At 37.7% G+C, this 72,089-nt stretch overlaps 3 protein-coding genes across 7 annotated transcripts; 1 reads left to right on the top strand and 2 right to left on the bottom strand.

The window, feature by feature from the left end:
• Positions 1-13,297: 13,297 nt before the first annotated feature.
• On the bottom strand, positions 13,298-22,340 carry MAIP1 (matrix AAA peptidase interacting protein 1). 4 transcript variants are annotated; one of them, XM_027589452.1, is made up of 5 exons: positions 21,864-22,340; positions 17,223-17,294; positions 16,697-16,823; positions 15,475-15,622; positions 13,298-13,683 (listed from the first exon to the last, which is right to left on the bottom strand). In XM_027589452.1, the coding sequence occupies exons 1-5, from the start codon at positions 22,302-22,304 to the stop codon at positions 13,605-13,607; spliced, it is 867 nt and encodes a 288-aa protein (XP_027445253.1). In that variant the 5' UTR covers positions 22,305-22,340; the 3' UTR covers positions 13,298-13,604. The 4 variants fall into 4 exon arrangements, 2 of the variants coding, with proteins under 2 accessions (XP_027445253.1, XP_035582454.1); XR_004819942.1 differs by having other exon boundaries at positions 13,437-13,683; positions 15,475-15,576; XR_004819943.1 differs by lacking the exon at positions 15,475-15,622 and adding an exon at positions 15,284-15,437 and having other exon boundaries at positions 13,437-13,683.
• Positions 22,341-22,576: 236 nt separating this feature from the next.
• TYW5 (tRNA-yW synthesizing protein 5) lies at positions 22,577-41,517 on the top strand. Of its 2 annotated transcripts, XM_027589450.1 has the most exons (8): positions 22,577-22,713; positions 27,855-28,009; positions 32,290-32,359; positions 34,956-35,000; positions 36,053-36,190; positions 37,930-38,017; positions 38,408-38,524; positions 41,179-41,517. In XM_027589450.1, exons 1-8 carry the CDS (start codon positions 22,636-22,638, stop codon positions 41,433-41,435), a joined length of 948 nt encoding a protein of 315 aa, XP_027445251.1. In that variant the 5' UTR covers positions 22,577-22,635; the 3' UTR covers positions 41,436-41,517. The 2 variants fall into 2 exon arrangements, with proteins under 2 accessions (XP_027445251.1, XP_027445252.1); XM_027589451.1 differs by lacking the exon at positions 34,956-35,000 and having other exon boundaries at positions 22,581-22,713.
• A 138-nt stretch (positions 41,518-41,655) lies between these two features.
• Positions 41,656-59,482, bottom strand: C3H2orf69 (chromosome 3 C2orf69 homolog). The gene is made up of 2 exons (XM_027591413.2): positions 59,050-59,482; positions 41,656-48,682 (listed from the first exon to the last, which is right to left on the bottom strand). Exons 1-2 carry the CDS (start codon positions 59,389-59,391, stop codon positions 47,855-47,857), a joined length of 1,170 nt encoding a protein of 389 aa, XP_027447214.1. The 5' UTR covers positions 59,392-59,482; the 3' UTR covers positions 41,656-47,854.
• Positions 59,483-72,089: the final 12,607 nt, after the last annotated feature.

Below are 72,089 nucleotides of genomic sequence, written 5' to 3'. Positions count from 1 at the left end.
CATTTTTTAAATAAAAATATCCCCTGTCAATGTGTAACCTTGTAACTCTTGACAAGTCAGGGATAGGGACGTTAATAAACTGCCAGCCCCTCAGCCAAATGACCTGACACCATTGAATCCCTAGAAGTGTCACCAAAGCAAGTTACAGGCCAGCCACCTACCATGCTGATGGGGCCCACAGGTGTCCAGCGTCCCCAGGAACTTCACACCACACTACTGGGCCTGATATGTAGAATATGACAAAACCCCTAAGAGCCCCAGGAATGAAGTGATTTTATAAGGACAGACACCCATTTTCTTAGAAATGTTCCTATGGGGGAAAAAATTGTGCACCTGGGCTAAAGCCAGGCTTTTCTGTTCACCCTCAGATGATTTTAGCCAGAACATTTATAGTGCCGCACTGGGCTTATGATAAAGTCCCTACTAGCATTTTGGACCCTATCTGCTGGGAAATAGAGTGCTCCCTGTAATAACAAGAGGCCTGCCTCAGAGAGACATCTTGATTCTTCATCTGAACATCTAGAGAGCCCCAGAAAGAGTTTGGATAAGAAAGCGAGGGCAGCGGGGAGAGCAAGTCTTCCCAAGGAATGGTCCTGGAGTACATGGGTCCATGTCAGTACTCCAGCAACAGCAGAGCAGAAGGAGGGTGGAGAGCTGTTCCTGTTTCTCCTCTTCCCGCCCCAGGCGGACTGGGGGTCCTTCGGGATTCTATACCTATACTCTACAATTAGCCACAGCTTGTGCTCAGCATCTCCCTCAAACGTGAAAATGAATTACTTTAATCAACTCTCAAAGTCAACAACTAATTGAATCCAATATTTCTACTGAAGAGAGGTTGGAAGGCACGGGGGGTTTCTTGGATCAGGGCTCAAACCCCAGGTCTTCTACCAGCTCTACAAATCTATGCAGGTATACAGTCTCTTGAGCCTGGGTATCTTCATTTGACAAAGGTGAGCGATAAAACGCCTCTCATTGGCTGGTATATTGGTTTCCAATGACTGTTGTAACAAAGTACCACAAACTGGGTGGCTTAAAATCACAGAAACATTTACTGTCATAGTTCTGGAGGCTCAAGTCCAAAATCAAGGTATCAGCAGGAGTCTGTTCCTTCTGAAGGCTCTGGTGAATAATTGTTCCCTGCCTCTTACAGCTCTACTCTCTGCCTCATCTTTACATGGGCTTCTTCCCTCTGGGTCCTTCGTCTTATAAGGGTGTCAGTCGTTAGATTTAGGCCAACCCTCATTCAGATGATCTCATCTTGATTCTCAACTAATTAGATCTGCAACGACCTTATTTCCAAATAAGGTCAAATTCTGAGATTGCAAGTGGACATGAGTGGGGGGGAGGGGCAGTCACCATCAACCTATGATGGCTGTTTAGGAGGTTGAATGAGAAGTGCCTCATACACACTTGCATGTTACTGGTCTTAAATAAAGGAATGGTTATTGGTTTTGTTACTATTGCTGCTGCAGGAACCATTGTTTTCCTAGGGAATTAAAAAAATGTTTGATCTGGGAATGAGAGGGCTGGCCTGAGGAGGAGTAAGGGAAGGGACGGCATAAAGACCCAGCAGAGGGCAAGTAGAAGGTTCAGAAAGGGAGAGGAGAAAGTGCTCAAGCGGCAATTATGGTGTGGGCTTGCTTCATTTTCTGTGTCCCCCCCCCCCCCGCCCCCAAGGCCAAGACCCTGGATAAGCTCTCAGCTTTGGTCGGGAAAACTAGACACCTCAGCCTGACCTGGCCTGGCTTTATTTCCCTGAGGGAGAAGAAACAGAAGAATCTGGGGAAAGGAACTCTCCACATCCCCACTTCTGGTGTATGTATTTCAGAATGTTTCCTACAGGAGTGAAGAAGAATAGGTTCTGGAAGCAACTCTCCCACGGGCCTCTCACTGAGAAGTGACTCTATCCCTCAGAGCTGAGCATGGAGAGAAACTCATGATTTCAGATGATTCCTGAGCCCTGGAAATCAACCAACTATAGCGATAATGTGAAGTCAGAGACAGCTAGAAAAGCTAGGCCCCTTCCTCCCCGAGGCCAGAATGACAGGCATCCTGAATGCTCTAAAATTTGGTCAACACAATTCTGAATACACTAAAATTTCATTCTGATATAAATTGTACACTGCTGAGCATTGTAACTAATAGTTTTGATATATTTGTCACATCTTTATGTCATCAGAGGAGATGGAAGGGCAAGAGGTGAGTCACAACGAAAAATTATTAAGTATAAGTAGTCCCTTAAAGACTAACTTCTTTCTTTCAGAGACTAGCCTAGCGGCCTCTCAGCCAAGTGTTCCTAACCTTCTCTCTATACCATGGATGCTTTTTTTTTTTTTTGAGAGAGAGAGAGAGAGAGCATGAGCAGGGGGAGGGGCAGAGGGAGAGGAAGAGAATCCCAAGCAGGCTCCATGCTCAGCATAGAACCTAACACGGGGCTCGATCTCACAACCCTGAGATCATGACCTGAACTGAAATCAAGAGTCCGATGTGTAACTGACTGAGTCACCCAGGCACCCCTGTACCATGAATACTTTTGACAGTTTGGTAAAGTCCATGGGCCTCTTCTCAGAATATGTAAAAAAAAAAAAAAAAAAAAAAAGTAAAATAAAATAGCAAACTAATGATATCAATGTTAAAATACCAACAACAAAAACAACAAATTTGTGATACGGTCCATATGTGCTTTTTTTATAAAGATTTTATTTATTTATTTGACAGAGAGAGACACAGTGAGAGAGAGAACACAAGCAGGTGGAGCGGGAGAGGGAGAAGCAGGCTTCCCACTGAGCAGGGAGCCCGATGTGGGGCTCGATCCCAGGACCCTGGGATCATGACCTGAGCCGAAGGCAGACGCTTAACAACTGAGCCACCCAGGTGCCCCCATATGTGCTTTTTTATTAATGTATTCAACAACACGATCCAGCAGCAGGTCCTCTTGCTACTATAATTTTGAAGTAATGAGGGATACAACCAATATTTCAAGATCTCTGCAGCACCTATGGTGGGATCTACAAATAACCTGTGATTTGTTGCCTGCATTCATAATTGAAGAAAATCCTAAATTCCAATAAGAGGATAGTGAAAAAAAATGCATGGTTCCCCCCACAAGTTCACAGAATTCTCTCCATAGAGATGGGTGGCCCCCAAATTTAGAACCCCTGTTCTAAGCAAACTTTTCAAAGGTACCGGGTTTCCAGTGGGGCTCTGCCAGCTACCCTGAGCACCAATTCGGCTATGTTGGCAAAGGAGGCCCCCTGCTGGCCAAAGGGCTCAAGCCAGTCATCTGCAAACTCCTGTAATTGGTGGTGGTAGAAAACAATAGGTCAGGCAATTAATTCACTCAGTACAGATTTAAAAGCTCCATTTGGCTTAATGGAGAAGGGCTGATGGTTTGTGGCTATTGGTCATTAGCAGACAGGGACCAGATGCCAGGCCGGCAGGCTGTTTCCAAGGGGGCTGGTTTCACCTGCTCCTGGTCAACAACAAAAAGCCTGCAGATTGCTTAAAGGTTAGATTTCCCCATGGAGTTGTCTCACCAAGATTTTTAGGACCCACCTTCAGTACTTGGAGCACGGAGCCATGGGGAAGGGAAGGAGAGCAGAAATGAACTCAGGACTTACTGTGTGCCACAAAGCAGGGTGTTTACAGATAGCCTATTGCTATCAATGCCTAAAGCAACTCTGCATGGCATTTTTTAATTAATTAGTTTGTTTTTATATACAGATGTATATGAGGCTTGGAGAGGAAAGTTGTCACTTGCACATGGTCACTGAATGAATGGCCGTGTGGGCTGGACGGATGGGAACCTATCCGATGCCCTGTCCCTGTTACCAGAGGCCGGGCAGTGAGATGCCCACAACAGTGTCTGCTCCTCTTGGCACAGAGTTCTGGAGCTTGTTGTCTGGTTTGAATCCTGGGCTTCCCCACATACTAACGGTGTGAATTTAGAAAAGTTAACCCATCACTGTGTGCCTCAGTTTCCCAAGCTGTAAAATGAGGATAATAATAGTACCTATTGTAAGGGATGTTGCATCGATTACATGTAAAACCCATAGAACAGTGCCCAATATCTGTAGACAATCAACAAGCGGTAGGTACTAACACTCTCAGACAATATGGACAATATTGCCTCCTGAACCCCAGCACAGCAACCAATAGCTTAAACCAGTGTTCTTTGATTACAGGCGATTTCGTTCCCCAGGGGACACTTGGCAATGTCAAGACGTGTTTGGTTGTCACAACTAGGGGGCCAAGGGATATTGTTAAATACCCTATAGTGAACAAGATGGCTCCTCCCACAACAAAAAGTATGTAGCCCCAAGCATCAGTGATGCCAAGGCTGAGAAACTCTGCTTTAAACTGAACACAGTGAGGTAAAGGATCTTTTCCCAGACACAATGAGGCACTACCTTGAAACGGGAAGCCCCCATCCTAGCAGAGGGAGGCCAGACAATAAACAAATAAAAAAGAAACTATTGGATGACAGTAAATGCTGTGAGAAAAATAAAACAGCAGAGCATGATCGGGTCGGGCTGCTTTAGATGGGATGCGCAGGAAGCCTTCATGGAAGAGGTGGTATTTAAACTGGAAACTGGATGACAAGAAGTGACCAGCCATTGAAGATCTGAACAGAGAGCATATAGTTGGCAAAGGGATAGTTCTTCCAAAGGCACCAAGGTAGGGACAACCTGGCTGTGCCTCAGGAAAAGAAAGAATGGGGAGGCTAGAGGCCAGTGGTGAGGGGGGAGGGTGAGAGTCAAGTAAAATTCCAATAAGGCCACACAGAATGGCTTCTTTGGGACAATGCTACTTCTTGGTTTACTCCCTTGGAAAAATTATTGCCTCAAATAGTTGATGGTAACGAAAATATGTGATTTGTTTTGTGGTATAACTTTTAAGTTGGTTTTAAAATTGTTTTTTTCCCCTTTAGGGAGCAATAATAGGGAGTCTCTTTCCTAGCAATAAATTAGTTAACAAGGTCAATTATTGGAATTGGCTATTCCTGTTGGAGATAAACCATATTTTGCTCTATTGGTGCTTTTGTCCTAGGTAGGATGCCATATTACAATGCACATTCTGAAAATCAATAAAGCCAGGATAAGGGGCAGGGAGGAGGGCAGGCGCGGTGCTCTGCTAAACCTGAACAGCTTTGTCCATAGTTCCTCTGCATTCACAGTCAGAGACTAAGGAAGGCTCATCAAAGAATCTGATTATCTACTTTTTCCATGGTTCCTGATGGATTTCTTCACATAAAAGCAAAAAGTATCATAGGATACTTTACTTCTCATACAAAATTGAACCAGAGTTGTAATTCATTAAGTAAATGAAGTAAATTTTGATAGAATGTCCCATAGCTTGATTGGTTTATAGAATGGGGCGGGGGACAGTCAAGAGGTTTCTATTTTTGAAGATGGGATAAACTATATCCAGCGTCCTCCAAGCAGGAATGCGTGTGTGGTATAAACAACAGGAAGTGAGCCCTCAGAGGTCTGGACATACTATTTGGAGCATTCTTAAGCAGCTGTAGGCTCAGAGTCTTCTCTGGGTGCTCTATTACATCCAGGTTTTGTAAATTAGCTGGGCAATGTTTAGGACTATTACCAGACCCCAGCTAGAAAGTATGTGCAGGTCTCGGTCAGTAAAGCTGGCAAAGCAAACCTGTCAGCCATCTACTAGAGTCCACACCTCATGACTCAAGTAACCCAATTAGGGCAAATTGCTAGTCGCCTCCTCCTCTTCGTTTAATCTTAGGACCCCTAGTTTTATTTGGGCAATAAAACGTACCCAGCAAAAAGACTGTATTTTCCAGCCCTAACAAAATTGTGTATGACCATATGTCTAATTCCCAGGCAATAAAATTAAATGGAAGTGTTTTTGTGTGATCTCTGTGAAAACATCTTAAAAGACAGCTGATGTATACCCTTTGCTTATTCTTTCCTTCCCCCCATTCTGCCACTAGAATGTAGATATAATGGCTGGAGCTCTACCAGCCATTTTGTACTATGAGTACAAGGGTCATACTCTAAGGAAGGCAATGCTGACTGGAAGGAGCCTGGATCCCCAAGGACTCTGTAGGGTTGGCATACTGGCCCAAAGTATCCTATCTCTGGACTTCTTTTCTGTGTAAGAGAAATCAACAACTTCTGTATTATTTAAGTCACGATCTTAAAAGTTTTTGTTTCATGCAGTCAAAACCAATCCTAAATGATACGCCAATATTTGCATGATCTACTTAAATTGAGGTTGAATGACCAAGATTAAGTATTCTCATAAAGTCTTATTTTATCTAAGTTCCTTAAAATTATTATTTTGGAAAAATAAACAACTTATAATAAGACTGACACTATATAAGGTCTTGGCTAACCAATTTTGATTTCATAATGTGCCCCCATTAATCTAAGGGGTGTTTTAAAGCACCTTGGCAGATCTCATCACAGAAGAGAATGGAATTCAGGTGTTCGATGAGCTTTTTCATTTAACACTGGTCTAAGACATCTGTAATCAATCAATTGATTGATCAATTGATCAATCAATCACTGGCATACAGAAATAGAGCCCTTCATCTTAAGGCTCCTACAGCAGAGTAGTCAATAATCCTCAGCTAATAATAAGTCACCAGAAGATCTGGTCAGTCCCTTTTTCTACTGAGCTTCCTGATCTTTCTGATGCAATAGTATGAGTTGACTGGCTCTACAATAGCCCTTCTTAGAATTAAAACAAGAGAGGTAGTTACTTGCAGCATGTGGTAACAATTGTTACTGCTCACCAAATGCTTCTCAATCTCTGCCTTTCAGCCACATGATAAACTGTACTTGATGGATCTCTGTAGTTGAGTAGGGTCATGTTCTGGCCAATGAACTGTATCACTGCCAAGTTTTGAATTTAATTGCTCATGTGAGAGCCTGCAGAGTTGTATTTTTCATTTGCCATCATAGTAGGTAGTGGTTGCCCATCAGCTGTGTCCAGGGGGCAGGTGATGCGATATCACTGCTGAGCAGAGACCCCAGGTATCTCTTATTGGATAAGTAGTGTGAACAAAAAATGCAATTTTTTTGCTTCAATCCACTGATATTTGGAGATTGTTACTGAAGCATAATCTGATTATCCTGACTGATGTACACCATCCAGAAAAAAACCTTCTGAAGATGGAAGTGATCACAGCAGAACTGAATGATACAATCTATGGTTCCAACAATCAGAGAAGAGATGTGGGTAAGTTCCCTCTGATTTGACTCATGCACTTAACCCTTTTAACATCAATAAATTCTGTTCATGAAACTTTTTTGTTAAGCAGTTTCCTACAACATATCTATCTACAAAAAATCTGTCAGTAAGCGGAGCAATTCTCCCATTCCTCAGTGACTTCAGACCCTATCAAATGTTACTGCCCATCCTGGCATTCAGAGTCCATATACAACTAGCGCCACCATGTGGTATTTACACTAAATGACACTTATTATAGGACTATGAGAGCACGGTCACTTACCAAGTATCATTTGAGAAGGGGGTTGTACATGATAAAAAAAAAACAAAACACATCCAGCTTGCTGGGACACCAAATCAAAAGCAAGAGGGAAAAATGTTCTTGTCATGTGAGCCAGGAAACTCAATAGTAGTGAGGCTTGCTCATTTTATTCATTCAAATAATATTTACTAAGTTCTGCCATATACCAGATATTGTTCTGGGTCCTGGAAATACAGCAGTAAACAAGATAGACAAAGTCCTTGCCTTAGTTGGAAAGATAGACAGTGGAATAAATCAACAAAGTAACATATACTACAATGGCAGATATGATAAGTCCTATAAACTAAAACAAATCTGGGTTAGGGCATAGAGAGTGATGGAGGAGGAATTGTTTTAAGTAAGGTTGACAGAAATAAAGGCAAACAGTCTACATTTAACTCTCCCAAAGTTGCTTTAGAAAAATGATTTCAAATCTCAAGTATATATAAATATGAGCGTTCTCTTGCAGATATTAAATGCTAAGATGCTTCAAGATGCCCACAGCTTGGTTTCTGAACGTTATCCTGTCTTAGTCCGATCAGATTGCTGTAACAAAAATACCATAGACTGGGTGACTTAAACAACAAGCACTTATTTGTCACAGTTCTGGAGAGTGGGAGGTGCAAGATCAAGGAGACAGCAGATGCAGTGTCTGGTGAGAACCCTCTTCCTGGATTGTAGATGTGTCCTCGCATGGCAAAAGGAACTTTCTGGGATCTCTTTTTTGAGGCCATTAATCCCACTCATGAGGACTCCACCCTCATGACTGAATCCTTCCTGAAGTCCTCATCTCCTAATAACATGATATTGGGTTAGATGTCAACATTTGAATTTAGGAGGGACACATTCAGTCTATAGCAATCACCCTGAAAAGAAATCATGATTCTTTGGACAAAACACTGATGTGTCAGGTCTGAGGCAGGAAATGAACCTGAAGATCCTGGAACATATCGTTATGCCAAAAAATGCAGAAGCATTCAAAGATTAACTACTATGGTCATAATAGTCTTTACCTGTCATAGCAAACAAATTATAGGGGCTCCCACTGGCCAAACTGGAGGCTATTTAAGCATCAAGAGAATACTAACTGTAATTGATATTACATTGGATGACTAAAATTCCTGAGTTTGTGGTGATTAATTTTTTTTAAAGGGAAGGGGCTCTGTTTTATAGAATGCCAATAGAAGGTGTTATAGAATTAGAGAATCGTTATTTCAAAACTACAGTAGAATTCATGCAAGGATCAACCTGTATATTAATTCCTGTTGCCAATGTAACAAATTAGTACAATCTTAGTGGCTTAAAACAAGACAAATGTATTATTTTACAATTCTGGAGGTCGGAAGTCTGGCTGCTCTCCTTCTGCAGACTCTGGAGGGAAATCTGTTTCTTGTCTTTTCTATTTTCTAGATGCTGTCTGCATTCCTGGGCTTCATGGCCCCACATCACTCCCACCTCCACTTCCATTACTGCATCTCCTTCTGTCTGACTCTGACCTATCTGCTTCCCTTCTATAAGGACCCTTGCAATAACATCAGGCTCACCCAGATAATCCAGGATATTCTCCCCATCACAAGATCCTTAATCGTATCTGCAAACTCCCGTTTTGCCGTGTAAGGTAACATATTCATAGGTTCCAGGCATTAGGATATAAACGTCTCTGGAGACTATTATACAGCCTACCACTATGTATGGTGTATGTATGTGTGTGTGTAATGTATATGTGTGTGTGTTCTATATATATGCATATATGTGTTCTATAATATCAAGTACACAAATCACTTGTAAGATACTCTTGCCAGAAATGTTTAACTTGAATCTAATCAAGGCTTTAGCCCTTCCAGCCAGCTTACAGAAATGACACCATAATAGAACAAACACATTCCACATATGGGACATGCTATATGTTTACTATGCTATATGTTATACTGTTCTAGACTCCTCAAAATTACAATGTCATAAAAATGAATGGAGGATATTCTAAATTTTTTCAAAAGGATTTAAGAAGCATAATAACTAAATGCAATGTGTGAACCTTGAATGGATCTTGGTTCAAAGACAATTGGTGGAATTTTAAACTTGGGCTAAATATTAGATGATGTTATGGAATTATTGCTAATATTCTTATATTTATATAGGATAATGTCCTTATTTTTTGGAAATGCATGTTGAAATATTTAGGAGTGAAATATACAATGTCTGAAACTTTCAAATATTTTAGATAAAAACTGTGTGTAGATGGGGAGGTGGAGAGATGAAACAATATGGCAAAATGTTCATGTTTTTTGATTCTAAGGGGAGAGTAGATAGTCTATATTGTAGCTGTGACAATTTTATTTTATTTTTTATTTTTTTTAAGATTTTATTTATTTGTTTGACAGAGAGAGACACAGCGAGAGAGGGAACACAAGCAGGGGGAGTGGGAGAGGGAGAAGCATGCTTCCCGCAGAGTGGGGAACCCGATGCGGGGCTCGATCCCAGGACCCTGGGATCATGACCTGAGCCGGAGGCAGACGCTTAACGACTGAGCCACCCAGGCGCCCCGTGACAATTTTATGAGTCAATTTGGCTAGGTCATGATACTTAGATATTTGGCCAAACATTGTTCTAGATGTTTCTATGAAGGTATTTTTAGATGAGATTAACATTTAAATCAGCAGAGGTGGGTAAAGCAGATTATCCTCCATACTGTGGGTGGGCCTCATTTAGTCAGTTGAAGGCCTTAAAAGAAGAGGACTAACACCCAATGAATTCCGTCAGGAGACCACCTTCTGACTTAAACTGCATCATTGGCTCTTCTCTGGGTCTCCTGCCTGCCCACCTATCCTACAAATTTTTAACTTGCCAGCCCCCATAATCACATGAACCAATTCCTTAATATCTCTTCCTTATCTCTCCCTCTCTCTCTCTAGCACATTTATAATAGGATATATTTTATTATATATAATATAGATGGCATGTATATAATATAGATAGCACATACATAATAGGATATATTTTATATGTTATATCCTATTCATATATATATGTATATATATGTATGTCTTCCTGGGCTATCCAATTTATAGTTAGCTTAATTGCTAACCTCTCAAATAGCAAAAAAATGATTAAAAGTAGCAGTATGGGGAACAGCAGGAGGAGATTTAAATAATCCAATTGTACGTAAGCGTAAGAAAATGGCATTGAAAGGGGAACATACACATATGAAATGTACTACATAGGGACATATAGTCTTTCCTTTATGTATAATTGAAGGCAGATTCAAAATTGTAAAGGAAGTGATGATAAATTAATAACAGACTTTAAAAATAAACTTCAGGAAACTTTTAAACAGTGTAGACACAATACACCCAACACCTGAAAGAAAGGGGCTTTGTTCTCTCAGTGTCAATGGGCTTACACCTGAAATAGGGGACTTAATCAGAGAAAGTACAATGAGATGGACAATTGCCAATTTGGAGAGTTCCAACACATAGCTGAACATTTTCAAAGAGCTTTAAAAAGTAAACTAGCTAGAAGTCAAACCAAATTTATGTCCTTTTAGATAAAATAACTTTCCCCCAACTTGCTATCTTGGTTACTGTAAATAATGCTACAATGAACGTTTTAACTTTTCTAGAATTTCACACAAATGTAATTAGACAGTAAGTACTCTTTTGTGTCTGGTTTCCTTCACTCATTTGTCTATCCATTCATCTACTCAACATCTGGGGGGCTTTTTAGTTTGGAGCCATTAAGAAAAAAACTATGAATATTCACATACAACATTTTGTATAGATGTAGGTTTTCACTTCTCTTGGATATTTAGGAATAGAAGTGCTGGATCCTATAAGCATATGCTTAACTTTATAAGAAACTGCCAAAATATCTTCCAAATGGTTGTATCATTTTGCATTATTACTAACAATAGTTGAGAATTCCAGTTGCTTCAGATCTTCACCAATATTTGGTACTGGCAGTTTTTGTTATTGAAGCGATTTTGGTGGGTTTTAGTGGTATCTCCATGTAGTTTCATATCCCTATTGACCAAGGACATAGAGCATCCTTCTATGTGTTTATCGGCAATTTGAGTTATCTTTCATGCAGAATCTATTCAAACCTTTTGCCCAATATTTAGTGGGCTGTTTAACTTTTAATTATTGAGCTTTATAAGCATTATTTTCCAAATATAGGTCCTTTGTCAAATATACATAGTCTTAGTATTTTCTCCCAGTCTATGACCTGGCTTTCATTTTCTTACTGCTGTCTTTCAAAGAGCTTAAGTTTTAATTTTAATATATTCCAATTTACTAATTTTCTTTCATGATTGATGCTTTGTGTGTCCTAAGAAATCTTTGTCTATTCCAAGATAGCAATTTCAAAGTTTCTTTCTACAATTTCTAGAATTTTGGTTTTTAAGTCTATGACCCTTTCTGCAATCCAAATTTTGCACTAAAATTATGGTGTGAGGCAAAAGCTGAGGTTATTTCCCATTTGAATGTATAGTTATTCCATTTGAAGAATGAAGGGGAGTAAGTCGGAGGGGGAGACGAACCATGAGAGACTATGGACTCTGAGAAACAAACTGAGGGTTCTAGAGGGGAGAGGGGTGGGGGGATGGGTTGGCCTGGTGATGGGTATTAAAGAGGGCACGTTCTGCATGGAGTACTGGGTGTTATGCACAAACAATGAATCATGGAACACTACATCAAAAACTAATGATGTAATGTATGGTGATTAACATAACAATAAAAAATTATTAAAAAAAACCAAAAAGCAACAAAATGAAAAAAAAAAAAAGACTACCTTTTCCTCACTCAATTACTTTGGCACCTTTGTCAAAAAACAATTGTCCAATAGGCATAGATCTATTTCTGAACTCTATTCTGTCCATTGGTCCTTAACATGTTTTTTTTTAGGATTTTATTTATTTGTCAGAGAGAGAGAGAGCACAAGCAGGGGAGCAGCAGGCAGAGGGAGAAGCAGGCTCCCTGCTGGGCAAGGCCCGATGTGGGGCTTGATCCCAGGTCCCTGGGATCATGACCTGAGCTGAAGGCAGACACTTAACCGGCTGAGCCACCTAGGCATCCTGGTCCTTAACATTTCTTATAAAACAGGTCTACTGGTCTACTGGCAACAAACTCACTATCTTTTCCCTGTCTGAAAAAAGCCTTTTTTCACCTTTCCTGAATGATATTTTTGCTGAATATAGAATTCTAGGTTAATAGGCTTTTTATTAAACACTTTAAAGATGTTATACCAAGGTCTCTAACTTGCACTTTGAGGAAAGAAATATACAGTCATTCTCTGTATGGAATGTGTTTTGTTTTGTTTTTTCTCTAGCTGCTTTACAATTTTCTCTAGTTTTCAACAATTTGATTATGGATATACCTTAAGTGAGGTTTTATGTGTTACCCTGTTACTGAATTTCCTGGATCTGTGAGTTTATAGTTTTCATCAATTAGGAAAATTTCAGACATGATTTCTTACATTGTCTTTGTCTCCCTTACCCAAACTTCTAGGAATCCAAATACAAGTACGTTAGTGGACTTGATATTATCCCATGGGTAGCTGAGGCACTGCTGTATTTTTTTTCTTTTGGTGCTGTAGTAAGCTTCAAGTTCACTGATCTTTTTGGTTCTGCAGTGACCAATCTGGTACAATTCCATCTAGTCCTTCTCATCTAGCTAATGACCAGAAGTAATCAAATAGCAGCAGTGATTTTTAAAAATAAATCTTAGACATACTTGAATTATTGGTTTAAATGTATTAATGACAAATAAAATATTTAAGAGCTATTAATTTAGAAATGTGTAGTTTTTTCAATACTTTTAGTGTCTATAAAATTAGTTTGTGTACAAGTAACATTAGAAATGATACTGAATATGACACCAACAACGGGCTGTTGTAGTTTTTCTTACTTTGATCTCTTTTATAGAAGATGATAACAATCTGTGGAAAATGCTTTATTGTATCATGCCCATATACTACAAGAAATATTTCAAATATAAAAGTAAGCCACACACTTGACTAAGTGAAGATCAGCTCATCCAAAAATTTCTTTCCTTAATTTTTCGTAGTAATTGCCAGAAGTCTGATAAGCTGATTTTTCCAAGAAAGATCATTCTAATAACTTTGAGTGTTCAATCCGTGCAATCGTCCAGTCAGGCTTTACTCCTTGTGTAAACTCCCTCTGAAATCTAGGGAAAAAAATTATAAATATGAATCTTAACATTAGTCCAAATACTTCTTGGGTAACTATATAATTTGCAAGTGTACATTAGAGACAGTTTTTAGCACCAGCTAATGGTTAATCATAAACACCAAAACAAAAAAAGTTTAATTTACCAATTCAATCACAAAAAATATCCTCACAAAATTAGAACATACTCCACAAAAATGATTTTTTTTTTTTTTTTGAGGTAGGCTCCACACCCAGTGTGGAGCCCAACGTGGGGCTTGAACTCATGACTCTGAGATCAAGAACTAAGCTGAGATCAAGAATCGGCCACAACTGACTGAGCCACCCAGGTGCCCCTAAAATGAGTATTTTAATCAACTGATATATATTCCAACATCTGCCAGTCCTTAAGAGAAACTTGGGTATTATTCTGCTGTTAAATACTAGCTATCAAAAATGCCTAATATGAGGAAAAATAAATTGGACTATGGTGATGGAAAGGGACTTTAGTGGAATTTGGTTATAAACATTAGATCAATCTTGAGAATAACAGTGTTTATGAACTGTCCATGGTCTTAATAGGGAATATCAGAAGAAGCAGAGGTGAGTATTGATTATATTGTTAATTATAAATGATGTCTTTAAAAGGAGATGATTCAGATTTTGTATAAATACAAATAAAGCAAAATTAAAAAAAAAAAAAGCACAGTCCTTTCAAGAAAAGTGAAAAAATAAGGATACCTTTTACCTTAGTGAAACAGAATATATTTTCTTTCTTAGGTCATTTTTGGGATTTGTTATTTTAAATCAAGTTTATAGTTTTGGTAACATAATAGTATTTTCTTTTAAATAACTATTAAATTATGTCTCCACCACTGACTTGATTGGTTCACTGTTCCAAATTTTATTAGCACAAAAATACATGACAGTGTCTCTTTTAAGTAAGTTGCTAACCTACTAGATAGTACCTCCTTATAGGCAGGAACCCTTTGATTTTGTATCTGAACCTCTACCAGAGTACCTGGTAAACAGGAAATGATCAATAAATGTCTAGAGAGTGGATGGTCCTTGTGCCAACTGTGGCAGATTTTACTTTCCAAGGATGGTTATAACCATATGCCCCATCCCACATGTTCTTCTGCAATGTGACCCTGCTACTGCCCCATAAAAAGGTGGAGTCTCTCCATGCCATTTCAACTGTGTAGGTCCTAGGACTGCTTTGACAGGCAGACTAGGGTGGAAATGATGTTCCAATCCTGGGCAAAGCCCTTTACTGGTTTAGCCAATGACCACATAAAACATGTGAATAGCCTGAGACCACCACAAACCCAAGCCGTGAAGAGAGGCCTTGGAGAATGAGACATTCTGTGGAGAAGTCAAGGAGCACCAAGGGGTGCATGTGTGAGTGACGAAGCCATTTTGGAAATGAATCCTCCAGGCCCTGCCACTGATGCCAAATGAAACCAAGAAAACCCCACAGCTGAGCCTTTCCAAAACTCCTGAGCAGTAAAACAGCAGACAAAAAAATGACTGCTTGAAGTGACTGAGTTTGGGAGTGGTTTATAAACAAGCAGCAACAGACAGCTCAAACATCCTTTAGTTAAATTTGGCAATATTACCTCTTTCTAATTCCTGAATACTCCTGTTTCATGTCCAGTATGTCTTTATGACTTTCTCTCTTCTTAAATAACTTGTCTGATTTCAATCCTTTTCTTCCTAAAGCTCCCTTTAGTTTTCATACCTTCATACTTCCTTCATACTACCTTCCATTTTCTAGAGAAAGGAAACAATGAAATGAGATTAGACTTACTCATAGCTTGCACTAAGAAGCTGTTTAGTTTCCACGTTCTGATCCCCCAACTTAACCTGGAATACACTGGCTCCACTTAAAGTTTCACTGGGGATGTTGGCACTGGTTAGATACCAAAAGCACATCAGGATGTTAACAAACTTCCTTCCTTAGAGGAAAAAAAACACACACACACATACAAATACAAATCACAATAATCTATCATCCATATATCCAAAATGAAATTAGAAATTGGCAGTAGCTACACAGTTATGACAGATCGTATTTTATACTTAGTCTAGTCTAGTAAGATACTTCTATTGATACCTTTTTATTTTTAAAAAATTCTCTTAGGGTTTATGAGGTATTTCCCTTCTTCTCTGCATCTCAGAAAAAAGTTATGATTTACCCTAATTCACTTTGCTATGTGCCTTGTGATTATCACAATGTCCGATGTTAAAATCAGGTAGTGACCATGATGCTGAGATGCAATTTGAAATATTAGGGGAGAAGAAAATATTCATCACTAAAAGTACCTATAGAAATGTTTCAAATTAACATGTGTATGGAAAATGTTTAACCATTAAAGAGCTCTATATCAGAACTGCCTTGGAAAGTATGTAAGCAAAGGTTAGATCTCCTGTGTGCCTGGCACATAATACATTTACGAGTATTTGTAGAAGAAATTAATGAGTCAATACATTTTTAGGATATGGTATAGGGAAAACGTATGCATTGGACAAAGAGAAGAACCAGATAACCACTAAAGTTCCTTTCAACCTTTTTCATTGTCTCCAAACAAATCCTATTTGGGAGTTCCACAGTTAGTCTTACTTTCAAAAAAGTCATTAACTGATATTATTTACTTTTTCTTTTACTCCTTAGTCCTTCTATTTAACATACAGCTGGACGTTTAAAATGCTGAATTGTTTCAAGTTATGAAATCTGAAACACAACTATTTTCTGTTTGAGACATGATAGCAGCCTTAGACAATTTTCATCAACTTAAGTGACAATGCTGTCTCTTGTGAATGAAATAATAGGAGAGGAAGGTCCTAGATAGAAGGGTTTAAGTTATTATCATATCTCAACTCTCCCAGAGTTCGGTCTTGAAAGAATGAATGTATTATTTTCCCTGAAGTCTGCTTGTACCAACAAAACTCCACTATTTCATGATAATCCACTAGTTTAGCTTATCTGGGCAATTATGTAGCATTTCAGGTTGATTATGCTCTAGCATTACCTTTCTCATCATAGTAAATGGAGATGTCTCCTGTTGATGTGTATACAATTTCATCTATGTCAGCAGCAAGGGCATTTTTATGGTTGTCAGGTAGTGAAGTAACCTTTTCCTTCAATACATGGAGCACCTAAGTATGGAAAAAGCAAACCATAGTTCACCTGTTGGATTTTCAAAAGCCTTTCAAAAAGCAGATGAATTCTTTGCCTACTGTTAAATTTACTACCATATATACTCATATTCAAAAGCAAGGCTGAAAGGCATCAAATTATTCAATAGGTAATTCCTAAGAGAACATTCAGTATTAAGACAACTGAAAGAGACATCGCATTTACTTACTTATTCCTTAAGTAGGAAGTCATTCTATGCTTCTATATGACCCAAAGTACCCAAAAGTAAAGATACAGGGACTCTACTTTGGCTGATGGCACACACACTACTTTTACGCATAAATAAGGGTAACATATATTACTCTACTGCAGGAGAATAATACATCTATTTTTAAAGGAAAATTAAAAGTATACTTTACCTCTTTGGCCACAAGTTCTTCCAAAAGATCAAATTTACATTGTGACAGTAACTTGGACACATGAGCAAAAGCCTTAAAAAAAAAAAAAAAAAAAAGTGGAGAGAGGCTGGTAATCATTATTTCAAAATACCATGCAAAATACCATACAATGTACAATGCTCATATTTAAATAGCTTAGTATCACAAAGACTATTTTATGATAAAGGTGATAAACAATGTCACATATTATGATATCACTGGTAAGCATGACTCCTTCAAAGTGGTTGGCTTTTCTCTTCTCATCTGGCCTTCCCACACTGACAACAGTGAGCTGACTGTCAATTATGTACCCACTCTCAGGACCGGGGAAAGGATGAAGTGTATGCACACATCAGCTCCTCAATAAAAATCCTCCTTAGATTTCCTTTTAAAATAATGAAGCAATCATTGTTATTACTGTAATGACCATTATATGACACCCCCCTCTTAACCATGAACACAAAGAATTTGAGAAGCAGTGCAATCTAGACAGTACTGGAGTCTGGAGATTTGGGTTGCAATCTGAACCTCATGAAGATTGATAAGGCATGTTTGGAGAAGTGGGGGAAAAGATAACGAGCTGACAGTCTAAGGGGATGCCAACTTGGAAGTATGAGATCCCACTGTGAAGTAGGGGGCAACCGACTGCACTCCACATTCTTAGCAGTGAGAAAAAAAAACTGTTAGAGGACTCCACCTGTCTTCAAGGAGCTTTCAGGCTACTTGAGAAGGGAGGCAAGTAAACTGACAAGTTCAAGAATTATAACAGGGGTAGGAACGGAATGACCTGAGCAGAAGAGCCACTGAAGCCCAACTGGGAGGACGAGGGAGGGCCTCTTAAAGGAAGTAACATCTAAGATGAAATCTGAAGAACTGGAAGGACAGGGAGGACGCACAGGCACGTCAGACAGACAATTCCTGTTTGGAATGGGATGTTATGGGATTAACAGTGTTTCCCCCAAATTCATATGCTGAAGCCCTAACTCCCAGTACCTCAGAAGGTGACTGTATTTGGAGACGGGGTCTTTAAAAAGGTCATTAAGTAAGATGAGGGGGGGCCTTAATCCAATCTGACTTGTGTCTTTGTAAGAGGAAATTTTGACACACAAAGCACCAGGGGTACATACACACAGACGAAAAAAACCCACATGAGGACACAAAAGACAGCCATTTGCAAGCAAAGAAGAGAGGCCTCAGAAGAAACCAAACCTGCCAATACCTGGGTCTTGGACTTCCATCCTCCATAACTGTGAGAAAATAAAGTTCTGTGGCTTAAGTAACCCAGACTGTGGTATTTTGTTATGCCAGCTCTGGCGAACTAGATAATAAAAGAGTTGAATTTTGAGAAAAATACATATATCCAAACGGATTCAAGGACCCCTTGCAAACACTTCAGGGGCCCTGAGGGTTCAGAGACATTATGTTTATTAATAAGCCTTCACGTGAGGAAGATGGGTGGTATTTAGATAAGAAGAAACAAAGACCACAGTGATCATGGTGAAACCCAACCATTACATTCTAGTTTGTATGAACAAGGTGTGATGTTTGGGGGGCCAAAGATCCCACCTGAGCAAATTATCTGATTAGATAATAACGAACCATTAGGAGGCTGCTCTGACAAGGTTTTGATAATACAGGATTGTCTAACCCAAAGAGGCTTCTAGGAAATAGCCCTCTAAAACATGCAAGCAGGATACAGGAAAATAAACACTGTATGATTAATGTGGTTTGATGGCAGTTAACAGGGAAGATAGATCATATGCACATATCAATAGTGCGATATTGTGATAGAAGAAAATATACATTTGTTCTTCGTTCTCTTTCCTGGCCCCTTTCAACCATACCTGAGTTTAGGCTAATGAGGTGACTGCTGTCAGAAGAACCAACCATGTGATTAGAGGGTTGGAATTATCAGCTCCACACCCTTCCCACATCCTTTGCCCTAATCATCTTTTCCATTTGGCTGTTCCTGAATTGTATCCTTTTTAATAAACTGGAAATACCAAGTAAAGTGCATTCCTAGATTCTACGAGCTGTTCTAGCAAATTATCGAACTTGAAAAAGGAGACGTGGAAACCACTAATTTATAACTGGCTAGTCAAATGGAGGCCCCGACTTGTGATTAGAAAGTGGAGGCAGTCATCTGGGACTGAGCCCTAACCTGTGGGGTCTGCACTAACTCCAGGGAGTTAGTGTCAGAACTGTTGTAGGATGCCCTGATGAGGCCTTGATGACATAGGAGTGTCTAACCCAGAGAGGCTTCTAGAAAATAGCTCTCTTGTTCATAGAAAAGGCTAAAACTTGCAAACAAGATATATAAGAAAACATACAGTATATGATGAATGTGGTTTAATGGCAGTAATAGGGAAGATATCATATTATGTGTTTTATGTGCACATTAATGGAAAGCAGGGTCTGTGGTGCTAATAAAGCTTAGCATTGGACCACCTATTTCCCCGGCTCATGTGATGAATAAAAGCCTGACTAGACTGTACTTAACCATCTCAATTTCTAGTGACTAGAGGACCAAGACTGCTTGTAGACTGGGTCACAGGACAGTGCTCACAATGCATCCCTGAGCCAACTGTTCTATCACCTGTAAAGGAGAGTTAGACTAGAATGATGATCCTTAAGATGCCTTTTTGTTTTCATGTTCTCTGATTAGAAAAAAATCTGAATGAACATGATCTAATGATAACTTGATATTCATAACCCAAGATAACATTTTATTGCCTGGAGGTTAGCTTAAGGAGAAAGGGCAAGTGAAGTCCATGAGAGTAGATAAACTAGCTAATGTTTCCACACCAGATTATTCCCAAGCCCTAGAATTATACCCATGCAAAAAAAGATACAGTTGCATTAAGAGACCTAGTAGGGAGAAGGTTTTTTGGCCATGTTCTTTTAAATCTTAGGTCATGAAGAACTGATTTGCTTGATATAAAAAGTACGTTAAGTAACCAATGGTTTTAGGGAATAAATATTTGCCATGGATGACCCAACATTCCTTTTGGAGAAAATCACAGTGGTTAAATGCACAAAAACTGACTTAGATTAGGCAAAAACTGTCTACAGACTGGCTGATTAAGGGGTGGAGATACTACTTACTAGCAAGGAGGAGGGCTAAAACAGCTAACAGCTAGAGACAGGATCAGAGAGTGGCTAAAAAGTGTTCCATGCTCCTCTGTGTTCGGAGGAAATGGGGCCTAAGGCCTGATTCCTGCCCATGGAGGGGAGAGGATTTCATTCCTTACTGACATATAAAATGAGCTGGTACAGTCATATAATGTTATGAGGTAGACAAGCTCGCATATCATCAGTGAGCATTGTGGATAGTAAAATCATGCCAATTTACCTCTGCATGGACAAAAGATTTTGAGAACTGACATGAGCAGAGGTTTACCTCTTATAATGCTATAAGTCAAGCTTGCCCTTTTTTTAAATTTTTTTATAAACACATAAAGCAGTCAAGAGTTGACTCAGGGAAGCAGGACACTGGACACTGGTTCCTACCAGTGTCCAATGTCAATCAATATTGACATTGATTATATAAAGTTGGAAACGATTTATGACTGATGGGTCACACAAATATAAATGGCTGTGTTTACAGAAATAATCTGAAATAAATTAGGAATAAACATATCAATATCAGTATACAATCAGAATTGTGAAATGATTACACTAATAGTTTAAGTTTAAGGTATATGGCAGTATGAACTGGGAAATAAACTATGGCTTCTATTTATCAACAGTTCTGAAACGTTTGAGAATGATAAACTCTTGAAGCGATTCAAAAGAAATTTATAGATGGACTTTCATCCTAGAAAGATGCATGTACACACAAAATCTGTAAATAATCTCAGGACCCAAAGTGACCATTGTGTGGCAAGGGTAAGGCAGGGTATTACCGGTCACTCGGAAAGAGAATAGGCAGGAGGTCAGGGCTATGAATCACGAAAGGCTATTTCTCAAGGTGCAGGGTGCTGTGCACTTATCAGCGACCAAGCTGTCTCAGCAAATTCTTTGAAAGGGGAAAACTGTTTATCTCTAGGTTATTCTTTAAAGAGTATGATGGGGAAGGACTGGGGAGTAGGGAGATGGGCAAGGAAGCTCTACCAAATAGCTAGCAGGAAGTTTTGTTTTTCTACCAAAATGACATTATTGCACTATGAAAATACTATCTTATTTACTCTTCAAAACAATCTTATCTACTCATTCATTTATTCAACAAACATTTGTGTAGTGCCTACTGCGTGCCGGGCAGTGTCTTCTTAATTTTGCAGAAAACCCCGTTCAGAAAAGATAAAGCCATGTAGCTTTTAAGTGGCAGAAATGGGCTTTGAATCGAATTCATTTCTACCGGATTCAAAACCTGTAGAGCGTTAAAAGAAATTAGGGAACTGCACCCTGGTGTCTCAATCGGACCCCTCCTCCTCGGCGACCATGCGAACACAAGCAGAAGCTTAATTTAAGTCAAGAAGTAGCCAGAGGGCTCTGCGTCTGGGTCACTACCCACTTTGGATAACGTGGGACACAGGGAGGCAAACACACCGCTAAAACACTTTGCGCGTTAACAGCCGAACGCGTGAGAGGCTAAGCGGTCAACCCCAAGTGAAACAAACAAACCTGCTTCGCTCCCTCAGAGAATTCTGCGATGCTGAACTCTTGGTCGAAATAGGCCCAGATGAGGAAGGCGTAAATTCGAGTCCGAACCCAGTTGATGGGGTTGGAGAATCCCAGAATGATCATCTTGGTTTTTTGGCGCGGCTGGGGCTGCTCCTCGGCGCTGTAGAGGCGCCGAGGGCAGACAGGGAAAGCAGGGAGGGCGGCGGCGAGTCCCGGAGGGCTGAGCAGGGGACGCTGCGGGCCGCGAGCGAGCAGCGCCGGGGCCCAGGTGACTCGAGGAAATGGGGCCGCTCCGGAGCCGAGGCGACGGCGGCAGAAGCAGCAAAGTCCAGCCAACGGTGGCCTCACCTCGGCTACACCGGGAGTCCGGGGTCGAGCGGCCCCGCGAGACAGCGGCGGAGAGAGCAGCAAGCGGGGCAAAAGACGAACGGCCAGCGCCATTTTTACGACTTTTCACCCCAGTCCCTGTCTGTGCTGTGTCCAATGAAAGTCGGTGGGAAACCCGCAGAGCAGCATCCGGAGAGAGAGGCTAGTGAGTAAAGGTGCCCTGCTGCTGCCACCTCTGGTGAGTCGGCCCCATTCCGGCTCTCCAGCACGCAACTCACGTAGAGGCCTTTTAGCCCCGGGCCCAGCTCCCCGACCAGCCGCGCTTGCGAGTCCGTGGGTCCCGCGGACCTTTTCTCTCCGGCTTGTGTTTCCGGGCGGATGGCATGCTGAGGGACGTGTCAGGCCACGGTTTCCAGCACTTGGAAGAGGACGGGCGTGAGCAACCATGGCCTGGGAGAGTCTCTCGGTACCTCGGCTTGAGGGCGTTTCGCAGGAACGGTTCCTGCAGCACCTCTACCCGCAGGTGAGGGCCTCCCTACCACTTGGGCGGCTCCGAACTGGTTTCCCGAAACCCAGGTTATGGGGAGGAGGCAGCGGGCGGCTGAAGATGGTTGATTGGCTGGCTCTGTGGCTAGGGGAGAGGGCGCGTGGGGGATGTCGAATGGATCCTCTGTTAAGTTTTCCAGGGAGAATGGTTCCACGTTTCTGGGGAGCAGGATGATAGCGGAGAGCTGAGTGCGAGAAACGGCTTCCCTAGTCAGCACTGCTCGCTGCGAAGAGTGGCCTTTCTGGGACTCTCTTACGCTGTCTCCTTCCGTTACTGTGGCAACAAAGGGAGATTTCCCACTGCCACCCCATCTTGCATCGGGTTTCCTAAAGTTTAGAGGAGGTTTCACCGCCCCGCTGGTGGCCCGAAAGGTGCCTGTTAGTGTACTCGAGTTACTGGATTCAGAAGAGCAATTTTTCACTGCACTGAGCCAAAGGGGAAGCGATGGGAATCCCTCAGGAAACTTCCACCAGTCTTGGATTCTAACTAACCTGGGTTCTGATTCAGATGTTGGAAGCTCTTACATGTGTAATCCGAACCTTAGTTCTTTAAGAGAAAAACTCAAGAGGAAAATATTAAAGAGAAGTATTTTTACTTGCAGTGCTTTGTAAGGGAAGCCATACTTCAGAGAAACTGAGACTAAGAGCCCAGCAGATATTTCAAGAAAAAAATAACGGACAAGGTTATAGTTAGTATGCTTCTGGTTGAACTCCTCTCTCCCCGCAATTTCAATTGATATTTACAAGGTGGTCATAGAGCTATAGTTCTCGGTATTAAAGAAGCAGGAATGAAGTTTTTTCTTTTGGGAGTTAGCAACCTGCAGAGAGGATCTAAGCCTTCATTTATTTGTGAGTCTAGTGCTGGATGGTTCGTTGTTGCACTCCCCACCCCCACCTCAGTATGTGTTCATAAAAGATGTTTGCAGAGCACCACTGTGGAGATCCAATGTTGTATGTGGAAATGCTTTGTAAGATGCATGGCAGAGGGTATTTTGTAATATAATCTCCCCAGGCAAGATATATAATATGTCACAGAGAAAGCATCACTAAGTTTCATAAACTGGAAAATTGCAAACAACACTCTGGTCACAATGTAATAAAATTAGAAATTAATGAAATTGAAGAACAAGATCTTTCGTTGGAAACACTAAAGAAAATCTACGAGGGGGCATAGGCTTCATATTTTTAACATGTTTTAATAGTTAACAGTGTGATATAGGTGCATGAATAGATAGACCAGAGAAATAGAACGGAAAGTCTGGAGATCTACATATATTCAGAAGTAAATTTCCATTTATATGGAGATTTAGTATGTGATAAACACGGTATGTTAAGAATCACTGGGGCAAAGGAACTTTAAATGGTGCTGGGGCAATTGGATAGTCATTTAAAAAATGATAAAATTAGATTTATATCTGACACCATACACAAGAGTAGTCTCTAAATGGATCAGAGATGCAAATATAAAGTGAAACTACACAGTACTAGAAGAAAACATAGGTCAATTCCTCTATGATGTAGGTCTGTGGAAGGGCTTTCTAACTATGACTGAAAATTCAGGTGTAGTTAAAAATTAAAATTTGAATACATAAAATACAAGCTGGGAAAAAAATATTGGCAACATGTTTCATAAAAGGGCCACAGAAGCCCATGTATTTAAGAACTTTTAAAAATTAAAGGGGTTGGGGTGTGAAAGGCCAAAAGTCTGATAAAATGTGAGCAGTTGACAAAAAAAAAAAGATAAAATGACCTCTAAACATGAAAAGGTGTTCAACATTACTCATAAGAGAACCTCAAGCCATACTGATATTCCATTTCTTATCTATCATTGGCAAAAAATCAGAAGGCTGATTTTTAAAAATACTACTCTTGGTGAGGCTGTGAAGGAACTGGCACTCTCACACTTTATGCCAAGTGGTACAACCCTTGTGGGGGGGAATTTGGCATATCTAACAAAACTGTGTATATGTTTACTTTATGATCCAGCAGTCCCACTTCTAGGAGTTTACTTTGAGGATTAGTGCAAATAACCTAAAAGAAAAAAAAAAAAAAACCCAAAACCATGGACAGGAGAGTGATTGATTAAATTGCTCATTTACACTGTGGTGTACAAAGCTGTAAAAAAGAATGAGGGAGGGGCGCCTGGGTGGCTCATTCGTTAAGCATCTGCCTTCAGGTCATGATCTCAGAGTCCTGGGATGGAGCCCCGCATCGGGCTCCCTGCTCCGCGGGAAGCCTGCTTCTCCCTCTCCCACTCCTCCTGCTTGTGTTCCTTCTCTCACTATGTCTTTCTCTGTCAAATAAATAAATAAAATCTTAAAAAAAAAAAAACAAAAAACAAAAAGAATGAGGGAGGGGCGCCTGGGTGGCTCAATCCTTAAGCGTCTGCCTTCCGCTCAGGTCATGATCCCAGAGTCCTGGGATCGAGCCCCGCATCAGGCTTCCCTGCTCCGTGGGAAGCCTGCTTCTCCCTCTCCCACTCCCCCTGCTTGTGTTCCCTCTCTCGTTATGTCTCTCTCTGTCAAATTAATAAATAAAATCTAAAAAAAAAAAAAAAAATGAGGGAGATAACCTGAATTGATAGAAGTGATTTCCAGGATATGTTTTTAGATTTAAAAAAATCAAATTACAAAAGAAAATACATACGTGCCACCTTTTTGTGAAAAAAAGAAGGGGAAATAAAGAAGTATATATGTTTTTGGTCTCTTTGGGGGGCGGGGGGTGGAAAAAAGGAATGATAAGCCAGAAATGAGACTGGTTAGCTATAGGGGATGAGTGAGATGAGGTGAAAGAATGTGGCTGGGGTGACCTTTTTGTATAGTTTTGACTTTGGGGATCACATTAATGTTTTACATTCTAAAGTAATAGTAATAATAAAATTAACAAGGATGAGGATGATTAAAAAACCCAAAACTCAAATATAAAATCTAAAAAAATAATAAGGGGGAGGAAAATAAGTAACCCAAGTCACTTTTGAACACAGTACATATTGTATATCCTCAGTCTAAAGACAAAAAAAAACTGTAAACAAATACTGAACTCTAGGTAATAGACTTGCTTTTTTATAGTGATGTGACTTAGCAATTGTGAAAGTACTTACTTTGAATTTATGCAATTGATTAAACATTGAGGATAATAGGAACGAGGTTTCTCATTGTTAGGAGAAAGGAGTTACAAATATATAAACAAAAATTAAAATGAGTCTTGTGGTATAAGATCAGAATTGAGGTATCAGTATTAGAGGTATTATGGTTCGTTCATAGATACATCCATTAAGTGCGTGTATGTGTGTGTGTGTGTATGTGTATAGTATATACATATGCTTGAAGAGAGATAAATAGATATGGTATATACCTATGTGGGGTGGGGGTGTGTGTGCATGCGCACACATGCATATTTGGGAAAAGGGGGAATGAGTATACACAGACTTCCACATATTTCCTAGCTCTGTCCACTAAGAAGGCCTAGAAGTAATGATACCCCAATAACAATGAACACACCTAACGCCCAGATCATGGTTTCTAAGTAACATACCCTTTAAAAGAAACCAGAGCTGCTTGAAGAAATGACTGTAGGGCTGGGATGGAAAGAGTATAAAAGGATTCTGGATTGTGTCTTCTTTACTATGAAGTAAGGAAGTGTTCAGGTAAAAAGTCACAAGAGCCAGCTTGATTTGGATCCTACTGGCCAAATCTAAGATAATTTGAACATCAAAATTATATCAGTAGATTATAACCAAGTGAATAAAATTAATGGAGATAAATAAATAAATTAGCTCATTTTAACATCAGAAAGCCAACTAATGTAGAAGATGATGGAGTTTTTAAAAGTCATAATTTTTGTGTTCATCATAGCAATACTTAACTCAGGCAGGAATTACCAGTTGATCAAAATTAACATCACAAGTAATAGGGCAAAATATCATGTGCTACCTGATGTGTTGCACTGAGAAGGACACAACATTGCTTCTTTGGTACATTCCTTCTAAAAATGCATAACCTGAATCTAATCATAAAGAAACATTAGATAAACTGAAATTGAAAGGCTTCCTACAAAATAACTGGCCTGTACTTTTCAAAAACGTCAAGATCATGGAAGAAAAAGGCTGAGGAACTGTTCCAGATTAAGAGACATGGCAACTAAATGCAGTGTGGCATCTCAGAAATGGGAAAACAAAACAAAACAAAAAACAATTATAAGGGATATTATTAAGACAGTTAGCAAAATTTGGATATGGACTGTGAAGTCGTAGTATTATATCAGTGTTAAATGTAATTTTGATAATTATTCTGTGACTATGTAAGAAAATGTCTTTGTTCTCAGGAAATATACTCCAGTTTTTGGAGATAAAGAAGTATGATGTCAGCAATACCTTGAAGTAGTTAAGAAAAAATTTAATTATTTTTAATAATATGGTCCTCTCTATACACAACATAGAGTGAGAATGAATGATAAAGTTAATGGGGCAAATGTTAAATTAACAGTTGGTGAATCAGAGTAAAGGGTATATGGGAGTTCTTTGTTCTTGCAACTTTTCCACAAGTTTGAAATAGTATCAAAATAAAAAGTTACGAACAATATTTGACTATAAAATACAAATTTTAATCATTTATATTTTTGTCATAACACTTGTGAAAATGCCTTTTTAAAAAGATTTATTTATTTATTTGAGAGAGAGCGCAAGTTGTGAGGGTGAGGAGGGCAAAGGGAGAGAGAGAATCTTGAGCAGACTTCCTGCTGAGTGCTGGAGCCCAGATGTGGGACTCAATCCCATGACCCATCATGACCTGAGCTGAAATCACGAGTCGGATGCTCAGCCAGCTGAGCCACCCAGGCACCCTGAAAATGCTTTAAATAATGTTCAGATTTCTTGTTCTCAGCTAGTAATGGTACTGCTGTTTCATTTGGCTTATTTTCCTAATGTTAAAATTTTGTTCTAAGTATATTACAGTGATGCTCTTCCTGCTTTGTAGCATGAATTGTTAAAGGTTTGAGTTTGAGCATCTTAGGATCAAGAATCATTTCTTAATTGTTTTTGTCCTTCTATTGCCAAATGTAACTCCAGATATGTTGTTCATCTTCCCTAATTTTTTGTTGTATATTTTTCCCCACTTACAGAGAAAACCCCTAGTGTTGGAAGGAATTGATTTGGGGGCATGTACAAGCAAATGGACAGTGGATTACCTGAGCCAAGTTGGAGGGAGAAAAGAAGTAAAGATTCATGTTGCTGCAGTTGCCCAGATGGACTTCATTAGTAAGAACTTTGTATATAGGTATTTTCTTCTGAGGTTTACTCTGGGACTACAAATAACTTATCTTAAGCCTTGAAAATATTTTTGTATTATTATACAAAGACCATATGGCATTTCATCTTTTGGCTACTTTGATATTTAAAGAATAGCTTTTAAAAGACAAGAATTCTGAGTTTACACGGTTATATAAAAACATTTTCAAACACCATTTTTTTCAAATAGGGTATATGGCTGATACCTTCTGGAGCTATGGAAGGAACTGGATTTCTGTAACTGGAGTTAGAGTACCCTTACATTGGGTGTGCTATACTCATTCAGTGCTCCATTAATTAATTGATCCGCATTAGTAATTGTTATCTAGGGTAATGAATTCTAAAGTTTTCCTTCATAACCTATTTTGATTTTAATGCTCTTATTTTTAGAAGATTTTCTAATTTGTAATTATTCTGACAGAAGCGTAAGCCCATGTTTTCTTTTTCTGCTCTCTCCAGAAATAAAGGACAGGTAGTTGCTATGTTTGGTATAGTTTGTAATTATTCTGACAGAAGCGTAAGCCCATGTTTTCTTTTTCTGCTCTCTCCAGAAATAAAGGACAGGTAGTTGCTATGTTTGGTATAGTTTTTCATCAACTTGGATAGCTTTAAAAAAATCATACTAAATTTTCTCTTTTGACAAAATACCCTTAAATACTTTTAATTTCCCTTGTGGTTGTCATTTTATGCTTTAGGATATCTTAAAAGTAAGTAAGATAGTTAAAAGCTGTTGAGTGTCTGAACTTGAAAGTTTTAAATGTTGTAATCTTATAGATGTAATATGTTATTTATTCCCATGTTTCATTAAAAATGTTAAAAGACACTTATATTCTGCACGTGCAGTTTCCAGCAAACTGAGTCTATTAAAAAACCATGTAGTTTACAAAAGACTGATTTTTAAAGAAAGATGGTTCTCACTGTTCCTTCCAGAGTTTAGAGATGAGTTAAACAGAGCTTCTAATGTCCAGAGCCCTTCCTTTCTCATTAGAGTTTTCCAAGCTCATATAGCAGCTTGCCAAAGGATTTCTCAGTTTTTGATTCTTTGAATATTCATCATTATAGTTTTGATTTTTAATAGGCCGTGAATTGAATTTAATTGCCACAAGTTTTTCTAAGTGTAAGAACTTTTCATTTTTTATTAAATCAAAAAGGTGGAAGAAAGTGCTGGAATGATGAACGTTTTTAAGCTGGCAGTTAATGATGTTTATTTTCCAGAGAGTCCAAAGCCATAACAAATGGGTATTGAAACTTCATCTTGAATTGCTTTGCTGTTTTGTCGTGTTCCATAAACTTCTCAAAACTTGTTTTTGAATCGCATACATTATGTAATAGTTCCTATCCCAGCTTTCTCCAGGCCTTTCACGAGAGCTGCTAAAGAGTTGCAAGATTATTTTCTTAGTGCAAGAAAAAAATAGATGTAGTCATTTTTGGCAGTTACCAGGGAGTAGGAAAGAAGGGAGGCATCTAGGTCAGGAGTCTAGAAAGGAAGAAATCCTACACACATATATCATTGTCATCACTTTAGTTTAAGGTTGCATTTCTGCTTATTAAATATTTGAAGAGCAATACATTTCCAGGTCTTAGCTTTTACTTCTTTCTTCTTGGTGGCTCTCAGTGTTCTTCCAGAATCAGGGTACTATGAGTGAGAGGAGTACTGTGTGGTGGCAGAATACTGTTGGTATTCTTCTGGTCATAGATTTAAAGAAATAAATTGGTCTGACTCTTAATATAGCTTTATTTAACTGCTTCTGTCTATCACATCATCTCATTCCTTTTATCATCCTGCTCTTACTATTTATTATACTTTTATTAATCCTGATCTTGATTTTGCAAAGCAGCCTTTGCAAATGGGAAACAGGACATTGAAGATTTTTTTTTTCTCTTTCTTAATGTTGGTAACCACTTTCATGCTGCTGAAGGGTACATTATCATTGTTAATCCCACCATTTTTCCTTTACTGAGCACTTACTATATATCAAGTACTGTGCCATGCATCCTAGATTTAATTTAGAAAGCCTGTGAGGTAGTTTGTTTTGTTTTGTTTTCAATAATTATACAATTGAGAAAATGGAGGCTTAAATACATTAGGTAACTTACCCAAGATCATGTGCCTTGAAATAATGGAACCAAATTTATATCCAAATTTGCCTGACTCCACAGAACCCATGATCCTAACCCCTCTTTGATACTACCTCCCTTACTGGTCTGTTACCAGTCCAGACGGATGAAACTTAAATAGCAGATGTCCTTCTTTTTGAAACATGCTTGGGATAGAAGAAAACCTTGAGTCTAAGGAACTTCCTAATTCACACCTTGTTCCCCCCTCTCTCAGAAGCTCTGATAGGCACCACTACCTAAGGAAAAAGATTGCTGAGAGCACCGCTTCTCTGATTTGAGTTACTTTATTTGCCCTGTTCTTATAAAGGTCTTGAAAAACTTCTGAGTTTTCCCTAGTAAAAAGATAAGCCTAGGCAACTGCACCAATTACAGGGGTAGCTCTGTACCTGAGGGGCTTCCATATTTTCCCTAAATTCTTCAAAGTTGCTTTGGTAGGAATGAAGGGTCTATGGTGAGGTCAGAGATGGAAAACATTGCATAGGAGGATGCCAAGTAAATTTGTTGATATAATTAACTAGAAACTGTAGTAGCAAATTGGTCTGAGCAGATGGCAGACTCCTTTCTTCTCTCTTGCAGTGCTCACTCTTATACATAATCATCAGCAGTGTCCTCAAGTTCAGATTGACATTCGCGCCCACAGGACCTATTAGTCCATAATTTGTCATCAGAGTCACTTAGCTTTACAAAAGGATACAAGGCAGGAAACCACATTCTAGCAGTATAGTATCAGTGGGAGTCCTTGTACCAATCCAGGAGCCATTTTTTGGTTCACCAAGTGACAGCTTAATTGCAAGGGAACAAGAAAGACTATAAAGATGGGTACAGAAACACCCTTAGCTAAAGGAAGCCACATAGTCCACAGAAACCAGTGACATGAAATGGCCCATGAATTTAGCTTCTAGGTTCCTCCAAGGGACAAACTCAATTACAAGAGTTATACCACACACAGGGAAGCCGTATCTTTTGCTTCTTAATAATCCACTCATCAGCCTTTCAGTCCGGACATAGTTCATCAATCAGGGGTCATTTCTTACAATAAACAATGTTAACTGATATCACAGGTGACATTCCACATTTATCTTAACCCAGTAGGTTTTCTACAAAAGCATTGCTAGGAAAAGGTAAGCCCAAGGTCATCTTCTTATAGAGAAGGAGAAAGGGTTTTTGCTAACCCTTTCTCCCCATTTCCTCAGTACAGGTTTAAAGTGGAAAGATATTTGGTGGTAAGAGTGAAAAGGCTAAAAGGAAAAAAAGAGAAAAAAGACTACTACTCTTAATCAGAGGTTTGGAGGCTGAGTGCAATGCGGGTTGGGTGGAGAGGCTTTTGACCCAGATGCTTTTGAGGACTTCTTTGTCTTGATGTTACTGTTATCATCTTCATGTAGGGATCAGTACTTTTGCTTCTAGAATGGTGAAGGGACGGGATGGGACCCAGAGAAATGGTAGCCCTCCAGGCTCAATAGTGAGATAAAAGGAAACGAACTGCTTCTGTGATGTTCAGCCCTGTTTATCACAGGGAAGGAGATAGCCATTTGAACAGAAATATTGAAGAAGAATAAAACTTGGTCACTTCCCTGAATTCTCCTTGAGGTATTCCTCAGAAGCCTTAAAATGACAGAGTGGTGAAGGAGATTGAGAGCAGTGTTGTGGGCTTCTGTTTTCTGTGGTAGTGCCAGAAGGCAGGAAGATCAGTGAGAGTGAAGGACTTGGTCTTACTGGACCATTTACCTACTATCTCTTCCAAAGTAGCACTTAGTAGTTTGTCCCATTCCTCAGTCACAAGACTTGTTTTGCCATGACACTTGAAGTAGCACATTTGAAAGTTTGTGTATATCCAGAGGTAACCGGATACCACAGACACATTTTTCTAACAGTAACTTGGAATAGGAGGGTATTGACATAAGAAGGATTCATCTGTCCCATAGATTTAGAAGTCTTTAATTTTTGAAATTATAATTTTAGACAATCTAGGTCAAATAAGCATACTGCCAAATGAATTTTGAAAATTTAGAATTCCACATAATAGATTATAATAAAATTATGGCTATTGTAAAACAGAAGAGCATATACAACTCCAACAAGCCAATATATAGTGATAAGGGTATTACTAGTTGGTTTATTGAGTCCAAGGCTTTTTTGTCTTTATTTCAGAACTTTACCTTTTGATAAGTTGGTTCAGAGAGCAGCTGAAGAAAAGCATGAAGAATTCTTTATTTCAGAGGTAACTGCTTTGAACATACTCTCTTTAGAAAGCATTAATACGTACATACTAGGTGGATTTTCTTATACAAGAATATTAGATATGTAAGAGCTGTAGTCTTCTCTGATAGCTGTTTTTAAGGTTTGGTTGTGTGTGCCAGTAGATCTAGTTTTGCTATTTATTAGATCTCAGACCTTGGCCAAATTATTTTTCTGTACCTCTGTCTACTCATCTATAAAATAGGAACAATAATAGTACCTGTCTGATAAGGTTTTTGTGACAGTTAACTAAATAAAATCTGTAGAGTACTTAGCACAATGCCTGACATGTGGAAACTATTTACTAAATGTTAGCGATTAATGATAACTTTCTTTAAAAATGCTTTGGTCTGGGGCGCCTGGGTGGCTCAGTCGGTTAAGCAGCTGCCTTTGGCTCAGGTCATGATCCCAGGGTCCTGGGATCGAGCCCTGCATCTGGCTCCCTGCTCGGCGGGGAGCCTGCTTCTCCCTCTCCCTCTGCTGCTCCCCCTGCTTGTGCTCACTCTCTTTTGAAAAGAAAAGAAAATGCTTTGGTCTGATATTCAGTTCAAATGCTGAAGGAGAACTTTATTTTCATATCTTATTGACTGTTAGACTATTTCTATATTTTATTATTGTTATCAATGTGTTTTCTGTTGTATTTGCTATAACATTTGTTCAGGATTAAATGCAGAAGAATTCTTATTTACATTATAATCCAGTTTTAAATCAATTTAGAGATCTTGAGATAAAGCACTGAGACTCATATATAAATACATTTTTTAAAAATTCACGGTTATCTCAAAAGCACATTTTGAAAATGAACTGCTTTTTAAGCTTTGAATAAAGCTGTTGTCTGCATTTGAGCCAGCCGGGCTGGTGGCCAGTTTGGTAGTGACAGGTGCTGCCTGCTCACAGTTGTTCAACAGGTAGTGATCACACCAGATTACCACCAGGATCCCTCCAAACTCTGCAGGTCTGTGATTCTGTGGTATGATAAGATTATCTACTAAAACTGATTTCATTAACTATACCTGAACTAACAGTGTATATTCATCTTATTTATATACTTTCCATAATCTTTAGATGTAAATCCTTTATCTTGTCTCTGTTTCTTTTATTTCACTTGACATTTCATGGCTATTTACATCTGTGTTGCTCATTACCCTTGGACAGGAAAGTTTCAAAGGGCAACTGACTATACATGTATATTTATATCTTAAAATTATGGAAAGTATTTTAGTCTTTGAGGAAGCAGGTGCTAAGATGGAATTAGGAGTGCAAATAGGTTTACTGGGGAGTAATATCCCTGAAAAGAAAGAGAAGGATTGGGTAGGCGGAAGCCATCAGACAGTGACATAGATCTGATGGACTCTCTGCCAGCTCACTGTGGAACTCCTGAGCAAAGACTGCCTGTTAGTGGAGTCCTGTGTGGGTGGCAAAGTCTAAGCCTTTTACCATCTTGCTCAGTCATTGGTTGGGGCTACCCCAAGAAGAGCATGACCTTGAAAGGCTGAGGTAGACCTGAAAGAATTAATGGCTGGCAGCCATAAGTTAATCACACTCTGCAACTAGCAATGAATTCTTTCTTAAAGGGGTTCTGCATAGTGCACCTCTGTGTCTGCCCATGAATTTTTTTTCCAATCCTAGAACATAGGAACTGGTAGAAAACTCAGAATTTTGAAGAGCATACTTTGAAACCTATTTAGCCAATAATAAATTTATAGAAATTATCTGGTATTACTTAAAAATATAAAAACACTGGATCTGAGAGTAGAGTTAAATTTTTGGTCATAGATTTATAATACGTTGTTAAGGTAAATAACATGGATTTTTGAATTTTGTGTTATAATGGTCAGTGTAGTTATAAAAGAGGCAGAATTCCTGAGTTGGATTGCCCTTGTGCTTGACCCAGTATCTCAGTTCCCTAATTCTTAGAGGAAATGCAGGCAGCAGTAGTGTTTTATAATTCAAACAGTTCTCTCTTACAGCTACTCAGTGAAGGGTAACTGGCAGTTTTTTTTTAAGTATCAACATGAATTTACTACTCTAAAATGACTTTTTTTTTTTGAAATGACATATTTCTAATTCATACATGAGCTGACTTTAAAGGATTTGGCTTGAGAACTTATATGACCAGTGGTAGGCTTAACTTGATAAAATGCAGTGTTCCAGATTTTTAAAAAATGTATTACTGAAATTTTAATTATCATATTTATCTCCTATTCTACATTTGCATTATATTAAGAAGTTTGTTATTGGCCTCAACAATACCTTGAGATCATGTGTGTTATACAAATGAGAATTCTTTTAAGTCTTATTGTTAAGAGTCTAAATAACTTAAAGTCTGAATTAAGCATTGTGTTTTAGATAGAGTAGATATGTGTTGCCTTTCATATTTATATAATATTTTGTGGATCCAGTCATTATTACAAGTAGCCTATAAAGACATTTCTTCATATGGCCACCAGAGAGCATTAGTAGAAAGGGTAAGAAAACAGAACTGTTTCAAAAACAACTGGGTTAGATTTTACAACTCATTTCCTTCCATCTTTATTTTCACATGAATATTTATGTTACTTTTCTTTGGGGTGTTTAAGGATGAGAAGTACTACTTACGGTCACTTGGGGAAGACCCTAGAAAGGTAAGAATTCTGAATGTAGAACAAAGGCTTAAAACCTAAAGGATGTATATATTTAAACTGGCACTGTAGTTTTTATACTTATTGCCTGACATATGACCTGTTTCATCTTTTTTCCATTCTTTTCTCAATGATTTCTGCCCTTGAATAAGAAGTAAAATTATTAGGGGTGCCTGGGTGGCTCAGTTGGCTAAGTGGCCAACTCTTGATCTCGGCTCAGGTTATGATCTCAGGGTCCTGGGATCAAGCCCAGAGTCAGGCTCTGCACTCAAGCAGGGAGTCTGCTTGAGGATTTTCTCTCTCTCCCTCTGCCCCTCCCCTGCTTGCATGCACGTGCTCTCTCTCTCTACAATAAATAAATGAATCTTTAAAAGAAAAAAAGTAAAATTATTAAAAGTTAATTAGTTTTTAAGTAGGACCATAGTATCTTCGTGTTTAAAGTCACTCCTCTAATCTCTACACAATTAAAAAATCCTTTCTACTATATTTTACAGATGGCCATTCAGCTGATAAAATATAATCTAAAATAATTATTAAAATACTGAATAATTCACTAATACAAGCTTTGACATGTATTCAGTCAAATTAATATGGCTGCATTGTTAAGGAATGATCTCTAAAATGATCATGTAAGATTCTGTTTTTTCCTTTTCTGTTCCCATTTAGTTCTTTGACTTCTTTTAGTCTCTTCCCTCAGTAAAACCCAGAGGTTTTACATAGTTAATAATGTTCAAATTGTTGACTCCTAAATTTTAAATACTACTATTGGAGTAGATGGCAGTTGTATGATTGTTGTCTAAATAGGAAGAACCAGTTAATGAAGCATATTAAGCTTAACCGTACTGATATTGTTGAATCTGCAGTCTGTTACATAGTCTGTTATTCCTTCATTTGAAAGCTCATGTGTTGACTATCATCACTTAGTATTTTAAAGCAATGAACAGTTTTACCCCATTCCTCCTTAATATCATGGGCTCTGATGACAGCCTGAGGTAAAACAAGCATTATACAAATATTGCATTATTAAAATTCTTACCATGTTTCTCTCAATGCAGGATGTTGCAGATATCAGAAAGCAGTTTCCTTTACTGGAAGGAGATATTAAGTTTCCAAAATTTTTCAAAGAGGAGCAGTTCTTTTCCAGTGTTTTTCGAATTAGCTCACCAGGATTACAACTTTGGACCCACTATGATGTATGCTACATAAATGAGAAATCTGAAGCTACAGTAGATATTTAGCATTTATAGACATAACATTTACAGTTTCAGCTTTCTGTAGACTACCCTAAAGATCTTGGAGACATAATTTGCTGAAACATGAGATTTGAAAACAGGGTGCTCTGCAAGTTGGTGATATGGGAATAAATTATTTAACTAATGCTATAGCCTAGTGTCTTACATTTGCATTTCTCTGTGGTGGTGGTCTTGATTCGTTATATTGTGTGTGTGTGTGTGTGTGTGTGTAAGTTTTATGAAGTGGTTTTTAATATGTGAAAAATGGCCACCAGATGAGGGGGAAAGTTGTACAAGTGGAAAAAGCAATAAGGTTGTGACAATGAGGATGTGGAAATGATACACATGACTAGATGGAACTGTTACTCAAGAGAAAGGCAGAAGTTTGTGGAGAGCCATTTCCAGTTATAAGAATTTGGGGATTTCAGAAGGTCTTAGATTATACATCCCTTGAGAATGTGAAATGTCCACTGTATTTGTTGAACACCAAGATGTATAGAATATTGTCCCTGATCATTTACTCTATGGTATTACAATTTTACTTGCTTAAATATATGCATATAAATACTTTAAACACATTAAGAATATTGTGTATGGTTTGGTGTTGGGTGGAGAAATTTAGGACGCTAAGGCAATACCTAATAGGTTTCTAAAGATAATTTTTTAAAAAGCTCTAAATCAAGCTATATTAAGTTTTATAAGTGTGTTATAATTCAGCTGAGGGCCCTTTGGGAGGATTTTAACATCATAACTCTAATTAAATGAGATAGACATAAATTCTTAGTATATTTTTTAAAAGTTTTGCATAAATGATGTGAAAAAATGATGTGGTGACAAATATATTTTTAATTGTATTATGTGACTATTTTAAATTTTAACTAGTATCACTATCTAGATTTATAATAGAATTCCAAACAGCTTTTCTTACATTAAAAATAAGTCAAAGGAATGCTTGTTATATAGTTAAGGTTTACATAAGAAAAGGGTTAGTAATGAAAGGAAAAATGCTTAGGTAGAAACGATATGTAAATAATTATGAATATATCTTGCTTAGTATATATTTTAATTCCTTGGCTGAGAATTATGTAGCTCTGCCTTTTAACATTTTCCGCAAAGTGTACCCTTGTGTATGCAGAAATAGTCAAGATTACTCCATTAATAAGTACATCAAGAAAATTTGCCAGGTTACAATCCTGTAGAAAGAATTTGGAAATCAAGATGCCTATAACTAAATTATGGCTGGCCGTATATATTAAAAGAGTTTAGTGATGGTTGATTACAGCAGTACCTTGTGTTTTCCCAGCACTTAATTTTTCTAAGTGCTTTCAATCTGTTGCCTAATGTTGGCCATATAGCATTCTTTGACAGATAAGGAAGTACTAATCAAGGAGAGCCTCAAATAAGTCTAACTACCCTCCCTGTCATACTGGTGGGGCAAGGGCAAATAGTTCTCAGATTTCTTAATGGCTTGCCAGTCCTTCCCATTTTAAGGCAGTGCTGCAGGAATATCTTTAATAAAGGAAGTTTCATTTACAATATAAATGTTTACATTGTTAGACTATTACTATAAATGTTTTAGATAATGTGAGTCAAGTCTTACTAAAGGATAGGATTTACATTTAATTGTTTGGAATATACCATTGGTTCTGTTTATTTAAATTTTAGATATTGCTTATCCATAAGTTCTTATTGGCTTTCAGGTAATGGATAACTTCTTAATACAAGTGACAGGAAAAAAGCGTGTTGTACTATTCAGTCCTCGAGATGCCCAGTATTTATATTTATCAGGTACTTTTTTTTTTTAAGTTTATATTTCAAAAGTCTAGTCTATTCAGTTACTCTTCTTGGGAAACCTCTTTATTTTCATAGAAAAACATCTTAGGGCCTCTTTCTAATTATGATGTATTTGTGTTCTCCACATGTATGTAGGTAATGATAGGCTATATGAACAATGAAATTTTCAGATTTTCTTAATTATATTACATGGATGTCAGTAGTCATAAGGGTGGATCATTGAAAATTGTCTTAGGTTTCAGGAGAAGAGTAATTGTTCTTACAGTGTGGATATAATAAATAATTGTACAGAAAAGAGTAAGTTTTCAAGTTTATATTTGTGATTACCTTTTAAGAAATGCTAACTTTGCTTAATCTATGTTATCCTTTTTTGGAACTTTTCAGGTACTAAATCAGAAGTACTGGATATAGATAACCCAGACTTAGCTAAATATCCACTGTTTTCCAAGGCTAGAAGGTATGAATGTTCCCTTAAAGCTGGAGATGTATTATTCATTCCTGGTAAGATTTCTAGACCTCATTCACTTCCTGTTTATAAAATCTGTACTCTGTCACTCATCCATTATATGATTTTTTTAGTACAAATGTATGTTTGTTATATGTATTCTGTCCTATACAAGTTGATTTTTATATACACCTGTGTATGTGTGTTTAAAGTATGCTTAAGCAAATTCTTATAAAATTAATGATCTTGCTTTTCAAAGGCAATCTATATAACATTATACTCTTTTTAAGTTATTAAATGATATCAAACAAGATACTTTATATCTGGGAAAAGATTATACCTGGTTCTTTTTAATCATTTCTAAAATATTTGCATATTGGGACACCTAGGTGGCACCATGGGCTAAGCATCCAACTCTGTTTGGCTCAGGTCCTGATCTCAGGGTTGTGAGATGGAGCCCCATGTCAGGCTCCGCACTCAATGCAGAGTCTACTTAAGACTCTCTCCCTCTCTCTCTGTCCCTCCCCCATTCCCGTCTCTCTAAAATAAATAAGTAAATCTTAAAAAAAAAAAAAAATACTGCATATTTTAGAACTATGTCACTTAAGTATTTACCAAGAAATGGTAAATATATTTCAAAGCCAAAACAGATTAAAGATTTTATTAAATATCAAATTGTTATAATCTCAACACCTATGATGTCTTTTGTGTGCATTATTTTCTATGGTCTGAATTAGTGTCACTTAATTTCTTTGTACAATAAATAGGGCATTATTTGTTAGTAATTAGTGATATAATTAACATCTGTAAGCATTCAGAAGTGAATACCTTAAGATTATAAAAATCATAATTAAGATTAAAGGAGTGCATTAACAAATTCTGTTTGTATAGTTGTATTTCTCATGTTTAAGTTAATATATTTTTAATCATTAATACCTCTTTTTTGGGGGCACCTGGGTGGTTCAGATGGTTAAGCGTCTGCCTCCAGCTCAGGTCATGATCTCAGAGTCCTGGAATCTGTCAGGCTCCCAGCTCAGTGGGGACTCTGGTTCTCCCTCCCCTCTGTCTCTCCCCGCCCCCTGCCCCTGCTTGTGCTCTCTCTCTCTCTCAAATGAATAAATAAAATCTTTAAAAAAAAAACAAAAAACCTCTTTTTCAGTGACAGAATTAAATAAAAAAGTATTAATAAAAATATGATCTCATTTGGGGCTACATATAAATTGCTTGAGGATAAGGAACCATGTTTTGGCCATCTTTGTATTCCCCAAGGGGCCTGATAACAATGACCTTAACATAACTGATTATCTATAAAAATTTGATACATTAACTTATGTTCTTTGTAAACAACCAGCACACTAGTGTTTAAACCCATTGCTATTATTTAAATTTCTTGGTTTTGTATCTTTAGAGAATGGTTAAGAGCTATGCAGTTTTCTCTTACTCTGTATACAACTTAAGGAAAAAAAAAGAGCCAGAAATACTTAACATTTGCATATATTTTGAAATAAAAGCAAAATCCCCATCTTTGCATTTAAATTTAACAGAATGGTTAGCTTTTTTCCTGTTATATTGAATAAGGAAAAAGATTCTGAAAGAAAGAGTAGTTAAGATTAAATCCATGTTTGAAACTAGTTTTGCAAATCAAAATATTTTAAGTTTTTGTTTTTCCTAGAGCACTCTTAGAATGAGTTTGTTTCTAAAATTTAGCATCTTGTAAATCTTACTTTCTCCCATTCACAAGATTAAACATTTTTTGACGTGACTAGTATTTTTTTTTAAGATTTTATTTATTTATTTGAGAGAGAGTAGTGGCAGGGGTGGGGGAGGAGCAGAGGGGGAGGGAGAAGCAGACTCCATCCCAAGACCCTGAGATCATGACTTGAGGCGAAGGCAGACCAGACGCTTAACCCAACTGAACGACCCAGGTGCACCATTTACATGACTAGTATTTCATCTTGGTTATATTGTGATGTTGCTTTCATATTCCTATAGCACCTATAGTTTGAAAACATTCAGACTCAATTGAAAACAAAGAAACGTTCTAGAGGAAGTGAAAAATTAATTAGCTATATCATATGATAAAGTTTATTCATCTTCTCTACCACCAAAATATTTGCTTTAGTTTTATATATTTATTGTACAGGAGCCGAAAGAAATATGACATTTATAATTCCATTACAAATAGAAGTATAAAACTAAGGAGGCTACAATGAATGCAAATTTAAGCAAGTTAGAAAACCAAATGCAGCTTGAATAGGAAGTCTTTGAGAACAAAAGTACCGTGCTGAGGCAGAAAAGTCAGAGATACTCCTCAAATGATTGAAATGTTCTGTGTATAAAAAATAAACACTTTTAATGTGGTTGTATGACTCAGGAAGTGTAAACAAGTAACAGAAAACATAGCCCCAAATTACAGAACTACAAAACAAATATAACTTTATTATGTCTTTCAAGTTAAAAGGGAAAATTGCTATTTCCAAAGGTTTTTAAAGTAGGGTTGTGTTATTGACACTTTAAATTGGTTGGCAATTCATAAAAGTTAAAATGATTCTGTTAAAAGCTGGGAGTGTGCTAACGAAGGGATCTAGTTACAAGAATTTCTTACACTGGCTATATGCAATTTGTGATATTTCACTGACATTTTGGTTATTTTTTTTTTTTTACTCTAGGTTTTATTTTTAACTTTTTTTTCCCCTTAAATTTTCTCCAGCTTTATGGTTCCATAACGTAATTTCTGAAGAGTTTGGAGTGGGAGTGAATATCTTTTGGAAGCACCTTCCATCTGAATGCTATGATAAAACAGATACCTATGGAAACAAAGATCCTACAGCAGCATCAAGAGCTGCACAAATTTTGGACAGAGCTTTAAAAACACTGGCTGAATTACCAGAGGAATACAGGGACTTCTATGCACGGCGAATGGTCTTACACATTCAAGATAAAGCTTATAGCAAAAACTTTGAGTAAATAATGAAGTGAATGCGATGAATATAAACTTTTAAATACAATTCAGCTCAAATACTGGAAAAATATAACCACATATAAATTATTTTTTAAAAGATTCCTTCTTTGTTAAAATAGGAAAGAAAACCTCATTTATAGATTAAGTAGATATGAATTGGTGTTTATATGGTTTCTATTTAATACAGATTGTTATGGTTGAAAGACTGCTGTACTGGGTGGGACCACTCTAGCTTTCAGATGCAAGTAACTAAAAATCCAACTTAAAAGGACTTAATAAAATGTATTGAATCATTATCATGAAGTCTGCTGATAGAATGGGCTTTAGTATTTCTGATCCAGTGATTCAGTAGTGTCACCAAGAGCCTCTAGGGTTTTTTTCTCCCATTTTCAACTGCGGCATTGGCATCATCCTAAGGCTGGCTACCCTCCTGGTCATGGGATGATTGCCAGTAGCAATTTGAGCCATGTTCATCTTCATTTACATGCAGTGGAGGAGTCAGGCTGGATTCCAAGGGCCTTCTCTTAATATGCAAAAGCTTTCCCAGGATTTGCCACCAAATCCTTGGGTCTCATTGATTTAAAGTAGCTTAGACCTGTCCATCTCTGAGGCAGTCACTGGGAAAGGGTATGGAATAACCCATAGGCCAGTTGGGTCTCCTGGAGCTTGGAATCCTCTTTCTCTGAGGCACATGGGGTATATATGGGGACAGCATGGATAATTTTTTTAAAATCAGGATTCAGACTAGGAAAAATGGTGAGCAACCAACAATATCTACTACATTTATCTTTTGAGATTTTTATTTTTAATTTTTTACTCATTTATTTGATGGAGAGCGAGCACAAGCAGGGGGAGCGGCAGGCAGAGGGAGAAGCAGGCTCCCCGCTGAGCAGAGAGCCTGACATGGAGCTCCATCCCAGGACCCTGGGATCATGACCTGAGCCGAAGGCAGCTGCTTAACCAACTGAGCCACCCAGGCGCCCCCTTTTGAGCTTTTTTAAAACACATGTCTAGGCCCCAACTTTGTAGATTTTGATTTAGTATGTTTGGGGTTTGGTACAGTATATTTGGTAAACTTCATAGGTTGTTTTGATGTATAATCAGGATTGAGAACAGTTGGACCAGATGATAGTAGTTTGGATTATTAGTTTTGTGATTCATCTAAAACATGCTTAATCTGATCCTGGTTTTTCTTGGCACTCAATATAAGTCAGGCCTGCCTTTTTTCAGTTTTTCAATGTCAGAAAATATTCAAATCTGTTTTAGCTTTAATTTACACCTACAGCTAAACTTCAACCCAATTAGTTTTCCCCACTAAATGCTTTTCCACCTGTCCTTTTTAGAGAGAAAAATTATTTTTTTTTTAAGAACAAATACAGGAGAGATCCCAATAATGTTGTCATCATTGAAGACAATGAGCCATTGTGTGTGGATCTGTGCCATTCTTTGTTTTGCACCTAGTAATTCAATTGCAATGTCATTGAAGAAAGACCAGATATATTTGCTGAATACAAATGTGCTCATCTAAAGTAATCTGAGTGCATCAAGTTGGTGCATTTTAATTATGGAGAAAATAATTTTCTCTTTTAAAATAATTTATCCATTCATATCCTGTGTTTGGAGTTGGATTAGTTTCAGGTATAAAAAGCAGATTATAATAAATAAGAAAGGAAAATATATAAAAAATTATTCTGAACTTCCTAGGTGTCTTTAGGAAGAGATATTGAAGTTACTCAGGTCAACAAAAGTGAAAAGATGGTCTGTTAGAAAAGGAATTGTTACATTAGCCAGATTTAATTATTAGATTTTTTTTTCATTTTTGGTTACTTCTTAGATTAAGCAAAGAAATTCTTCAATGATTCCTTTTCCTTTGGGAAGAAAAATAAGACAAAAACTTTTGTTAGTTTGAACAGTACTTATAGTCAGCTTTTAAATAAACCTTCCTTGGTTTTGTTTCTTTTTTTAAAAACCAGTGAGAGAATCAGTGCAAAGTATATACCCAGAGTCATGTAGAAAACTTGGAAGTAAAACTGAGATTATAATCTTCCCATGAATATTCATTTTAATTCAGTTTATTTGGGAAGCAAACTGGATGACCTTAGGTGAGTTAACTTAATCTTTATGAAGCTTATTTTCCTCATCTTTAAGCTTGTATTTTTTTAGGGTTGCTGCAAAAATACAAAGAGATAATTCAGGGCAAGGACAGTTGATGGCTGATGCTAGCTTTCAGATTTGAGATGGCTCTTGTTGCAGTATTATAGTATCTAGAAAACTAGAAGTGAACCCTTTGGGAAGTTTTCAAATTATTTCCTTGGTCATAATCTTTAATGTTAGAGTGTTTACTTTAAATGCAAAATATTTTTATCTTTTTTGCTGACCTGAGACCAAATGAGATGTTGTGAATGTATAAAATATTAAACAGAATGTGGTAGCTGCATCTTCTCAGGAAGTTGCAAATCTTCGAACTTTATTGCTGAAAGGAATCTTAGAAATCATTTTATCAATCCATATTGCTTAAGTGATTGTCCAGGCTTACACAGCTGGGTGACAGAACAGGAATTAACAGTTGTGACCAGATCATTCTCCATGCTTTCTCCCTTAGGTGCAGCTCATCTCTTTGTTGTTCTTTGGCTACAGTTTGGGGGCTTGACCTGATTCACAAAGGAATTTTTTTCCTCTGTCAGCAAAACAACTCACTGTACCACACGGACAAAAGATACAGAGTAAGACAAAGGGATACAAAATAAAATTAATGAACAAGTAGCGAGCAGAGGGTAAAATAAAAATGGAATACTATGCAGCACAAGAACGAGACAGAGGTATTGTAGTACTAGCAAGAAATTTTTCCAAGGTAATTAAACGAGGAAAGGGTTGGAAACTATGGGTATAGTATGCTGCCATTTGTGTAAAACAAAGGTATTCTGAAAGTAAACATTTGTATATGCATAGAATTATCTCTGCTGGGATACACAAGAAACCAGTAGTAGTGATTGCCTCTGAGAAGCTAGTAGACAAGTTAGGTGGGCAGTCTGGAATCTGCAGTTGTGTATTATTTGACCTTTTTTTTTGCCCCCCTATGTATCGCTCTTTCAAAATAACTTTTTAAAATACATGTGTAGACTATAAATACTAGTTTTTTGTGAACATTAACGGTGTTTGTCTTGGCACATAATTACATTGGAATTCTATTTATTCAGTAATTAAAACTTGTCACTCAAAATATTTTTTAAAAGGGAAATAAAGTCAACAAGGCTTATTTTGTATCTTTCCATCTTTTTGAACAGCAGCAATGTGAACATTTGGAAGAACCTTAGTAGGGAGGCTTTTCTCTCACCTATCTAAAGTTGCCAACAGGCATCTAAGAAGTTGACAAGAAACAAAACAAACCACCCCTCCCCCCCCCCAGCCACCGCAGGAAGCTGGAGTGCAGGTCTGGATGGAGTTGGAGCTGTTCTGCTGTGACTCCTTCCTCCAGTGCTAAGAAACACATGTAGTGAGGAGGAGCTAATGCAGAGTGGCAGTCTCCCACATACCCCTGCTATTACCTTCAAGTCTTGTTTCAAGCATACAGGCCACGACTATTGGGGTGTTTTAAATACACCTAAGTTGTATTCTATTTTTTTAAAGTTCCATTAAATGGGATACTAAAATGACATCCTGAGTGAGTGCCTGTCTCTACCACTAAGAGCTGCTCGGCCTCTCTGCCTTTGTAAAGACCAACCTGATTTACAGATGGGGTCTATCTACATATATATCTTATCCTCTAAAACATGTTTTTCTTAAAGGTCCTTAATGAAGTCTAACAGAATAGTTCTTTTAAGAATACTACCTTTTGTTTCCTATTTTCACTTTGAAGCCTTGGTCTGTTACACATTTCTATACTCAAATGCTTGGGACTGTTTTGTCTCTGCCTAGATCTTTCCTGCCCTTGATGGGTGCTTAGATATTCTATGAGTGAAATGAAAAACAGATCACACCATATTCTAAGTCTCTTAATGACAGCAAAAGGAATACAGATACCTGAAATGATTAGCACATAAAAGGAAAAACTTATTTTTGAGCGATTTTTTTCTCCAAGAAATTTAACAGAAGAAATGGAAATAAAGCAAATTTTTGTGGGGCAATTTAAAGGTGAAATGTAAATGAAAAGGAAATGTATTCTTACAAGGTTCAAAGTTGCTCATATGAAGGAACATGGAGAGTTAATGAAAACATATAGAAACCTAAACCAGCAAAGTGAAAAGTAGCTTCCTCCCAAGTAACAATCTGATAACAAATCTGGTAACATAAAGCACAACCAAACAGACTGCTCTGGATTAAATTTAATATGATTGTACATTCATGCTGTGGCGGTAACAACTTTCACATTATCTGTATGACTTCTCAGTTCACTCTCATGACAAACACAAAGGCACAGTCCAAAAGGATACACTAACATTTACAATAGTTTTAAACAAATGTAGAGAAGACAAATTTGAAGTCTTAAACTATTTGAATATGGATCAACTGCAATATATTTTCATTCAAAAAAATATTTCTACTTTCAACACTCTCACTTTGCTGCAGTGGCAGTTCCCAGGTGTTCCATGAGTTATTTTTATTATACATTGAACATACAACAATTCCAAGGTAAGCAGTCACATGACTAGATAAAGAACCCAGATTTTTAAATATCTCATTTTTTAAATGAATCTTTCTGCAAAAAGTCCTTTTTCCATTTTAATCTTGTAAAAATAAGTGCCTTTCCTTCCCCCCTCATTAGTGTATTCACTACCTTCACTACTTAACATTAGATACACATGAATTTAACCAAGGATTACTAAACTGAAAGAAGCCATCCAATCATAATACTTCAAGATTAGGTAATAAAATGCTAGAATCAGGACTTGTCTCCTTGTTGAGAATTTTTGGTCTCAAAAGAAACAGGTATTTAAAGAAACTGAAGCAATATAAACTAACTTGTCCTTAAAAGAAAAAATGAGATACTCTTCTGTACTTTATAAAATTAAGGGATGTTATTTTTAAGCATTTGGTGAGTAAGAATTCCTATAAGTCTGAATATGTGGAATGTATTATAAAGTCATTAAAATGTAATTCTGGGAAGAAACCAAGAGATTAACATTTAATTCTGTATTTTATAAATTTAGGTCCTCTGGGTTATTAAGATATTAAGCTTCAGTGTCTTTTTTTTTTTCAGTCTGAAAGCAGCAATGTTACTTCCCTGCTTAATTATTTCATGACCTGCAAAAGCTAATTATTAATAAACAATAAAAAAGTGACTTCACCTTTTATTGTAATCACACAGCTATCAATGTTGGTTGACATTCATTAGATCTTGGTTTCTCAAAATGTATTTATCTAGGTCAAGAAAAACAAGCAGAAGGAAACCTCACCCAAATTATGTAGCAGTGTTAAGCAAATTCAGTTTTTGAGCCAAAATTAAATCATTTGTGTCTTCAAACTTTCCCTGTAACTTTTCTTATAGCAATATAATTTTGCATTTTGGCCAAAGAGAGCTGCTTTCTTTTGGCAGACAAAATCATGCTTCTGGAGAAACACTGACTTAGATCTATAGAATCTGTCTCCTTTTCAATAGAGTAGTAACAAATAGAGTGTTACACATTTATTTCACCTAAGTTGATCTCTTTCAAAAGACCAATATGATGAAAATCTGTAGCATATTTTTACCCAATATACCTAATTACATTCAATTTAAAACAATTTTCTAAAAGATCTGGTTTTTGGCCAAGAGTCAAGAAACTCCAAAATATCTTATCTAAAAGTCATCAATTAAAAATTAAGTCATAGTGCTTAAGTGTAATGATTTTAAAAACCAACTGCACACTACTGCATGTTCTTGGAAATTTGGAAACAAATATATTTTGACTATTAAGAAAAAAACACTTGGTGGCACATTAAAGAATGACTATGAATTTACAAAACATAAGAGGCAGGGTACAGTTATTCCAAAATTATGGAAAACATCAGTGTGCCTTTGCTTTATTTGAAGAGAAATGGAGTTTTGAGTGCCAAATAGCTAATTACTGTTAGTGTCACCAAAATTAGTTCCAAATAATACTCAGAAAATAAACTATTTCCAACAATAACAATTTTCATTACCTTTTATAAGGACTATATCATAACTTTCATTCTTAAGGGTCTTGAATCTCCTTATAGAATTATCACAAACCATCTTTTACTTTTCAACTGAACTAATTCTAACCCCATCCAAAGTAAAAACTGTTCACATTCACAAGCAAGGAATACTATTGCACATTACACTCATTTTAGGAATGTGTGCTTCTTCCCCCCGCCCCCCCAAAACTGACAATGTATCTATGAATTATATCTCATTATCTGAATTTATAACACTCAAAGTGCTTCTGCCCTTCCACTGAACAAGTACATTAATATTCTTGTAGTCTCAAAATACTTCATGAACCCTAAAGTGATTCTCTATGGAAGGAGCTTCCTTTGCAAAATGAATTTGGCTAGTCACCTGCATACCAAAATCTCCAAGAATCTGAACAAATTTCTTGTGCTCCTTTCCAATCCAAGATCTCATTGGATCACATACTTGGTAAGGTGTTACATGGGTATGAACAATAATCCCTGTTTGTGCAAATTCTTTCAAGACCTCTGGATAGGTAACCCAAGTATTGCTTCCTCCAGAATGACCGCCATCCAGCCAGTACATTGTTCTTATGCTTTTGATAAAAGCATCTATGTTCTTGTCTTTCTTGGCTTCTTTTAATTCAAAAAGCAATTGATTCAAAACAACACAACCTTTACTGAATCCAATCAAAGTAAAAGAAGCACCATTCAGTGATGGTGGGTAAAAACGCATGGTGGACTCACCAAATTTTTCACAGGTCCTCTCTTTTTCTCCCTGGCAACCATTAGTAGTGTGAGAAGAACTGGATCTACAATTAGATGCTTTGGAGTCCTTATTCAAATCTTTCACATTCTTCTTTGATAACAAACTGTTCTGACTTAAGTTAAAAGCATTAACTAATAACATATAAAGGTGCTTAAAAGCTCCAAAGTCAGTATTGTGTTCTGGAGCACCAAACATATTACTTTTCACAAAATTGTCATAGCAGCTGAATTTGTGCAAATGCATTCGGGAACACTTTATCACCCAAATATAACTATTGGGGAACCGGTGAGCTAAAATGGTGGCAACATTTTCTAGACTCCAGTTTTCCCACTGATAATTCTCAGGATGACGAGTCATAATTTCATGGTAATTCTGAAAGGTAAGAAAGATGAAACAAGCATTAAATACACATTTATATAAAATTATTTCCACAAAATAGCTTCCCATTTTTATTGTGGAGGAAATTGGGATGTTATATGACCAATGGTTAATGTACTAGAAATGAAAACTATAAATCCGTCATTACTTTATGATTTTAAACAAATAATTTTAGTTTAAACCTAAAATCCAGCAAAAGACAGAGTTATGAGATATAGCTAAACAGCATAGTAGAAATTTTAAAAATAAAACTTACTTTAAAAGGATATTTTTAAATAAATTTTATTTAGTATACACACAATCTCCTATTCCTAACACATTAACTGAAAATAAAAATTGGTTTATTAAACAGACTTTTTGACCAACCCAGAACTTTAAAATATTTTCCCATCCTGAACCCTCCCTTTATGGATTACTCTAACAACCTGAATGCTAAGTTTGATTTTAATTCTAGTATTACAGTTGATCCTTGAACAACATGGGTTTGAACTGTGCAAGTCACTTAAAAGTGAGTTCTTTCCTATAAATACAGCATAATACTGTAAATGTATTATCTCTTATGATGTTCTTAATAACATTTCTTTTTTAAGATTTTCTTTTTACGTAATCTTTACATCCAACGTAGGGCTTGAACCCACAACCCTGAGATCAAGAGTCCCATGCTCCACCAAGCTGAGCCAGCCAGGTGCCCCCATAATAACATTTTCTGAAGAAAAGTGTTACTTTATTGTAAGAATATAGTATATGATAATATAACATATAAAATATGTTAATCAACTGTTTACATTATCAGAAAGGCTTCCAGTAAACCATAGGCTATTAGTAGTTAAGTTTTTGGGAAATCAAAAGATATACAGATTTTCATCTGTGTGGGAGTCAGTGCCCCTAAACCCTGCATTGTTTAAGGGTCAACTGTGCAAAGCTGCAATGAACGTTCTAGAAAAATCTTTTTATACATCTCTGATTACATCAATAAAAATAAATTATTGGATATGGGTTGCCTGGGTGGCTCAGTTGATTAAGCATCTGCCTCTTGATTTCGGTTCAGGTCATGATCTCAGGGTCATGAGATCAAGCCCTGCACAGGCTCTATGCTGGGCGTGGGGCCTGCTTGAGATTCTCTCTCTCCCTCTCCCTCTGGCCCTCCCCCAGCTCTCTCTAAATAAATAAGTAACATCTTTTAAAAATAAATAAATAAAAATAAATTCCTGGATATGGAAAAAGTGGGTCAAAGAATATTCATAATTTAAGATTAGTTATACAGACTACAGTGCTATCTTCCAGAGAGGTATGTATAGTTTTTTTATCTTCACTCAATTTCTTATGCAAAGGATAGCTTATTCTAATTTGGACTTACTGAAAATTTGAATTTGTGTTACATATTTATTAGCCACCTGGATTTCTATTTGTGTCTGTTCATAACTTTGGCCTTTTTTATTTGGATCTTATTTATTTATAAGCATTCTATATAAATAACTTTTTGCATAGATTCTAGGATATGCATACAAATTTTGTTTTCCTTTTTATTTTTATTCACAGTAGCTATTTTTAAAAGGGGGAATTCATTCAAACTTATTCATTTATTCTGAGATTTATTGGATACCTGCCTATTGGGTATGGATCAGAACAGACTAAACCCCTGCCCCCACAGAGCTTACATTCTAGTACAGAGATACACAATAAACAACCCCATAAGTAAACAGAGCAACACTGTCCAACAGCAATATAACATGATCCACACATAAAATTTTCTAGTAGCTACATTTAAAAACGTAGGAAGTTAACAGGTGAAACTACCATGAATAATATATTTTATTGAGCCCAATATATCTAAAATACTGTAATTTAAAACATGTAACCAATAAAAAAACCAATGAGAGATTACATTTCTTTTTCTTACTAAGTCTTTGAAATCCAGTGTGTGTTTACACTTATAGCACATCTCAATTTGGATGCTAAATTTTCATTGGAAATACTGGATCTGAATTTAGATTTCATAAAATTTACAGTTGAAAAAGTAGATTCACATATCCAAGTTGTTCAAATATACTTAAAAGTTTTCTAGGAACTGAACTATCAGTTTTTAGATTTAAATTTAAAGTTAAATATAATTAAAAATTTAATTCCTTGATTAGACTAGCATTTCAAGTGGTCAACAGCCACAAGTGGCTAGTAGTCAGCACAAAATATTAATATGGTGGTTAAGTGCAATGGAGTATAATTTTTAAAAAGCAGGGCAAAAGGAATATAAGGTTTTGGAGAGGATGGAAGATTATTATTTGAAACCCAAGGTGGTCTCCAGTAAGATGATAGTTGAGAAGTACCTAAAGGAACCAAGGGAGTGATTCATATTTCAGGCATAAGGAACTGCAACTGCAAACAGCCCTGAAGTGGAAGCATGTCTAATATAGCCAAGATACAGCCGTGAGGCTAGAGTAGGTCCTATGGTGTGAACAAAAAGAAAGTGGGGGCGCCTGGGTGGCTCAGTTGGTTGGGTGTCCTCCTTCAGCTCAGGTCATGATCCCAGGTCCTGGGATGGAGCCCCACATTGGGCTCTCTGCTCAGCGGGGAACCTGCTTCTCCCTCTCCACCCCTGCTTGTGCACACGTGCTCTCTCTCTCTGTCAAATAAATAAAATCTTAAAAAAAAAAAAAAAAAGAAAGAAAGTGATCGCCAAGATCAGACAGATTTTTGGGGAGAAGGGGAGGTGTAAGGACTTTGGCCTTTGCTCGGAGCAGAGGGCTGATGTAACATGTTTTGAAAGGATTACTCTTGCTCCTGTGTTGAAGAGTCAGGAGTTGAATGAAACAGGGAGACCAGTAGGAGGTTCCTGAAGTATAATCCTGCCGAGAGAAAGTGGCTTGAACAAGAGTGGTAGCAGAAATGAAGGTGGTAAGAAGTGGTCAGACTGAATAGATTTTGAAAGTAGAGTCAACAGCATTTGTTGATTGACTGGATACAGGGTGTGAGAGAAAGAAACACAGTTGTGATTTTCCTTTATTCTAACAGCCATATACTATGTTGAACAATTTTAAATGTACTTCTCTTGTGACCTAGTGATTCCACTTCTAAGAATTTATCTCAGTGATATACTTGCATATATGCATAAATAAATAAGCATGTATAAGGTTATTTCTGTTTCAGAAGAATGAAGCAGGTCTATGAGTACTCATATGCATTGTAAAATAAGGGCTAAAAAACTCCTCTAAGCTATGCTACCATTTGTGTTTAAAAAAAAAAAAAAAAAAAAAAAAAGTTTGCAGGGCACCGGGGTGGCTCAGTCAGTTGAGGGTCTGACTCTTGATTCCACTCAGGTTATGATCTCAGGATCCTGAGATTAGCCCCAAGTCAGGCTCCACCCTCTCCCTTTGCACACCACCCCCAAGCAGACACGCCTGTACGTGTACATTGTCACATGCGCATGCTCTCTCAATCTTTCAAATAAAGAAATAAATCTAAAAAAAAAAAGTTTTCATCAGCATAGAATGTCTCCGGAAGAACACATAAATCAGCACAGTGGTAGCCTTGGGGAAGAGAAATAGGAGGCTGGAGAGGGTGGGATGAAAAGGAGACTGACTTTTCAATGTATAACCTTAAATAAACAATTTTTAACAATACACACATATTTTTCTATTGAAAATCTAAAACTAATAAAAGTAATACTACAAAAATTTAATCTATATACAAAGGAATAAGGAAGATAGAAAAACCATCCATAAAACCACCAATTAGAAATAATCATTATTAAAATTTTGGAGTCTAGCATTCTAGTTTTCTTTAGCATACATACACATTTGTAATTATGTATAGAAGACAGCATTCTTACTTCTTCCTCAACAAGCTTATACATACAGTTTTCACTTAATAATATATTATAGGCATGGTTCCATATCAGTAAATATAGATTTGCATCTTAATTTTTAGACTTCCCATCAAAAAGATTAATATCAATTTCCACTCTCACTGGAAGTATACAAGAATTTACCCACATTACCCACGCTGGCTATTAGCATTGATTTTTTAAAAAATCTTCACTACTATGATAAAACACCTTACTTCTGACTTAATTTGCATGTTTCGATTCCTAAGCTGGTTGAATATTTTTCTGTTTATTAACAATTTTCATTTTTTCCTTTTGTTAATTCTCTGTTCATGTCCTTTAATAATTTTGGATTACTGGATACTCAAGTCCTTCTTAACAGTTCATAATCTCATTAATGTTAACAGTTTGTCATATATGTTAAAAAATATTTATTCCCAGAAGGCTATCATTTAACTTTTATGGATTCTGCTACTGCCCTTTGCACATTCAGATTGGTGATATAAAATTAAAATAGGAACTTAGGGCGCCTGGGTGGCTCAGTTGGTTAAGCGACTGCCTTCGGCTCAGGTCAGGATCCTGGAGTCCCAGGATCGAGTCCCGCATCGGGCTCCCTGCTCAGCGGGGAGTCTGCTTCTCCCTCTGACCTTCTTCCCTCTCATGCTCTCTCTCTACCATTCTCTCTCTCTCTCAATAAATAAATAAAAAATCTTTAAAAAAAATAAAATAGGAACTTAGATCTCAAAGGGCTCATCTAAATCCTTTTTATAGCTAAGGAACCTGAGGTCCTAGAAACTAAATATTATTTCTATTACAGTTATTTGGTTAATGAGCCAAAATGAACTCAAGATTCTACAATTCTCAGTTTAGTTTCTACCACATAGAAGGTAATCTAAAAACTTGATATTTTCTTTGATTAGCCCCAGGTTACACGATCAGAAGGGAAAAATGCTTATACTAAGGAACTGTGTGCACTAAAATATAAAAATAGTATTGTTACTGTTGTATCAAAACCCAGTTCTCAAAACAGTGGATAAATACTCCCATATTCTAAAAAGAGACACAAGACATCCCCACAGGACTTGCTAACAGGTAGCCAAAACTGGTTCTGCAACTACGGCTATTACCCAGGGCCAATCTACAGAAAAAGGGAAGACTATAGAAAGAGTTTTCTTGAGAATTTTCATCCCAATTAGGAATGTAACCCACTTATTTGCCTTGTAGGGGCAATGCTTGTAGAGGGCATGATGCTTCTCCTCATCACCAGTGAGGCAAATGGCAAAAGAATCTCTTGGAGAGATTAAGGGGTGCTTATCCACAGGTAGATGCTTGCTGGCCTGCAAAACCTTACAGGCCCACCCCATACTGCTACTAAAGTAAAGGTACAAAAGAGTCTTAGGAAAACTTGACATCTGCTCTCCAACAGTTTGGATACATTCATGATTAAGTTTCAAGCTAGGCGGATTAGTCTTATAGCAGAGCAAGGATAACTATATTGGATGTGAGCTGTACTTCCATCAAAAACAGGGGGGGCATCTTTGCTGAGCATAAAGTAGACATCCCAAGTAAGCAAGCTAGAAGGACCATAACAGGATCTAGCCAAAGAAGGCTGCCTGACAAGAGCATAGGAAGCCCCAGGGCACAAGATCAAGTACAAAATAATAGAATACATATATTTGTATCTGCCCCTGGTTCCTGACACAGAGCTCCTAAAACCCTTGGAATTTCCTTGGTTGACAGAAACATCTTTGTTCTAATGAGGTGACTCTTGGTGGGCTCCTGGATAGGAACTGGTCAACCAGAAAGACCAAGACATGATCAGAAGTTTGAAAGTTTCGGTCCCACTCTCCATTCTCCAAAGAGAGGCTGGAAATGGAAGTTAATGATTGATCGTGACTACGCAATGAAGTCTCCATAAAACATCCCCAAAGTATGGATTCAGGTAACTTCTAGGTTGGTGAACACATGGAGGTGCTAGGGGAGTGGTGTATTGTGAGAGGGCTTTGGAAGCTCCACACCTCTTCCCACATACCCTATGCATCTCTTCCATCTAGATGTTCATCTGAATCCTTTATCATATTCTTTCATAATAAGCGGGAAAACAGTAAGTACACCATTTCCCTAAGTTCTATGAGCCACTCTTGCAGATTAACTGAACCTAGGGAGGGTATCATGGCAACCCCAGTTTATAGCCAGTCAGCAGCAGCACAAGTGACAACCTGGGACTTGCGACTGGCATCTGAAGTGGGGGGTGCAGTCTTGTGGGACTGAGCCCTTAACTTGTAAAATGTAACAATAACCCCAAATAGATACTGGCAGAATTGAGTGCTAGGATACCCAGCTGGTGTTGCAGAGCATCACCTGGTATGGGGAAAAAACCCACATATCAGGTTTCAGGAGTGTTGTGAGTGTGGCAGTAGTGTGAGTATTAAAGGCATGACACAGAAGTGAGTCTTTACTCACCAGGACGAACACTTAGGGCACAGTCATCTATATATCCTAGCCTTTAGGAAAACAAAAATTTTTTAAAGGTAAGATTGGAAATCACCCAAATGTTCACCAAGTGCTAAATGCGTAAACAAATTGTATATCCATACACAGAAAACTACCCAGTAATAAAAAGGAACATACTACTGATATAGGCAACAGTAAGAATGAATTTCAAAAGCATTATATACTAAGTGAAAGAAGCCAGACACAAGACTACATACTACGATTCCAAATTAATGAAAACCTAGAAACGGTAAAACTATAGTGAAAAAAAGCAGATCAGTGGTTGCCTGGGGCTGAGAAAAGAGACTGCCAGAAGTGGGGCACAAGGGGAGCGCCTGGGTGGCTCAGTTGGTTAAGTGACTGCCTTCGGCTCAGGTCATGATCCTGGAGTCCCGGGATAGAGTCCCACATCGGGTTCCCTGCTCGGCAGGGAGTCTGCTTCCCCCTCTGACCCTCTTCCCTCTCGTGCTCTCTCCCTCTCATTCTCTCTCTCTCAAATAAATAAATAAAATCCTTAAAAAAAAAAAGTGGGGCACAAGGGTACTTTTTAGGGGGATGGAGATGTTGTATAACATGATTGTGGCATCGGTTATGTAATTGTAACATTTGTCAAAATTCATCAAATTGTAAGCTTATGCTTTAAAAAAAGAGAAATAAGTATAATTTTATATCCTGAGGCTTTTAAAAGCAAGATAACTCAAGAATATTGGAAAGCACCTATTTAAAAAAAATCCTGATTCCCCTCTCCAAAATCATTACTGATGGATTAAAAAAACATCAAAGTACCTAAAGAAATATTACTATGTTCTCAGCTCGCCTGTTAATTCAAATGAGAAAATAATATAGAATGAAAAAGGACACACAACGACAACAAAATGATTGCAAAAGGAACATCAAGAAAGTAATGGTAATTAAAATTTAAAATTACATGGACAACCAGATCTAATTGATACCAGTTAATTCAGTGTTAACATGAGGTAAAGTTTCTAATGGTACCTTACAAAGTTGTTGGCCCAATTCTGTTCAGTATTTATCCAAATTAAGAATAAAGATATAGAAAGTATGCTTATTTAATCTATATATGATATAAACCCGAATAATGGGTCCATAAAAGAACTGATACATGAATAAGATGAGCTGTATCTAACAGGGTAAATTTCACATGGATAAACATGAGGCTCATAAAAATCAAGTACAAAGACATAGATGAAGAAATCTGAGCCAAAAGTATTTCATATACTAATAGCCAAGATTTATCAAGCACTTAGTACACTGCTCAAAGCAACTTACATATACTCATTCACTCACTCAACAAGTTACCTACTGAACACCTACTACATGCCAGTCACTAAGCGTCACAGATATAATGGTGAAAACACAGACATGAAGCTTACATTGTAGTGCTGGAAGACAGACAAAAAACAAAATGAATACAGTAAAATGGGTAAAAATAAAAGAGAAAAGCTAATAGGGATCCTGTGGTTACATGTGATTACTAAATAGGTTGGTCAGAAAAGGCCTCACTATGAAGGCAACTTTTGAGCAGACTCAAAACAGGTGAGGTAATGAATTCTATAGATACCTGCAGGAAGATTGTTCCAAGCGGTATGCGCAAAGCTTCTGAGGTAGTGTGTCTACCATGAGAAATATGAAGAACACTGCTAGGGCAGAATAAAACAGAAAAAGGAGAAAGTCAGAAAAGCAACAGAGTGGGAAAAGGTGAAGATAGTGAAGAGCCCTTCAAACCATCAAGAATTCTCTGGTTTCTACTCTGAGTGACATGGGAAGCTACTGGAGAGTTTTGAGCAGTGGTGTGGCATAACTGGACTTACTTTTAAACTGATCCATCTGATCACCTCCAGAAAGATTTAGAAAGGGAAGCAACTTTATTTTTTGATGGAGGTATGAGGTGTGAAAGAAAGGTTACTAAAAAATAACTTCAAGATTTCTAACTTGAGCAACTAAAAAAGGATTTCCATTAACTGAGATGAAGAAGACTGAAGAACAGATTTAAAATGAAAGACTCGGAGATTTTATGTTTGAGATATCTATTAAATATCCAAAAGGAAATAGTGTGCATGCAGTAGGTAAGTCTAAAGTTCCGGGAATCTATCTAGGCTAGACACAAATGTTGAAGGTCATCAGAGTACAGGTAGAATGTAAAACTACAAGATTCAAAGAAATCACTAAGGGAGTAAAGGTAGAGGAGAAAAGTCCACAAACTGAGCCCAATAATAAAAAAGGTCATCAGAAAGATGAGAAGGAACTGTTACTCATTAGGTATTCGTGTATTTAGTCCTCACTGGTATCCTATAAATTATTCCTATTTTATAGTTGAGGTAGCCGCAATTGGCCAGAAATTTCATGGTTAAAAGTGCAGAATCAGGGTTCAAACCTAGGCAATCTGGCCTCAAAGCCCTTTGATGCATTATTTTCTTCTTCTCTAAAGGACCTGGGTTTTTAAGCACTTCATGCTCTGCATAAATCAACACTATATCACTGTCCAAAAAGCTAATGGAATTTCAAGCTACATAAGGAAATGGACGACGTCAAAAGGAGGTATTACTCTAAGTGTATTTAGCACTTTTTAGACCTGTATTGTATTCTGGCTGTCACACTTTATAAACATTTAGTAGGTGCTCAATAAAGGTTAGTTATCATTACTATCATCATCATCATCATTATAGATGCACAGAGTAGCTTTTCCTCAAATCTCTGCAAGTCGCTACCAGTAATGTCATGCTGTTTTCCCAAACTGAGCAACAGAGCATTAACCGAGTAAGTATCTTCTCTTAAATCTAAATACTAGTTTTTTCACAGTTGTTATTAGCAGTTAATTAGACCAGTTAATTATTTTAAGAACAAGAGAAAAAAACTACATATATCTTAATCATAATTTGACACAGGGCACAAAGTTTGTTAACTATATCATTTTAAAGCATCCATTTCAAAAACAATCAGCAATACTGTTTCATGGTATAAGAAACACATCTAGCCATATTCTAGCTTTACCTGTCTACACCAGCACTACCCAACAGAACTTTCCGTGATGATGGAAATGGTCCGTGAAAATGCTCTGTATTTGCGCTGTCCATTAGGGTACACACAGACCCCAGGTGCTCCTGAGCACTTGAAACGCACCTAGTGCGACTGAGGAACTGGATTTTTTATTTAATTTAAATTAAATAGCCACATATAACTAATGGCTACCGTATAAGACAACATAGTTCTGGATGACCCAGCTTTCCAGGACAATACATCCACAAATATTTGTCTGAAGATATAAAATTAATAATAATGATAGGGCGCCTGGGTGGCTCAGATGCTTAAGCGTCTGCCTTCGGCTCAGGTCATGATCCCAGAGTCCTAGGATCGAGTCCCATATCGGGCTCCCCGCTCAGCGGGGAGCCTGCTTTCCCTGTGCCTCTCTGTCTCTTATGAATACATAAATAAAATCTTAAAAAATTAATAAAGATAAAATCTCATACAAAAGTAGAGAATTTAGGTGAGCACAAAATACTGACATGCTTAGCAATTACTGTCCCTTTTCTTCCACCTACCCTCCTTTTCTAGGGTTACTAAAAATGTCATACCCTTATAATTTTTTAAAATTGTTTTCTTTTTAATTATGCCAGCGTTTTCGGAACACTAGGTGCTAAGTTACTTTAAAAGCCATCCCTGTCTCCTAACACACACACGCGCGCGCGCACCTCTGAGAAACCAAGTTATAGAATGAATATACATTATGTGCCTCATTCCTTCTGTCTCAAAATCCACCCCCTCGAAGCCTGGACTAACAGCTGGCTCTTCCGAGGTCGGTTGTAACCCTCCAAGGACACCTTCCCTCTGGGGCTCCAAAAGCAGGGGGTCAGGGGTGTGGCAGGGGCGGTTTTGGATTTCGTGGAGTAACGCAAGAGCCACGCCGCGAGTGCATGTGTGGGTGTGTTCCGGAGAGGCAAGGAACCCGGCGCTAGTACGAGGGGGAAATTGAGGTAATTCGCACATGCACACGAGGAAGGAACAGGTGTCCAGGCAGGCCCCAGGTTACCTGCACATCCCCAGGGAAATAGAGAACGTGATGCTGGGGCGCTGACTGCGGCTCCTCCTTCGCCGGGTCCCCAGAGAGGGCCCGCCGTTCCGGTCCCTCCCCCGCCGTCTCCGCCACCAGCAGGAGCAACTCGTTGCTGCGCTGCGGGTCAGCTCCCGGCACCGTGGACAGCTGCAGGCACTGCGGCCGGCGCCCCTCCGCCAAGGGGGAGCATCGCGCACCGCTGCCGCCGCCCCGGTTCATGGTTTCGGCCTGCGAGCGGGACGCGGCGATTCCGAGGCTGAGCTGCGGCAGGAAGAGCAGCAGCGGCGGCGGCGACCGCAGGAGCCTGAACTCCCACATGGGTCGCTGCCGCGAGAGCGGTTCAGGGGTGGGGGGAGGTCCTGAGGGAGGGACTTCGGCCGGCCGCCCAACGGTCCGCAGGAGCTGCCCGGGCGGGACTCGGCGAGGGGGCGACGACGGCGTCAGAGGCCGACGTCGGTGCGCAGCGTGCGTAAAGGGAGGGAGGGGTGTGCGCGAAATTGGACTCGGCTCCCGGAGCTGGAGATGGGGGCGTGGCCCGAGGAAAGACGTTTGTGATTGGTGGGTTCTGCTGTGCGGGGGAAATTCGAACGGAAGTCTGGTAAAGAGCTGGAGGAGAGCAGAGAAAGAGGGAATGAGCTAAGGATTCCGAAAGAAGGGCGGCAGTTGTAGCATAAGCACAGCAGCAGGAGAGGCCCGAAGGTCGTTGTCCGGTGACTGGGTAGAGTTTTGAGTATACTATGCTCCTGTTTCGGTAGGCTCACCATTCAGGTGAGACTTTTTATAGTTCCTTGAGCCCTGAATGAAAAGAATCTCCCTTTTCTCACAAGCTGGAGTTTTCTTTGTAGATATAGAGGATTTCTAGGTTCATGGGAGTTTATTGTTAGATACGAAACTTGATGCACCTTTGATTGGTAGTGGGGAACAGGGCACATGGACTGGGACAGGAAAAATGGGGCAAGGCATTACCTGTTACACATTGTTGTCCCTGGTGTTTGCAGCCAACGGGATTTGCTATTTTAGGGTTTTCAAAAACCAGTGTTGGTGACCAGTTGTGTAGGAGTAAGATTTAGCCAAATGTATGCTAAAGACAGGGAGGGGGGAGGAAGGGTTCAGTATTCTAAATCTCAAGCTGTTTGTGAGGCAAGGCACTCACTATAAGGAGCCTTATAGGAGACAATATTAGTGAGAATTATAAAAATTACGGCCAACATTGGGGCGCCTGGGTGGCTCAGTCGTTAAGCGTCTGCCTTCGGCTCAGGTCATGATCCCAGGGTCCTAGGATCGAGCCCCACGTCGGGCTCCCTGCTCCATGGGAAGCCTGCTTCTCCCTCTCCCATTCCCCCTGCTTGTGTTCCCTCTCTTGCTGTGTCTCTGTCAAATAAATAAATCTTAAAAAAAAAAAAAACAGAATTAGGGCACCTGGGTGGCTCAGTTGGTTAAGCGACTGCCTTCGGCTCAGGTCATGATCCTGGAGTCCCGGGATCGAGTCCCGCATCTGGCTCCCTGCTTAGCGGGGAGTCTGCTTCTCCCTCTGACCCTCTTCCCTCTCGTGCTCTCTATCTCTCATTCTCTCTCTCTCAAATAAATAAATAAAATCTTTAAAAAAAAACAAAACAAAATTATGGCCAACATTTATTGATGACTTACTATAGATCAGGAATTGAACTCGATAACATAAAAGGAATTTTCAACTTTTAATGTTTGTGGGCCTGCTTATGCCTAATAAAGAGGCTTATGGGCTCTCAGGGAAAGCATGCATTAACATTTACCAGAGTCAGCAAAAATCTCAAAGCATGGTCTCTATTTCTGCCCTGAGCACATATTGTACATCTGCTTTGTTTATAAATAACCTAAAAAAGAGCTTTTCATACATAAAGAGTTAAAAAAACACACAAAAACAAAACACCTCCCTGATTCCTGTAAGATTAAGGTCATGCAGCCCTACATGTACTAAGCTTAAGATAAAGTCTGTTTCTTTCTGCATTGTCTTTTATCTAATGATTTGTAATTTTTTATGTAAACAATGTATATAATCCTACACCAAATGTTCTTTCCTTGGAGCACTCTCTTCTTTATGAAGATTGTGCATCTGGGCAGCTGTCCTAATTTGGGATGGAATAAAACTCTTTCTTAAAGAAATTCTAAAAGACTGTTCATTTTGTGTTGACAAACTAAGCACTTCACATTATTAACTATTCTGAATCTATATATGTATGTGTTTAAGTACACACAGTGTTTTCTTTGCTCTACATATCAAATATTAACAAATAAGCTTGGGAGTGCCTGGGTGGCTCAGTTGGTTAAGCATCTGACTTCAGCTCAGGTCATGATCTGGGATCCTGGAATCAAGCCCCATGTCGAGCTCTGCATTCATCCGGGAGTCTGCTTGTCCCTCTCCCTCTGCCATTTGTGCTTCTCTCACTTTCTCTCTCAAATAAATAAATAAAAAATCTTAAAACAACAACAACAAATAGTCTTGAAGTAAGAACACAAATGAACAAACGATAAAATATAATTTTCTTATATATATTTAGTGCATTCATAGAGGTATAATATACTAAACCTTCTGTGGTCCAAATTATTGGGTTCCATCTGACATCATAATAGTGTAACCAATCAAAAATTAATTATTACTAAATAGATCTGCTTTTTAACAATTACTGGTTAAAAGAAACTGAGGCCAATTATATAATAATGAATATATAACCATATTTAGGAAACCAGCTTCACTCTATTTTGTGAATCATATACATATTGTTACATTCTCTTGTTAGGTAGAGGATTACTGAAATGTAATCCAAAAACCCAAACATGTACGTGTATTCCAAATGCAGCTTTTGATTTTTGTACTCTTGTTTTTAGGTTGACCTTTTAATGGAATCTGTCACTATTGAAGATATTGGGGAGTTCTTGTGTTTTAGAAAAAAGATTAATTGTAGTAAACATTAAATACTACAAAGTTGTCCCAGTCATTCTAAGATAATTGAGGTCTTTAAGAAATACAAATAAAGATTTAAAGGGCAGAGTAAAGAAACAGATTGAAGTAAGCACAAGGTTTTTTTTCCCCCCACAGTCAACGATTTACATTAACCTACAGTAGCCACTTCCAGAGAACATAATAGCTCTTAATTCATCAGTTGAAGTATGTATGTCATTTATGTTAAGTCATTGACATTGTAATTGCTTTTCATAGGTCCTATTGATGTTACTGTAATAGCTGCTTTCTTTCTCCATCCCCTCTTCTTTTTTCCAGAAAGACCAGTATCGTAAATCACTACTTTTCTAACAATCATAGGCACAGACTGCCCAGCTCTTTCCCCCTTTATTCTCTCTCTGAGATGGGCTTTTCTTCCCTGAAAGAGGTCTCACGTATGCAAAGTTAGTGTAACCAGTTGTTTTAGTTTACCCCTCCTTTTTATCAGATAGAGGTCTCCACAGGAATTTTAATATGCTTACAGGGCCCAAAAGGCCACAGCTTATCTCTGGACTCTAGACAATGCTCAAAGGATTCTGTGGGGCTTTCAGAAATTTTGTTATACTATCCAGTATAATAAATAGAAAAAGTTGCAAAATTGGAAGGAATCTGAGAGAGTGTAATTAATATACATTGGAAAGGATATCATTAAAAGGTCATAAATTCCAATCCCTACAAAGGCTAAGCCTGTATCATAAATAGTAAAATTGGCCATTTGTAATACAATAGGGAGTGGTAAAGACTGCAGCAAATTAGAGGACGTGTCATATTTGAAGGAAGCAGTCACGATTCACTACCAGTCAGTAGTAAAAATGCAGGCTACATTTTGCCAAACTCAAATTTTTCTTTTCTTTTTTTTCCCCAAACTCAAATTTTTCAAGGTAAATCAGATACATTGATTTTTATGTGTCATTTCCTAATTTATAAATCTTACCAACTATGTTTCAAATGTTTCATCAAATTAAATGCAGGCATAGACCAAATTTGGCATATGGGTCACAAATGTGCAATTTCTCTCCTAAAAGGTATAATGAATGGATACAGAAAGGCAGGGAATGGGGGGGGGGGGGGAGGAGATCTTGATTGTGGGTTCCTGTGGGAGACTGAATGGAAAAGGAATGAATAAAGAGAGATTTTTAAAGTTTTTTCTTAGAATTTGAATTGGATCCCATTTGATACTCTTTGAGAGATTCCAATGATGTTTTAATTCTTTTCAATTTTTCTTGGCTTTGGACAGATATTTTATGTGTTTTCATAAGCCTCTGTACCAAACTTGGATACTGAAAGGACCAGGCTTCAGATGAGGTATGTAACTCTATCATATAATTTTGCTCCCAAAATGCCTAATAAAATAAGATTAGAAAATAAAAGTATGTGGGGATTTGAAAGCTTATTTTTTGGCTAGTATCACTAGTTAAGTGACACTCTACACTGCTCTTGTAGCATATGATTTAAATACATGTTTCAGCAAAATCTGTAATCCAAATCAACCTAATAAAGGACATCTATGAAAAGCCCACAGCTAACATTATTAGTGGTAAAAGACTGAATGTTTGCTCCCTAAGAACAGGAACAAGATAAAGATGTCTATTCTTGCCACTTCCAATCAACACTGTACTGGAGGTTCTAGCCAGGGCAGTTAGGCAAGAAAAAGAAATAAAAAACATCCAGATTGGAAAGGAAGGAGTAAAACCATGCAGATGACATGATCTTGTATATAGAAAATCCTAAGGAATCCACTAAAAACTATTAGAAATAATAAACAAATTCAACAAGGTTGTAGGATACAAGATCAATATACAACAATCAATTGTACTTCTGTACACTAGCAATGACCAATCTAAAAGTGAAATTAAGAAAATTCCATTTATGGGCGCCTGGGTGGCTCAGTTGGTTAAGTGACTGCCTTCGGCCCAGGTCATGATCCTGGAGTCCCGGGATCGAGTCCCACATCGGACTCCCTGTTCGGCAGGGAGTCTGCTTCTCCCTCTGACCCTCTTCCCTCTCGTGCTCTCTATCTCTCATTCTCTCTCTCTCAAATAAATAAATAAAATCTTTAAAAAAAAAAAAGAAACATATTATGTTTAAAAAAAAAGAAAATTCCATTTATAATAGCATCAAAAAGAATAAATACTTAGGAATAAATTTAATGAAAAAGATGAAGAACTTATATACTGAAAGCTACAAAACATTATGAAAGAAATTAAAGAAGACCTAAATAAATAGAAAGACATCTCATGTTGGTGGATCAGAAAATACTGTTAAGATGGCAATTCTCTCAAAGTTGATTTATAGATTCAGTGTAATCCCTATCAAAATCCCAGCTGCATTTTTTTTTGCATAAATGTACAAGCTGATCCTAAAATGCATATGAAAATGCAAGGGACCCAGAATAGCCAAAACAGTCTTGAAAAAAAGATGATCAAAGTTGGAAAGCTCATAATTCCCCCATTTCAAAACTTCCTACAAAGGTACAATAATCAAGACAATGTTGTACTGGCATAAGAATAGATATATGGACCAATGGAATAGAATTGAGAGTCCAGAAATAAACCTTAATTTTATAGTTAATTGATTTTCAAGAAAGGTGCCAAGAAAATTCAGTGGAGAAAGAAATCTTTCAGCAGGTGGTGCTGGGGCAACTGGACAGCCACATGCAAAATAATGAAACTGGTCCCCTTTCTTACACCATACATAAAAACTAACTGAAAATGGATCATAGACCTAAATGTATGCACTGAGACTATAAAACTATTAGGAGAAAAAATAGGAGTAAATCATGACCTTTTATTAGCCAAAGCCTTCTTAGATAGGACATCAAAAGCACCAGAGTCAAAAAAATAGATAAGTTGGACTTCATGTAAATTAAAAACTTTTGGTGGCTCAAAGGGCATCAGGAGAAAGTGAAAAAACAACCCACAGAATGTGAGAAAATATTTGGAAATCATATACCTGATAAGGAACTTGCATCTTGCATCTAAAATATAAAGAATAATAGGACGTCTGGGTGGCTCAGTAGGTTAAGCATCTGCCTTCTGCTTGGATCATGATCCCAGGGTCCTGGGATTGAGTCCCATATGGGGCTCCTTGCTCAGCGGGGAGCCTGCTTCTCCCTCTGCCAGTGGCTCCCCCTGCTTGTGTTCTCTCTCTCTGGCAAATAAAATCTTTAAAATAAAATATAAATAAATAACAACATGTAAAGAATATTTACCACTTAGCAATAAAAAGACAAATAATGGGGCACCTGGGTGGCTCAGTCAGTTAAGCATCTGCCTTCATCTCAGGTCATGATCTTGGGGTCCTGGGATCAGGACCTATATCGAGCTTCCTGCTCAGCCGGGAGTCTGTTTCTCCCTCTCCCTCTCCCCCTTCCCCCCTTGTTCTCTCTCTCTCTCTTTCTCTCAAATAAATAAAATCTTTAAAAATAAAAGACAAATAACCCAATTTTTTAAATGGGCAAAGGATCTGAATAGATATTTCATAGAAGATATACAAATGGGCAATAAGGACATGAAAAATACTCAACATAATTAGCCATGAGGGAAATGCTGATCAAAAGCACAAGAGATAGCATTTTACACCCACCAGGATGGCTATAATAAAAAATACAGATAATAACTGTGTTGATACTGATGGGGACAAGTTGGAACTGTCATGCATTGCTGTAGAAATGGTGAAGCTGCTTTAGAAAACAGTTTGACAGTTTTTCAAAATGTTAAACCGATTTGCCTTGTGACCCAGAAATTTCACTCCTAGGTATCCTCTAGAGAAATGAAAATATATCCTCATAGCAACTTGTTTACAAATGTTCATAGTAGCATTACTCATAACAGCCAAAAAATGGAAACACCAAAATGTCCATTAACTGATAAATGAATAAAAAACATGATATATCCATACAATGAAATACTATTCAGTAATAAAAAGGAATGAAGTGCTGATACATGCTACAACATCGATTAAACTTGAAAACATTATGCTAAGTGGCAAACGCCAGTTACAAAAGACCAAATATTGTATGAGTCCATTTATATGAGGTGTCTGGAAATAGTACATCTATAGCACAGAATTAGATTAGTGATTGCATAGAGCTGGGGAGGAGGGAGACTAGTTAAAAACTACTAAGTCTAGCCCACAATTAAGGGAAGGAGAATTAGGCTCTAATTTCTCAAAGGGAAGAGTGTCAAAACTCTTGTGGACATATTTTATTTATTTATTTAATTTTTTAAAAAATTCAATTTAGGTAACATATACTGTATTATTAGTTTTAGGGTAGAATCCAGTGATTCATCAGTTGCATATAACACCCACTGCTCATTATATCACATGCCCTCCTTAATGCCCATCACCCAGTTACCCCATGCCCCCCAACCTCTCCTCCAGCAACCCTCAGTTTTCTGGAGTTAAGAGTTATGGTTTGGCTCCCTCTCTGTTTTCATCTTATTTTATTTTCCCTTCCCTTACCCTGTGTTCATCTGTTTTGTTTCTAAAATTCCAAATATTAGTGAAATTATACAGTATTTGTCTTTCTCTGACTTATTTCACTTATCATAATACCCTCTAGTTCCATCCATGTCCTTGCAAGTGGAAAGAATTCATTCTTTTTGATGGCTGAGTAATATTCTATTGTATATATACCACATCTTTATCCATTCATCTGTCAATGGACATCTGGGCTCTTTCAATAGTTTGGCTGTTGTGGACATTGCTGTTATAAACATTGGGGTGTATGTGCCCCTTCAAATCACTATGTTTTTGTCCGTTGGATAAATACCTAGTAGTGCAATTGCTGGATTGTAGGGTAGTTCTATTTTTAACTTTTTGAAGAACCTCCATGCTGTTTTCCAGAGGGGCTGCACTAGTTTGCATTCCCACCAACAGTGTAAGAGGGTTCCCCTTTCTCCACATCCTCACCAACATCTGTTGTTTCCTGAGTTGGTAATTGAGCCATCTGACTGGTGTGAGATGGTATCTTATTGTGGTTTTGATTTGTATTTCCCTGATGCTGAGTGATGTTGAGCATTTTTTCATGTGTCTGTTGGCCATTTGTACGTCTTCTTTGCAGAAATGTCTGTTCATGTCTTCTGCCCATTTCTTGACTGGATTTTTTGTTTTTTGGGTGTTGAGTTTTTTGTTTTGGGTTTTGTTGTTTTTTTTTTTTAATTTTTTATTTGAGAAAGAGAGAGGGCGTGCATGAGCCTGGGGGGAGGGGCAAAGGAAGAGAGAAACAGACTCCCTGCTGAGCAGGGAGTCAACCATGGGACTCAATCCCAGTTCCCTGGGATCATGACTGAGCCAAAGGCAGACACCTAACCAACTGAGCCACCCAGGCACCCCAGGTGTAGAATTTGATATGTTCTTTATAGATTTTGGCTACTGGTCCTTTATTTGATAAGACATTTGCAACTATCTTCTCCCATTCTGTAGGTTACCTTTTAGTTTTGTTGACTGTTTCCTTTGTTGTGCAAAAGCTTTTTATCTTGATGAAGTCCCAATAGTTCATTTTTGCTTTTGTTTCTCTTGCCCTTGGAGGCATGTCTAGGAAGAAGTAGCTGCGGCAGAGGTCAAAGAGATTGCTGCCTTCTTTCCCTCTAGGATTTTGATGGATTCCTGTCTCACATTTAGGTATTTCATCCATTTTGAGTTTGTTTTTGTGTATGGTGTCAGCAAGTGGTCCAGTTTCATTCTTCTGCCTATGGCTGTCTAATTTTCCCAACACTCTTTGTTGAAGAGACTGTCTTTTTTCCATTGGGTATTCTTTCCTGCTTTGTTGAAGATTAGTTGACCATAGAGTTGAAGGTCCGTTTCTGGGTCCTCTATTCTGTTCCACTGACATATGTGTCTGTTTTTGTGCCAGCATCATATTGTGTTGATGATTACAGCTTTGTGATACATCATGAAGTCTCGTGGACATATTTTAAAACAACCATACCCAGATTCTACTCTAGGTATATAAGGATTCAGAGATATTTGAACTTAAGCACAAAGGGAATAAAATAAAAGGTGAAGAAAACTTGGCTAAGCCATTATCTATCAAATATAAGATGACTCTGAAAGATAAAAAAAAGAAGCAGACAGGCTAGGGACCTTGTGACTCAAGGAATAACAAGATAGTAAATACACCAGATTTTCTTTTTACCTCATATATTACAGAATTACAGTTAAAGAATCCAGCAACTCAGAAACTCTGATAGGCATAAACAACAAAAGTTTCAAGAAAAGGTTTTTGTTGCTAGACAAAGCAGGAGGGAAGGGGAAGCCTGGCAAGATTAAAAACTTTGAGAAAATAATGGCTCTCCTCCAGCAGAGTATCTCAGAAAAAGTTGTGGGCCACCCAAGAAGCAAAGGCTGAGTGGGGAGCCTAGACTTCTACCCTCAGGTTGAAGGGGTGCCTCGACACCCCTGCTTGGGTGGTATCAGAGAAGCCCATACCACCCTGCTTGGGTGGTATCAGAGAGCCTGGACTTTCATCTCCATCACCAGTAACAAGCCTTCTCCTTTCCCCACATTGTCAGTGGAAACCATATGGAGGACTTTCACCATTGCCCAGCAGTAATGAGGCCAAACCTACCACAGTGTCATTACAGACCATGTGGAGAGCTGGAACATCTGTCTATACCCAGTAGTAATGAGGAGTTCTTCCCTCCCATTGATTGTTAGAGCAGGCCAAGCAGGGAATCTGGATTTCTACCACTACGTGGCAGTAACAGGGTAACAACCCTTCTACCCTGCTGGAGGGGCATCAGACAACATTTAAAACCAAGGGTTTAAATAAGATACAGAATCATATAATATGAAAAATTCCAGGTTTCGTTTGAAAACCACTTGCCATACCAAGAATGAGGTAAATCTCAAACTGAATGAAAAAAGACAAATAATAGATACCAACAGTGAAATGTCAGAGGTGTTAGAATTCTCTGGTGAAGATTTTAAAGCAGCAATGATAAAAATGCTGCACCAAGCAATTACAAACACACTTGAAAAAAAATTTAAAAATAGGGGCGCCTGGGTGGCTCAGTTGGTTAAGCGACTGCCTTCAGCTCAGGTCATGATCCTGGAGTCCCGGGATCGAGTCCCACATCGGGCTCCCTGCTCAGCAGGAAGTCTGCTTCTCCCTCTGACCCTCTTCCCTCTTGTGTTCTCTGTCTCTCATTCTCTCCCTCTCAAATAAATAAATAAAATCTTAAAAAAAAATTTAAAAATAGAAAGCATCAACAAAGAGATAAAGTTTCAACAATGCAATAGAAGATTAAAAAAAAAAAACCTACATAAAAATCGTAGTGGGTAGGCTCAAAAGCAGTGTAGGAAATAGAGGAAAGAGTCAGTGAACTTGGAGATAAAGTAGTAGAAATTACCCAATCTGAACAACAAAGAGAAAATAGACTGAAAAAATATTAAAAAAATAAACAGCCATAGGGGATTGTGAGACTTTCACAAAAGATCTAACATTTGTGTCATTAGAGTTTGGGAGGAGAGGAGAAAGAGAGTAGGGCTGAAAAGTACTTAAAGAAATAATGGCTAGGGTGCCTGGGTGGCTCGGTTGGTTGAGCGACTGCCTTTGGCTCAGGTCATGATCCTGGAATCCCGGGATCGAGTCCCACATCTGGCTCCCTGCTTAGCGGGGAGTCTGCTTCTCCCTCTGACCCTCTTCCCTCTCGTGCTCTCTATCTCTCATTCTCTCTCTCTCAAATAAATAAATAAAATCTTTAAAAAAAAAATAATGGCTAAAAATTTCCCAAATTTCAAGAGGCATAACCTATAGACTCAAGAATCTGAATGAACCCCAAACAGGATAAAATAAAAAGAATCTATGCCAATTTACATCATAGTTAAACTTGTGGAAACTGAAGACAAAGGAAAAATCTTGACAGCATCCAGAAAGAACTGACACCTGATAAAGGAAATTTTCAACTTTTAATGTTTGTGGGCCTTGCTGCTGGGCTCCCAAAGTCAAAGTAACTCGACAAAACCTCAAAGCATGGGGTCTTGCTCCAAGCACACATTATTACATCTCCTTTGTTAAAATAACCAAAAAGGAGCATTCTGAACACAAAAAGAAAAAGAAAGAAACTTCCCTGATTCCCATAGTCATACAGCCCTGCATATACTAGAAACGTAAGGTCTGCAACTTTCTGAAATGTCCTTTGTCAAATAATTTGTAACTTTTTTTTATGGCAAAGCTGGTTTATTGAACTTCATAAAGAAATGTTACAATGACACTATTCCACAACGAAATCATTTAACTTTAGATTCCATGAGGAAACATATTAGCAATATATGTCAATAAAGCATTGTCATTAATAGCTAACTACATTAGATTCTGGATTAGCTCCCTTAGGTTGATCTCAAATTAAGACTTTCCCAAAAGATACCTGATGTTTTCAATTAAGGATCACAATTAAAATAAATTCACACAGGAGTTACAAAATGTTGTGACTTGTGCTTTAAAAATTTATAATTATTTGTTTGATAACCACCATTCTGGAAGTGGTTTCTCAACAAGGAAGTGTTTTATAAATATTCTGGAAAATATCTAAAATTTTTATCCCCATTCAACTGATAAGTATGCTCTTTAAAAAATAAAAACCTATGTAGAAAAAAATTAAAACAGTAAATCATTGCAAATGAGATACAAATATTTTAAAATTAATAAATATTAAAGTGAAAAAATAAGTTCTTTCACAGAACTGTAAAGGATACCTACATTACGTTCTTATAAAAAGAAACAGTTAAATTATTTTTTAAACCATTTTAACAGCACTTAAAAACATAAATGTGCTTGGAAGTTTTGTAAACTTTCTTCCCACACTTTAGAAAATGTTTTAAAAGCAACAAACAGATTCCCTTCTTTAAAAAACTGTTACACCCACCACAATTAGCACAGTTGTCATTGTTTTACTACAAAATAGTTACAAATCAGCAATTTAAATTCTAACCATTTTTAATTCTAGCATGATAGGAAAATTGGATTAATCTCCCTAAACACAGATAAAGCCAACTTGTTTTTCCTTAAGCTCTAATATTTAAAACTGAATAATTATTTCCTATAATTATTTCTTTCAGTTCATTTAATAGCATTACCTTGTTTTTATAATTAAATTATCCAATTAGGATCACCATGATGATTAAACAAAACTCCTAAACTAGATTAGATTACATATTTGATTTCCTACATTCTGAAAATATTATGAGTATAATCATCTTTTGGCTTAATTACCTCTAAAATATCAAGGACAGCAATCTATCAGAACTAATGAATGTGCACCCTTCAGTTAAAGTTCATGGCTTATGTTCCATTCATGTAATAGCTTTGTATGCAAACTTACTATTTTCTACGTGCAAAGTCTTAAATTTAAAATAAACATACTTAGGGTAAGAAATTTCTTGAACTATTCTTTACACCACTGAGGGAGAGAGACAAGGTATTTCTCAATATCTACTTTATTTTTCATACTGAGGAGGAATAGCTTGTTGTGACCATAAAATTTAAAGATTTTAAAAACTGAAACACTGTAACACAATATTATTACAGAAATATATGTAGACTCCTAGGAATTAGAGGTATGCCTTCAGAGCTACAATCCAAATAGAAGTTGATTTGTTAATTCAACCTTTAGTCATTAAATTGACTGACTGTGGGGGAGAGCAAGAGATACTATGCCAGATACACAGCTTGAAATTACTAAAAGCTAAGAGAACAGGTCTCCTGTGGTAGCCAGGAACCACATTTACCTATTTCCCCCCAAGTTACAACTCCTCCAATGCTTTCAAGTGGTTTTTCAGTAAAGATATCAAAATAAAATATAAAGCACCTTATTATATCTCTTCATTTACATTAAAGTCAGACTTGCTTTTGCATATTCTAATAGAATTTAGTAAGAAAACAATTCAAATTATTTTTCTAAAAATAACAATGACTTCTGTAGATCTGATTGATATATTGATTAGAAATATCAAGCATCTGGAATCACTGGAAGTCATTCTTTATGCACTGAGAACCAGAAAATATTCTATGCCTTCTCCCCACACTGGAACTAAATAC

Source organism: Zalophus californianus, chromosome 3 (assembly GCF_009762305.2).
Source record: "Zalophus californianus isolate mZalCal1 chromosome 3, mZalCal1.pri.v2, whole genome shotgun sequence".
Lineage (NCBI taxonomy): Eukaryota > Metazoa > Chordata > Mammalia > Carnivora > Otariidae > Zalophus > Zalophus californianus.
This window is presented reverse-complemented; position numbering and strand designations above follow the sequence as displayed.

Excerpts from the sequence above, each read along its gene's own strand:
- MAIP1 (XM_027589452.1), bottom strand. The coding sequence starts at position 22,304 with ATGGCGCTGGCCGTTCGTCTTTTGCCCCGCTTGCTGCTCTCTCCGCCG. Across the intron at positions 17,295-21,863 it reads TCTCTGAGGGAGCGAAGCAG|GCTTTTGCTCATGTGTCCAA; the intron begins GTTTGTTTGTTT and ends TTTTTTTTTAAG. Across the intron at positions 13,684-15,474 it reads CTTCTTAGTGCAAGCTATGA|ATTTCAGAGGGAGTTTACAC; the intron begins GTAAGTCTAATC and ends TTTTTTCCCTAG.
- TYW5 (XM_027589450.1), top strand. The coding sequence starts at position 22,636 with ATGGCCTGGGAGAGTCTCTCGGTACCTCGGCTTGAGGGCGTTTCGCAG. Across the intron at positions 32,360-34,955 it reads AAGAATTCTTTATTTCAGAG|GATGAGAAGTACTACTTACG; the intron begins GTAACTGCTTTG and ends GGGGTGTTTAAG. Across the intron at positions 35,001-36,052 it reads TTGGGGAAGACCCTAGAAAG|GATGTTGCAGATATCAGAAA; the intron begins GTAAGAATTCTG and ends CTCTCAATGCAG.
- C3H2orf69 (XM_027591413.2), bottom strand. The coding sequence starts at position 59,391 with ATGTGGGAGTTCAGGCTCCTGCGGTCGCCGCCGCCGCTGCTGCTCTTC. Across the intron at positions 48,683-59,049 it reads ATTTCCCTGGGGATGTGCAG|AATTACCATGAAATTATGAC; the intron begins GTAACCTGGGGC and ends CTTACCTTTCAG.